At 34.3% G+C, this 66,349-nt stretch overlaps 4 protein-coding genes and 1 pseudogene across 9 annotated transcripts in view; 3 read left to right on the forward strand and 2 right to left on the reverse strand.

Annotated features, from left to right (window-relative positions):
* The window catches only part of LOC140973650 (presequence protease 1, chloroplastic/mitochondrial-like), a 20,685-nt pseudogene extending 13,325 nt beyond the window's left edge, over positions 1 to 7,360 (forward strand).
* Positions 7,361 to 16,527: 9,167 nt separating this feature from the next.
* On the forward strand, positions 16,528 to 17,900 carry LOC140972229 (cyclin-dependent kinase inhibitor 6-like). Of its 4 annotated transcripts, none has more exons than XM_073434679.1 (4): positions 16,528 to 16,949; positions 17,064 to 17,107; positions 17,234 to 17,410; positions 17,537 to 17,900. In XM_073434679.1, exons 1-4 carry the CDS (start codon positions 16,722 to 16,724, stop codon positions 17,598 to 17,600), a joined length of 513 nt encoding a protein of 170 aa, XP_073290780.1. In that variant the 5' UTR covers positions 16,528 to 16,721; the 3' UTR covers positions 17,601 to 17,900. The 4 variants fall into 4 exon arrangements, with proteins under 4 accessions (XP_073290780.1, XP_073290778.1, XP_073290779.1 ...); XM_073434677.1 differs by having other exon boundaries at positions 16,529 to 16,949; positions 17,046 to 17,107; XM_073434678.1 differs by having other exon boundaries at positions 16,529 to 16,949; positions 17,046 to 17,107; positions 17,237 to 17,410.
* Positions 17,901 to 35,416: 17,516 nt separating this feature from the next.
* LOC140972230 (ethylene-responsive transcription factor ERF109-like) lies at positions 35,417 to 36,358 on the reverse strand. Its single transcript, XM_073434681.1, has one exon. It carries the CDS (start codon positions 36,288 to 36,290, stop codon positions 35,565 to 35,567), a length of 726 nt encoding a protein of 241 aa, XP_073290782.1. The 5' UTR covers positions 36,291 to 36,358; the 3' UTR covers positions 35,417 to 35,564.
* Positions 36,359 to 42,961: 6,603 nt separating this feature from the next.
* On the reverse strand, positions 42,962 to 46,267 carry LOC140973651 (cold-regulated protein 27-like). Of its 2 annotated transcripts, none has more exons than XM_073436627.1 (5): positions 46,035 to 46,267; positions 45,110 to 45,253; positions 44,743 to 44,989; positions 43,575 to 43,684; positions 42,962 to 43,492 (listed from the first exon to the last, which is right to left on the reverse strand). In XM_073436627.1, exons 1-4 carry the CDS (start codon positions 46,149 to 46,151, stop codon positions 43,599 to 43,601), a joined length of 594 nt encoding a protein of 197 aa, XP_073292728.1. In that variant the 5' UTR covers positions 46,152 to 46,267; the 3' UTR covers positions 42,962 to 43,492; positions 43,575 to 43,598. The 2 variants fall into 2 exon arrangements, with proteins under 2 accessions (XP_073292728.1, XP_073292727.1); XM_073436626.1 differs by having other exon boundaries at positions 44,743 to 45,004.
* An 18,845-nt stretch (positions 46,268 to 65,112) lies between these two features.
* LOC140972231 (methylcrotonoyl-CoA carboxylase beta chain, mitochondrial-like) overlaps positions 65,113 to 66,349 on the forward strand; it is a 7,216-nt gene continuing 5,979 nt past the window's right edge. Inside the window, exons 1-3 of one of the 2 annotated variants that reach the window (XM_073434683.1) lie at positions 65,113 to 65,379; positions 65,602 to 65,692; positions 65,767 to 66,001. In XM_073434683.1, the coding sequence (XP_073290784.1) occupies positions 65,137 to 65,379; positions 65,602 to 65,692; positions 65,767 to 66,001 (569 nt within the window). In that variant the 5' untranslated portion in view covers positions 65,113 to 65,136. The remainder of the gene's footprint in view (positions 65,380 to 65,601; positions 65,693 to 65,766; positions 66,002 to 66,349) is intronic. The other variant, XM_073434682.1, reaches the window with a different exon arrangement.

Genomic DNA, 66,349 nt, shown 5'->3' on the forward strand with positions numbered 1-66,349 from the left:
CCGCTATTATTGTAAAACTTTATCTATTAATAAAATTAAGTTTCATATCAAAAAAAAAATTATTTATAAAATCATTGATGTCCCTGGACCCTCATTTCATTTTATATACAGTTGACCGAAATTTATGTTCTATTTTCACGGTAAGAATTCTCATAGCCAAGACTCTAAGCCCAATATCTTTTTTTTCCCTCCCATCTGATGCTACATACACTTTTCTTTGTGGCTTGACTCGTGTCTTCACTGCATCTTAAAGCACACAAGTCTTGAAGATACAGAATCTTGTGTGGCATTACTGTATGAATGGTTAATTTTTTCCCTTTTTTGTTAGTTCTGCATGTTTTGATCTTGGAAGTATATTCTATTCATATATTATTTCTAGATTTCAACTCTGCATGCTTCAAGTTGTGTTTATGCCTTATCAATTGTTATTTCTATAACCATTGCTTGCGGTCATGGGCAGAGCCAGAATCTTGGTTCAGTTTATGTAAGCAACAATACTCTATAATTAATAAAGCAAGAAAAGGGCACTGGTTGATTGACAACAATAAATGTCATAAGATTCGAACACAAGCTAACACGCCAAAATCACCCATTAGTTGATGGGGGACCCTGGAAAAATGACGAAGAACAACACGTACAAAACCCACAATCAAAACAAAATCTGACAGAAATATAGATTCTACAGATAAAAAAATATATACATGAATTCATTCCCGATTGCAAAAAAGACAAAATTTAAAAAGTTATGATTTGATAAGCTCTATTTTGAACTAGGATCTTATATTATTGGTATGATATGATATAACCTAGATTTAGTGGGATTTGGTTTTACTCTTTTGATTTATATAAAATGTACTAATCCATGACTTTAAATAATAAAAAATAAGAGAATTATTTCTCCTTATATTGTGTGCATTTTGTTCTATATGGTATCAAAGCTTCTAGGTTAAAATCGGCGATGGATTTCAAAGCAGCCATGGTCGGTCTGGTTCTAGTAGTGAAGACGCCAGTTCAAGCAGTGACGGTGGAACCCATCTGACTTGGGTTTTCCTTTTGAAAGATAAGTCTGATGCAGGGGTCACATTTCAAAATTTTTCCAAATGATTCAGACTCAATTCCACACTAGGATCAAAATTTTCGGAGTCATAATGGGCGGGAATACTTTGACAACATACTTGGCAAGTTTTTTCAAGAGCAAGGGATCATTCAGCAAACTCCTGTCCCCATACATCTCAAAAAAATGGTGTGGCTAAATGAAAAAACAGACATCTCCTTGAAGTTGCTCGAGCAATTAGTTTTGAAACTAAAGTGCCTATGTATGTTTGGGGAGAAGCAGTTCTAACAACCACATATTTGATAAATAGACTACCATCAAAGATTTTGAATTTTCAATCCCCTGTAAATATTTTTCAAAAAAGTTTTCCCAATACACACTTTTTCGTTAAAATCCCTCTGAAAATATTTGGCAGTTTAGAATTTGTTCATAACTTTGATCCTGAAATCTCGAAACAGGACCCAAAGGCACGAAAATGTATCTTTGTTGGGTATCTTGCAAACCAACGGGGGTACAATTGTTTTGACCCTGTTAATTTTTTTTTTTTTATCAACATGGATGTAACATTTGTTGAAGGCAAATCGTTCTACATGCCTCATCTTCAGGGAGAGTCTAAAGATAGTGAAGATGACCACTTAACTGAGCCTGATTTTAATACAGAACTAAGAAAGTATGAAATTTCAAACTTTAATCAATCCGACATAACAATGGAGACATGTAAGAAACAGGTTAAAGGGTTGGTTTATACGAGGAAGACGGATGCAAAGAAAGGGGAGGACCCCGTCTTTCAACAATGCCACGAGTCAACTCGTGGGCTGGTTGAAACTCAGAATGATGCCTCGACCACTCCTGAAAACAACATTGATCATTCCATTTCCCTGGGAAAAGGTACCCGGTCATGCACAAAACTCCCAATGTCAAACTTTGTATCTTATAAAAAATTATCATCTTCCTATTGTTCGTTTGTCTCTCGGTTAGATGCCACCGGTATTCCTAAGAATGTACATGAAGCTCTAGAGTTCTCTGAATGGAGAAAGGCTATTTACGAGGAGATGAGAGCTCTAGAAAAAAACTCTACCTTGGAGAAAGTTGACCTACCAAGTGGGAAATCTGTTATAGGGTGTAAGTCGGTATTTTCCCCAAAATACAATTATGATGGATCTTTGGAATGGTATAAAGCACAGTTGATTGCCAAAGTCTTCACCCAAACATATGGAGCCGACTACATAGAACCTTTCTCTCCAGTGGCCAAACTCAATACAGTTCGAGTTATTCTCTCTGCTGCTGCTAATTTTGATTGGCTACTAAATCAGCTAGACGTGAAGAATGCCTTTCTAAATGGTGATCTAGAAGAGGAAGTGTACATGGAACCACCACCTGGATTTACTGATCAGTTTAGACCAAAGGTGTGCAAGCTAAAGAAATCACTCTGTGGACTGAAACAGTCTCCCAGAGCATGGTTCGAAAGGTTTGCAAAGTTTGTGAGAAGCCAAGGCTACTGTCAAGGACAATTGGATCACACTCTCTTCACAAAAAGGTCCAATAGTGGAAAGATTTCAGTATTGTTTATGTTGATGATATAATATTGACAGGTGATGATATAGAAGAGACAAACAAGTTAAAGAAAAGCTTGGCAAAAGAGTTTGAAATGAAGGATCTAGGTCAGGAATGGAGGTAGAAAGGTCTAAAAGTGGAATCGGGGTGTCTCAAATAAAATACATTCTTGACCTCCTGAAGGAGATATAGATGAGTGGATGCAAACCATTAGATACTTCTATAGAAGCCAATAAAAAGCTAGGAGATATCAACAATGGCGTTGTAGTGGATACAGAAAGATATAAAAGACTGGTCGGGAGATTGATTTATCTATCGCACACACGCTCGGACATCGCCTTCACAGTAAGTATGGTGAATGCATTTGCCGTATGAAGAACACCTTGAAGCTGTATATCGAATTCTACTATGTCTAAAGGGAACTCCAGGGAAGTGATTGTCTAAAGGGAACTCCAGGGAAGTGATAGCTCCGCCCATGCTTGCGGCCGTGGACAATCTGTTTAGTTGGAGTATCTCAAGCACTTGTTTTTTATATGCATTCATAATGGATCACGACGACTTTCGCCATATTTTTAAATAAAGGGAATTAGGCTGCTGCTAGTTTCATGAACACTCTTTCACTGTCAACTTATAAAATATGATGTCAAAATATGTGAACAGCCAGTCACTGCTGGAGATGGGGACTAAAGACATGGATTTTGTACAACTGAATCAATTAATTGGAAGAAAAACTGGTGGCATTTCGGTGTATCCCTTCACATCATCTGTGCGGGATAAGAAGGATCCTTGCAGCCATATAATTGTTCAAGGCAAAGCTATGTCTGAATGTTCCGAAGATTTGTTTAACCTTGTAAGTTGGTGATTTCTTTATGGCGTTTATTTTGATAATCAGCGAAGACATCATTTGTCCTATTGTTGGAGAGTTTGTAAAAAAATCTCGCAATAATCAATTCATCTGCAGAATCTGTTTGCTTTTTTGTCATTATTATTTGTTTAAATTTAGTCTGCATTGTATAACATCTATCCTTATCTGCCCTTTTTTCGTTCTAATCTTCTCCAGTAATAAGTAGAAAAGAAGAAATTATTAAGGTTTCAGTTCCTTTCAATTATTGCACCTTTGTTTTAACCTGAGTCTCTTTTTATTTTTTTCTGAGTCTCTGATTACATGTGTCCCTTTCGAATACAAAATTATGAAAGATAGTATTTCGAATTATTAATTTGTAGTTTGTTTCTTTCTTCTGTTGAATAAACATCTTCAAGCTCAATTTCTGGACATCAAACCTGTCTTCCCTGTTATATATTTTTTTGCATCTCTTTGGTTTGGGTGTCGTAGATATTTTGGATTCTTGTATCTTCCGTTTTCTCTTTGCATTTATTATTTCCAAGTATTTTATTTTAAGGTGTTCAGAAATTACTCATATCATCCTCTTTAGAGAGTGCATTTGCCTCTTGCCTTTTTAGTTTGGCTGTGTATCTAATTTTTGTACAAATGAAGCATGCAAACCCTTGTTTCTTGCCTGGAGCTTTCAACCTGTTGAGACGCTATGTGTCGTTTAGCTGTTAGAGATAATTGATTATGAAGTACGATACTATCTCATAGTTCTGCCTCATCATATACTTATCTCAATATAATGTACCTGCCATAATTTACACTGTACGAATTGTCATTTCTAATGATGTTTAATTTCAACAGTTAGCAAGGAAAATTGTATACTCGATCAAGCTACCTATGTGTATCATGTTTGAGTTTATTTTTAATATATACGACTGTTGTCCCTTCATACACGTGATTTTATTGCTTTGTCTTCCACTCTTGGTTCGCAATTTTAATTATATTCCCCTTTCATTATACTCAGTTCCAAATTATATTGGTACTTGGGATGAAAACATTACCATTCGTGCTCTCTTGTTCCACTCTCTGGATAACTGTGGGAGAATGATTTGTGACTACATTTTAATTGTCAACTTTAGGTCAACTGTGTTCTTCAAGATGTTCAACTTACAGATCAAAAGCGCTTTAAGCAGTTTGTTTCTCAAAGCAAAGCAAGAATGGAGGTATCTTTGAACTCTGCCCAATTTCACTAATCGCATTGTGTGGCTGAGTGGTTTCGATTACTCAATTTTCAGAACCGTCTAAGAGGCAGTGGGCATGGCATTGCGGCTGCAAGAATGGATGCAAAGCTCAATGTTGCTGGTTGGATATCTGAACAAATGGCGGCCTCAGGTCAGACAATCTGTAGTGCTTCTTAAATTTCCCAGTGTCTGAAATTTGGCAAGGATGTCATATCATGAAATACACGAGATGCATTTATGACCGCCTGTGCACCAATAAATTTGTGCTGGCTATCCTATTCTATTAATCTTTTTATGTTGCTTTTTAAAAATAGTGGGTTGTGCTCATGACAGTTCATTTCGCTGGTCACTATTGCATTTGAAACCATAACATGAACTCCTGCACTTTCTGACGTTTTACCCGTGGTTCATGTTCTGGAAGTTTCAGAAGCCCCTAATTACTGTTGCTTTGGCATCTTGCAGTTATTTGGAATTTTTACAAGGTCTTGAAAAAACAGTTGATGAAGACTGGCCAGAAATATCTGCTTCGCTTGAGGAGATACGCAAAACCTTGATTTCGAAAAACGACTGCCTAATAAATTTGACTGCTGATGGAAAAAACCTTAAGAACTCGGAGAAGCATATTAACAATTTTCTTGACATGCTTCCAAACACATCCCCAGTTGGTTCGATTCCGTTGAGCTCTAGACTCTCCCCCACAAATGAAGCAATTGTGGTACCCACTCAGGTTAGTAGATATTATATTTTGATTGATATGTTTTCTTTATGTGTGTACTTAGATTACTTAATTAAGCAAAGATGTTTGTTTGTGCAGGTCAATTATGTTGGAAAAGCAGCTAACCTTTTTGATACTGGCTATAAACTTAAAGGCAGTGCATATGTTATCTCCAAGTACTTAAACAACACATGGTTGTGGGACCGGGTTCGTGTTAGTGGTGGAGCTTATGGAGGATTTTGTGATTTTGACACTCACTCAGGTGAAATTTTAAGTTCCTTTGTTTGTAAGTTTACACCATTGCTAATATCCTGCTACCTAATCATTTAGTTTTCTGTTTAGGTGTGTTTTCATACTTGTCCTACAGAGACCCCAACTTGTTGAAGACTCTTAATGTTTATGATTGAACGAGCAATTTTCTGAAAGAACTTGAAATGGATGATGATGTTCTCACTAAGGCAATTATCGGGACCATTGGAGATGTTGATGCCTATCAGCTACCTGATGCGAAGGGATACAGCAGGTAAGTGAATCACAGTCCATTGCCTTCGGATCATGTTAGAGGTGTTCAAGAGAGGACTTTACCAGACTTCAATAACACACACACACATACATTTCCCTTGTGAAAATCTGATACTAAAAGACTTGGGGGCCTTCAACATTATCATAATTTCAGGACGTATTTAGTTTTATTTTTTTGAAGTGGTCCAAATTGTTTATAATATTTTCACCATTATCCTTCATAGTTCCAAAGACCAATCAACCAATCAAATTTTCAAAAAGCCATCCCAAGCAATTGGGGCTGCATTGCATTCAAATCAGAACTCGAAATCTTGTCAAATAGTTCCTTCCACATCTTCACCCTTACCTTCGGACAAGCTTTTAGGCCCCCATTAGTCTTTTCCTTCCATGCTGCCTTGGTGTTTTGATTGTAGTATTATCATGAATGGTATGAAGTAAGTGTTATTCAGTGTTCTCGTGCTTAGTATTTGATATGCTGTCTGGACCATGAATTTTGATCGAAAATTTTCACATTGCTCTTCAGTTTAATGAGATACTTATTAGGAGTCACTGAGGAGGAGAGGCAAATGAGACGAGAAGAAATTTTGTCAACCAGGTACTTATCTTCTACCGTGAGCAAATGCAATCATAGCAGATAATATTGTGGAAATAACTCAATGTCGTGTAAAATCCTTCCTTCGTGATTCATCATTTTATTGCTCTTAGCCAGTAGAAAACATATAGTTTCTCTATTCTTTCATTTCCTCAATCTGCCTAGATGCACAGACAAGCTTTTTCGACCTACTTCATTTTCTTTTCCTTAAGTTGAATGACTTCAAGGAGTTTGCTGACTTCATAGAGGCGGTCAAGGACAAAGGTGTTGTGGTTGCTGTTGCATCTCCAGATGACATTGATGCTTCAAACAAGTTGCGTCCCAACTTCTTTGAAGTGAAGAAGGCGCTTTAAGTTTATTTATTCAAATGTTTGGATATCTATTTAATCCAATTGTTTCAACCAATTTTACAATTGAGGAACAAATCTCACTTAACAAATTAATGGAATTCGCATATTGCAACAGGTTTTTTTTGGGTTTTGGGGGGGGGGGGGCATTAGCTATACGAATTAATTTGTATTCTAGGTTAAACGATTAGAGTTATTGTAATGGATATTATACAGTTGTATCAGTTGTAATTATTAAGATGGCTGGTTACATCAACTTGCTGGTATTGTTTGTCTTTTAAAGCTGGTTCTAGGTTACTGGAGCTGCCCCCATAGGCTAAAACTACAGTCTGATGATGCTAACTAATAGGGATCCGATATACATTTAGATCAGCTCAATCTATTATATTGTAAGTATAATTTTATCATAATTATTATAAGCCCGCGGGGCGTGTGCATAGTTCTAGCCTCTGCTGTTGTGGCTTGACCTGAGCCGAGGTTCGTCTCTTTATCCTTAACCATAAACGAACTTTAAATGTATGGTTTGTAAATCCAAGATGTTATTCATATCAGGTTTGTAGTCGTGTTCGATAGCTTCTGAAGTTTATTTTTGGCTATAAATAGCGTCACATATTTTATCAGATCATGAGTATCAGATATATATATTACATATTCTTGAGATTGTTTGACGTAAAAACTGGAATATCAACATCCGCAAGACGTCGACATTCTATGATTTTCAAACTCGTTTTTCCGGATATTTTAGTTTGGTTTACTTTGTTTTGGCTTTCAGTTTTGCAGATTTGATTGAATTTTATTTAAAGCTTTTTAAAAAATAAAAAGTAGGAATCGGGCGTGGGCAAGATTTGGTTTTTTTATTGATGTAATTTTCCATCACACTTGCAATTTCTGAAGCATGGCCGATTGAATCTAATGCATGATGTGCTTATATTTTTGGACTTATGACCAGACTGCAAGGACATGTCACAATAAGGACTAAAATTTTGGGTGTACCTCCAACTTTTAGCAGCAAAAGGAGACCTTATATCAAGGGGGGCTACCATATAGGGACAAATTTTGTGAACTTGATTTTGGGGACCCTAACCACCCTCAATGGAATCCAATGCTTGTACCGTGTTTGCAACTTGTACTTTCTCTATAAAATTGTTTTTTATCAGCATTTTTTTGGAATATTTAAATCATGTTTCTATTATAATGGAAAGACAGAAGTGATTTTGATTATATATATTGTTAGATTTCAGTTTTGTTTTGTTTTTGTTTTTTTTTTCAATTTTAATCTTTTTTTCACATATGTCACAAATATAACACAAATACAGTGCTTATGTGGCGCAGACGTATATAGTGTCACATTAGCATGTCTTATTAAAAATGACTAAAATTGTCAAAAATAGAAGATGCGAGACTAAAACTAAAATTTTGGGGATTATCCTTAACACTTTTATTTGAATTGCACCCTGAAAATAACTGAACTCATCAAGAGAAAATTTGAAGTCGAGGCAAGAGAAAATTTTTTGCCATTAAGATAAATTTTCCCCACACATTGTGCTCACGGTATATGACAATCGTCTCTCAAGATACAACGACTTCTAACTTGTGATAGTATCACTATAAATCACAAGTTTCTTAACCATAAAATGAAGCAAACTTTTTTTTGAGAAGAAAGATGAAGAAGAAGTTCAAAATGAATGTAAATGATTTTCCTTGTTTGATCCTATCAAAGTTAATGTTATTTTGTCTCTATTTATTATTAATTCATTCATATGGATTTATATTTAAGTCACAAATATCGAAAACGTGACCAAAAAACACCTTTTGGTCACAAAGAGACATGAAAACCCACGACTCTTTGTAAACAGCGTTGCCAGACGCCTAGGGGTCTCCCTCTTTACCTCAGAATTTCTGAGGCACAGAGGGAGACACAATTCTGAGGCAGAGAGGGAGACACCTAGGCGTCTGGCGGTTCTAGGGTAGCAAGAGAAGTGTTAAGGTAGAGAGGGAGACACCTAGGCGCCTCTCTTGCTGCTTGGGAAACTTTCTCGGAGTTTTTAAGGTGCACATTTGAACATTCTTGTTCAGTCGATTTTTCTTTGTATTTTCTTTTGCTTAATTTATATTCATCAAGCTTAAACATTCCAACAATCTCCAACATGAATGAAATTAATGCATGAATTCAAGCGATGTCGAAAGAGAGTTTACTCAGAAAATCATCGCATCAGGCGAGGTGGCTTTTGGCTTTGAACCTTCCTTAGTAAAATAATATTGGATTTGCAAGACCACGAAGTGAACATGATATCTTGAACTTTTTGGTGATTTGTATAAAACTAGACAACAATACATACACAGTAACTTTCCTATCATTTTTTGGGTTTTTCTGTTATGTCCATTTTGACCATGGAACACATCTTGGTTTCATAAATGTTTATTTGAGACGTCCCATTCTCACATTCACATAAGTGACTTCTCTTTAAGAGTATTCTATCATACTTCACTTTTTATAGGTAAATGAATAATTAAAAGTATAATACTTAACATCACTACATTGGTAGATTTCAACTCTCATCGTCCTAGGAATGAGAAGGGAATAATTCCCGAGTGTTGCTCAAGTTCTCATAATTTTACTGTCCTATTAAACCAAGATCTTGGGATCTCCAATCAACAAGGTCGAGTTACTGCTGTGAAAACTTTATTTTGTAGATTTTAAGCTCCTTCCTCTCGACAATATATATTTGATCTCCATCCAAGGTTTTTTTTACAACGAATCTATTAAGTGATCTTATTATTACACTCAATCAAAATTGATTACAACATTGGAGATTAAGTTTAACATGATATTATATATTTGACGTATACGTTCAGACATACCATCATTCACTTAATTATGTGTCATATTTTAACATGGTCATTCTATCTTAAATGAGGCATCCCCAAACTTTGAGTTATTTATAAGACTTTGTGACATTTGAAGTCTCACAAAATTTGAAATGTTTAGTATGTTATTAATCTAAATTCTAAGCATTAAAACTTATAAATCCAAATTCAAGAGTTTATTTCTTGCAAATTTGGATTTAAGTACAATTGCTTAGAGAATTCCAAACAACTGTCTAATATAATTCTAAGAGCACAACTTAGAAAATCTAAACTTAAGAGTTTGTATCTTGTAAATTTTGGATTTTTAAGCGCGAAATCTTAAAAAATTAGTATGTAGAATTAAACTCGAAAGAAAATAGAAAGGAGAATAATGTAGTTCAATTACAGTTGCTAAATACTTCCACCACAAATTTGGGTAAGCATAACTTTATAAAATTCTAAGCAGTGAACTCACAAATCCAAATTCAGGATTTATATATTGCTAAGTTTGAACTTAATCGTTTTTTCTTAAAGAATTCTAACTTTATACATTATTCTCAAATTTGATAACACTATATTATTCAAGTCTATCATCTCACTTCTTGTTGGATTGGTATTGAAAATTCTAAGTTTCCAAATTTTAAGTATTATAACTTAGAAATCTAAATTCAAGAATTTAAATATCTTGCAGATTTTTATTTAAGCTTGTTTTCTTATAAAATTTAAAACTTGGAATCTCGAATTCCAATCACAATTTGAATTTTAAGCATAAAAGCTTAAAAACTTAATTTAATATTTAATATTTTGCAAATCCAAAGTTTTAAGCGTAGACAACTCACAAAATTCAACTAGAATCAAACAACATATAATACAACAATTTCTCACAGCATATACAATACGTTATATATAATTGATACATTATTCTTATCTCCATCATAAGTCACGAAAGCATCATCTTTCATTTCACAAGATATATAACTCATATCTTGTACTGTCATTAATGAATATGATGAAATATTATTTTCTCATATCAAAGGAACCATTTAAATTTTCAGTAAATGTATTGAGATCATTTATTATTCAACGCAAATCCCTTTTTATGATGTAAAATTTTAAACATATAATTGATTATCTTTTTCAATCCATAGTCTAAATTTAATATCTCAAGTCTCATTCCAATTTCAGATTTCTTTAGTTTCAAGAATTTCCTTAATCAATACACAAAGTATTGATTTCTTGAGCCAATAAACTACTTGAATGGACTTACCATTTCAGCGTTTATCATAATCCTCATCATTCATAATTTACAATCCTTGTATTTTACACAAGAAAATAAACATATTCATAGTTCTTCAATCAAATGATTCGAAAGAACATCAAATTTAAGGACTATTACAAAAAGAAGCAATTAAAATTTCAAAACCTAATAATTGAAATTCAACTATTCACAAGTCGTCGTATTGTCGTGAGACTGTATACTTTTAGGTCATTCATGTTCATTGTTATACATCTTCAAAGTTGCAAACCAAAAAAGAAAGAATCCAAAGAATAGAAAAAAAATTCGTATTAAAATTGTTGGTGGAGATTCTCCTTAACACCTACATTTGAACCGCAACCTGAAGATAACTAAACTCATGAAGATCTGTCAGCAGTTTGAAGTCGATGCAAGAGAAAATTCTTTGTCTTTAAAGACGAATTTGCACCGCACATGGTGATCACCGTATATGAAATCATCTCCCAAGATACAATGACTTTCAACTTGTGATAGTAACATTACAAATCACAAGTTTCATAATCATAAAATGAAGCGAACTCTCTTTTGAGAAGAAAGAAGAAGAAAGAAGAAATAGTTCAAAAAGAATGCAAATGCTCTTCCTTTGTTTGATCATGTCAAAGTTAATATTATGTTGTCTCTCGTTCTTGTTAATTCATCTCGAGGGATTGATATTTAAGACACAAATCTTGAAAATATGATCAAGAGATATTTACTGACAATTGCTTGTTCAAAATTTTCATTCAAACATAATTTCAATCTTAACATTTTTCCATGAATATATATTTATCTTTATTATTTGATAATGCACGAACTTCGGGGAAAAATCACTTTCGATCATTTTAATGAATGAACTTTATAAGATCGAATGTTTGTCGCTTTACTAAAAGTTATAGTTGGTGCTAACGGTGTAACTCATATATTTTAAATCGTATAGCAGTTCAAGCACCACATTTTGATTATTTTACCTAACAGAGACAATTATTGCACCCAATAAACTCAAATGCTCTCTATTCTAAATTTATTTTCTAACAATACCTACTTTCTCTTCCCCAATATTTATTAGAATAGGTGTCCAGCGAGTCAACTTGTGGTTCGAGCTTCATTTACTATTATGTAAAAATAATTTTTATTTTAATAATATTTTATGTTTTTATCCAATTATGACATTTACTTTATCTATATACTCATGCAAGCTGCATAGATAAAGTCTTTGAATATGCAAAAAGTACCATGAGGTCTGTCTCTCAACGTAAGATCATAAAACTCATTAGGAAGTGTACTATATATTCTAAACAGATTCCTAGTTAAATCAGCCGTCTAAAATAAGGATAAATATCGCTTGAACTTGAGACTAATATCTGTGATATAAACATCATGTTTCATTAGTAAGAGCATGAGATATTCATTCATACAGATGAGTGATCATTTGATGATGCACTGAATAACTCTCACCTGAACCGTCAAAGTGGTTATCACTTATCAAGTGGAATAGTATGTGGCTATGGTTGTACACCATTAGTCATTTGATCCGGGACATCGTAAAAGCTCTATGTACTAGCATGCACTTTGATCCGTGGATTTGATTTGACGATTAAAGAAGTGAGATCCGTTCGTAAGAATTTACAAAAAGAACCAACTCGCTAATCCCGAACTGGTTTACTGTCCAGCATTAAATACGCAAAGGTAAACAGATCTAAACAAACTATGAATGTTTTAAATCATATGACGCTCGGGAACGTTTTGAACGTCAAAACAAAAATTTTAAACTTCTGTCGTGCTTTGATGCGAGAAAACGATACTCTAACAATATCTTCATATCTTTTCTACTCCAACTATATATATATTCTATATAATTTTTAATTTTTTTGCATATCATTTTGTTTTCAAAATCTCATGTAAATAAAAGTTGAATTTCAATATCNTAGGTAAATATCAAAATTTTAAATCATAAATTATCACATACACTTTTTTTAAACATTAAACATCAATTCATTCAAAATTAGAAATAGTAGAGTACAGACTCAAAAGATCACCAATACATGTTGGTGTTTTCAACCAAACAAAAGAATTAGCATAAAAATGGGAATGCTTAGCTAACACATGAGCAATCTTGTTTACTTATCTACGAATAAGATGAACAAAGAAATTTGATTTTATAGATAATATTTTTCAACATTGCCCGATAATGTCTCCAAACTCAGTCGAATCCGCATTTGTTGCCTTCATAAGTTAGAAGACTACCTGCGTGTCCACCTCGAAGAGAACAGTTATGAAATTTGTGTTGCGTATCCATGATAGGGCTACAAGCAAGCCTATAGCTTCTCTTTCTTTGATGCATCATAGTCTTTTCATCAAAACTGTTCTGGCCATAGTGAATTTTCCCTCCTCGTCAAGTACCACCATGCATATACCCACGCCTTGTATGTCTTCAAAGAAGGTTGTATCAATGTTGCATTTTACAACACCCGTATGGGGTGGTTTCCGGATGCATAGTTGGTTCCTGCAAGCAGAGGTTTGTGGTGTCTCATATTTTCATGAAGAGACTATTCATTCATATACGAAACTCTTTGACGTAGTCAGCACTCTATATGGTGAGCCTATTCGATTGTCCCATAGCATAGATTTCCTTTGCTTCCAGATTGCCCAGAGGACAGCTGCGAAATTTCCCAGCTCCAGATCACTAAGGGCTTGGATGATGTTAAATAGCCAATCCGAGAACCCTTCATTAGCTCTCGCTTGAGAGTCGACCGCCCGTATTAGATTAGCTCTCTCCCAACATTCACGGGCAAAAGGGAAACTTATGAATGTGTGCCATTCTTCTATTTCCACATTACAGAACACACACAATGATGAAACATGGATGCCCCTCTTCTGCAGATTAATGCGATTAGGGAGAAAATTCCTAGAAGCACGCCAGAGAAATTTTTTTTTATTTTTGATGGATCTTTCATTTTCCATATCGCTTTCTATTCTCCTTGGATCTTATGTTAGTCGGAGTTCACGTCCAGACTCATAGCAAGATGATATCTCGTCTTCAAGGTATAGGTTCCATTCTTGCTATAATGCCAAATCCGTGAATCTTGGGTTTGTATCGGACCAAGATGAATCTCAGTAATCGCCTTGAAATCTCTGTCCTCAAAGATAATATCAATAAGATCGTGATCTCATTCTTGTGAACCCGAGATCATCAAATTATTAATATACATATTGTACACACATGCACATCACATATATCATTTAACTACATATCATTAAATAAGAGACTCATATACTAATTATTTTTTGTCGATAAATACATCAATTTTTTTTTTCAAATACCATGTCATGATAGTATGTTTATTTTCGTAATGGTACAAAATTTAATACATAAAATAAAATTTTAAACACTTTGTCGAAACATTCTCCACGTCTCCTGATCTAGGGTTTAATATGAGCAACGACGACTAGTGTCTATCGTTATAAAATTTTATAGTTAGTTGGATAAATTGTGAGTAATGAATGAAAACAAGTGGAAATTGTCCCACATTAGAAAACAAGCCAAATATAGTCTTTTTATTAGCTCCGAGTTTGAATTAAGGGTTTGGGTCCCAAGTGGCACCAGAAGTTTTTGGAAGGGAGAAAACGCTGATAGGCTGGGTCTCGGTTAAACACGCGCCCGCGCGGCCAGCTGGCTCCGCTCGGCTCGTCCCTGTGTGGTACAGTCTCTTGACCATATTAATCTTTTTGAACAAAATTTATTTGAAAAATAATTTTTTATTTTCGAAATAAAATTTCACCCATTCGAAAACTTTGTGTCCCTTAGTCTATCACCCGCACTCGGACCAAACAGTGCATCCTTAGCCTTCACAACAGCCAGGATGCGTTCGATCCAACAGTATGTCCCTTGGCCTTTCACACAGGGATTGCAGCGGGGCGGGGCGGGGCGGGGCGGGTTTGTCGCGCCCCGAGCCCGGGCCCGTGGCTGCGTGACTGCACAATGAGCCCCTATAGCAACTACTTCGTATTCGTAATCGCTTTACGGAAATGATTAACTCAAGTTGCTATAAAAGTCCATTGTAAACCATTATAAACTCATTTTAAATCTTTAATTTTTTAGATGTGGGACAAGGGTATCACAATCACCCCTCCTTCAGAACGCGACGTCCTCGTCGCGGCCTGACCCTTCGATCCCCCAGCACCGAGAATCTAGAGGTGGCTCCTACAGATTCAAGAGGTGGCTCCCGTCATGTAGCAATTTGCCCCGCAGGTTCAAGAGGTGGCTCCCATGCACGTAGCACTTTGCCCTACATAGCACTTATTTCCCGGTGTTCCATGCCGGTGACCGGCTCTGATACCATTCTGTTACACCCCGAGCCCGGGCTCGAGGCTGCGTGACTGCACAATGATCCCCTATAGCAACTACTTCGTATTCGTCATCGCTTTACGAAAATGATTAACCCAAGTTGCTATAGAAGTCCATCGTAAGCCATTATAAACTCATTTTAAATCTTTGATTTTTTAGATATGGGACAAGGGTATCACAGGGTTTGCCAACTCCATCCTCGTCCCAGAATTCCATCACACCCCCATACCCGACCCAATCCCTGCTTTTTCGGATTCAGCTGCGGGGATAAAATTCTCATCCCTGCCCTCATCTCCATTTAAAAAATATTAACGGGACAAGACGAGGGCAGGTTCGGATATTTTTCTCAAACCAAAACTTATTATTATATATTATTAGTGATAATAATATTATTATTATTAATATTTTAAAAAATAATAAAATTATTATATTATTAATACTTATAATATTATTATTTTATTATTAATATTACTTTCGAAGCCGGTTCGGGGATGATGATAGTAATTCCACATCCGCTTTGAACTACTTCGGTGATTTTAAAAAATTCCCGAACCCGAAAAAATCGGGGATCCCCATCTCCGTTTCGGGTTTTCCCTGCGGGACCCCAAACTTGTTGAGAAACTTGTCATCTTTACATAAAGTTGTGTTCGTATCCATAAAGTTGTGCTCCTTCTACACAACTGATTAATGGGCTACAAATAATCCTTCCATCTGCATTGCTCGTACTTTTTCGTATCTTCACTGGATTCCCTTCTTGTTCACTTTGTGCTTGAAAGTTCTGCATATTTTGTTCGTTATTACCAAGAGTTGTAGTGTGGCATTTTCTTGATTCAAAGTCTTTGTATCTTAGAGACGATTGCCGTCAACGTAGAGCACTGTTATACGGACAATTTCGGCTTGTAGATTAAAGATTTATCTTTGCCTCGACTTATTGCTTCTTGTTGCTGTATATTATTCCAGTGTCAAAAATATTATATACTTACAGTTGTGTGTATATCAAGTTGCTGGTATATAATAAAACAAAATAATTAAATATCCAAATTATGCTTCTCTTTTTTTTGAGTAAAAATTACACATTCATTTTGTATGTGTGTGTGGTCGAATCTGTCTGGTAACGGCGAGGACATGTGCCTGTCACCGTTAACGGGTTCGGGACCACATGCTACGTTAAACCGTCCATTTAATCTGGATCGAATCAGCATCTTTTTCCCGAATCTCCCATTTTACCCCTACCTCCCCCCCTTCATTTCTGGTACTGAAAGCTAGAGCAAAAAAGAAAGCCAGCTTTTAACCTTTTAAGATCACACGCACACGCACACGCACACGCGCGCACACACATATATATCCTCACACGCACATATATGTACAGATACGTGTATGTATAGGTAGCTAGGGAGAGATGGCGGAATACTACCTGCAGAAGAGAAGCGAGGAGAACACCGGAGCGGCGGAGGAGGAAGATATGCTGCTGAATTTCATCAAGAAGAGGAAGCTGTGCTCCGAGCGTGGATTGCTGGAGAATTCCGTGTCTTATGCGGCGTCCGTAGCCAGCGGCTGCTGCGCGGATAACGATGATGATTCGAGCGGTGGAGTGACGGAGAGCGGTGGAGTGTCGCCGGATCTAGAGGTGAGAAACCTGGAATTCCGAGGATTTTGAGGTTCTGTTCGCTTATCGAGTCGAGATTATGTATATGGCAGCTTATTTTTTGAGCTGAGCTTCTAGGATATCGTTGTTTTGCAGTGCGAAAGCTCGGATGGAGAAATTTCCATGGCGATCAATTGCAGGTTTGGTTTGTTAACGAAATTTTGCTTAGTTCAAACAAAGTCCGCTCCAAATGAATTACTCAGTTATTCATTCACTTCAGTTCCGCTGTTTTCTTATTTCTTTTCTGTCATTTTGTTTCTGATCAGTAGAATTGATAATGAGTCGACTCCAACGAGCGAAACTCGTGGAGATTCCAAGCAATCGTCGCTGGAATCAACACCGCATGCAGCGAGTCCTCACCGTACCAGCGCCTCCTCTACGGCGGAGATAGAAGAGTTCTTCGCCGAGGCGGAGAAGTACGAGCAGAAACGGTTCGCCGAAAAGTAAGCCAAACCCCTCCCCCACCCACGCACAATCATCGATCACTACAGTGCGCATGTTAAGACCTATCACCCCGGCTCATTATAGATGAGCAATGACTTGACTGAACGATTGTGTATCGTTTTCAGGTATAACTATGATATAGCGAAGGACGTCCCATTGGAAGGCAAGTACGAGTGGGTTCCTTTATAGTAAGTAGTACCCTTGAAATCAAAATTTGTTACTAAAAAAAGAATGGATTCCTCTCTTTTCAAAAAAAAATTCCCTTCATATTTTATTTTCTTTGTAAGTCTTCTAGCTGCTCATGTCTTGTGTATAGCAAGCATATATATATATATACATATATATATATATATATTCTATTATGTTGTTCTTTTTCCACAATGTTGATAGAGAAATTATTGGAATTTGTAGTTTGGGAAACATAATATTGGTGTGTGTATATTGCTAGAAGTGTTGATTGATCCAAAACTCGTATGAGCTCATTAGAGACACGTTGCTTAACCACAACTTGATAAATTATGATCTTCGACCTGATTTGATGTAAAAGTAATATTAAAAAATATAGTTTCACGGGTTAATTTTGTGAGATATACACTGTAGGTATGGATCAGACCGACCTGTCTCTCAAATATAAATTCGTCTCACATGAGACTTACTTATGAGTTTTTTTTTTAAATGCGAATTGAATTGTTTTTCATCATACTGTGTACATTTATGAGACCAAAATATTAAAAAAAATGAAATTCGGATAATATTTTCACAAAAAAAGTGCATAATTTACATAATAAAAGTAGACTTCAGGGAGACACAAAAAAAAAAAGGTAAACGCAGCTGGAATAAATTTCGGTTTTTAAGTATTTCATTGTCATAACTCATAACAACGAAAAAAAAGGGGTTAATTTTCAATGTCGAAATAATGGAATTTGCCCAAAAGATATTACAAGACATAACAAAACCATATGTTTTATTAGTTGAGTAGATCTCTTGTGAGATGGTCTCACGAATCTTTATTTGTGAGACCGGTCAACCCTATCGATATTAACAATAAAATTAATACTCTTAACATAAAAGTAATATTTTTTCATGGATGACCCAAATAAGAATGAGAGATCCGTCTCACAAAATACGACCCGTGAGACCGTCTCACACAAATTTTTGTCTTATTTGTTGGCTAGCTTCTACTGGAAAATCTTTAATTTTTTGGTTCACAATATTTGGCGCATTTAAAAAAAAAAAAAAAGTAAGCTACAGCCCATCATAATTGTACATGGTACGTCTTAAATGTAAAAATCGTTTATCTTCAATATTTGAGACGAACAAATATATAACTTTATATATAGATATATGATGTTCGTCATACGCCTGAAATAATACACGTTTTTTCAGCTCTCTGGTAAATCGAAAATGAATACAAGGGTATTGTCAGCCGTCAGGGAGTTGGAATTGATGACATGGGGTAGGGTTTTTATGGTTTAAAAGAGCGTTTGGGAATATTTTGAATTTCTTCTTATAAATGTTCAACGTGGGTCTATGTGTGTGTGTGTGTGTGTTTCTATTCTTTGTNTTATTAAACAGGTGTTGTTCCATTTAGTATATTATATTAGATTGTTTTTTTTGTTTAAAAAAATTGTCGAATATTGAATGTCAAAATAAGCTTTTTGATCGTTTATAAATTATGATAGAAGTTGGGTCATCTTAAACTTTTTTAAGATATTATTATAATATTTTTAAAGACTAAGATATCTCTCGAATTTTATCATAAATATGTGAGAAATATATCCTCCCAAAATTCAATGACATCGTGTGTGTATATATATTTCAAAATATTATAATATTTACTATTAATAGACTATACCTATAGTGAAAAGAAATATTTTTCATGGGTCGGGTTAGATCGGAGATATATATCATAAAATTGATTTATTAGACGATCTCATAGGAGTTTATGTGATTTTATAAAATATATTATCATATTTTTATTCACAAAAATTCTTGTGAGACCGTCTCACATATCAATTTTCTGAGACAGTTCTTCGACCAGACCCAACTCATGAAAAATTATCATTTTTATATCGAAATAATTATATATATATATAAAGAAACAACACTTGGATGATATCTGATCTACCAAAAGGAAAAAGGCTTATGGGTTGCAAATGGATTTTCACTGTCAAACACAACTTAGATAATAGTATCAACAAGTTTAATTATCGCTTGGTCGCCAAGGGATTTACGTTATGGAATTGATTACCAAGAGACTTTTTCATCTATGGATAAATTTAATACAGTTCGTGTACTACTCTAATTGGCTTCAAATCTTGATTGACCACTCTATCAACTGGACGTAAAAAAAATACATTTCTTAATGGTGATCTTGAAGAAGAAGTGTACATGGAAAGATTTGACACTCCTGCCAATACCAACAAGGTATGCAAACTTGAGAAAGCATTATATGGTCTTAAACAGTCACCTAGAGCTCGGTTTGACAAGTTCACTCAAGCGGTTAAGAAGCTAAGGTATAATCAGTGCCAAGGAGATCACACTATGTTTGTCAAGCTAGTGTCATCAAGGAAGAAAGCCGTTTTTATTGTTTATGTTGATGACATCATGTTAATTGGAGATCACGGGAAAGAAATACAAAAATCAAAAACTTTTTATCTAGACAGATTGAGATCAAAGATTTGGGCAACCTCAAATATTTTCTTGACATGGAAGTAACTCATTCTAAAGAAAAAGCAGTTTAGACTGACCTCTTAAAATAAATAAGAATGCTTGGATATGATGTAATTGTTAGAAAAATGAGTTTTGTACTCATTTGAATCGATAAAATAATTCGAACGAGCTACGTAGCAAACGAAATTATTTCTTGATTACCAATTAGGGTGAATGAGAAATTAATTGAGTTCAAATTTTATCGAATGAAAAGATTGAATCGAAAAGATTATATATATATATATATNTCTTGAGTTTGGATTTTCTAAGCTTTTACGCTTAAATTCGAACTTTGGAATTAAATTAAAGAGTTGTCTTCTAGTTTTGAGTTTTATAAGCATTTGCGCTTAAATCCAAGTTTTGCAAGATATAAACTCTTGGAATTGGATTTTTAAGTTTAACGCTTAGAATTCGAAACTAGAAAGTTTGCATACCATCTTGATAGCGTTCTAAACATTTCAAGTTCGTGTGGCTTTGAAATTTGTAGTGCTACTATTTTAAAGCCGTAGTCGTTGTATCTTGGGAAACGAATTGCCAACAACCGTGAGCACCGGGGCGGGGCAATATCGTTTTAAGGAAAAAGAGTCAAACTCTTGTCTTGACTATTTTCACCTAGCCATTTGGTTCACCCATTTCTATCCCGAGTTTTCCCAAGACAAATTAAAGAATATCATACCAACAGTAATCCAGTTGATACCCCAGTGGATGCCACTATCAAATTAGGTAGCAACGACAATTGTGCACATGTACATAAAGAGAGATACCAAATACTTATTTGAAAATTTATTTATCTGACTCATACCATAAATTAAAAGATAGTTGGTGGATATTTAAAAACAATATTTGTCTAATTAAAAAACTTAAAACTTCTGCATTATTTATCTTCCAATCGAAAAGACAATTTTATATTTAAAAACAATATTTTTCTAATTAAAAACTTAAAAACTTACTACCCAGCTGACAACGTGAAATTTCCTCCAAAATTTGCCTGTTCGTTCCATAAATTCTATAACTTATATTATGTTAAACATATAATGTAATAATATTGAGTACTTTTGGAGGGTAAAAACTTGAACCACCGATGAAGTTGGGAGATCTCACTTTACAAGTATGAAATTTTATTCTCAAAATTCCACATGTTCCATGTCTTAGACACCGGGAAAGTAGAAAGGAAAATAAACGAGAATAAATTATCCCAAGACGTATAAATTTTAACTTTATTGTCTCATGTACGAAGACTCAACAACTCACAAAATGCAAGTGAAATATATCAGGAACAAACAAAAGTGTAACAAAGCTAAACCAAAAGTTCCACTTCAAATAGACAGAGCCCATCGATAATTTCCTAGCTTCATTTGCCTTCATTACGTTGCATGCCATTTTCAAAAACAAATCAAGAGACGTACAGTTTTCATATTTTGCACTTCATAGTCGATGACTCGATCCACTTTCAAACTTCTCAAAAGCTCGGCCTTACCTTTACCTCCACGGGTGGCAATGACTTTATTTCCAGCTAGTTTTGCCTGCTGCACAAATCTATGGTTCATATGAGTTAATATACTTCAGATTGAAATTATGAATGAGATGATACTTATTGATCAGATTGAAGTTATGAATGAGATGATTAAAAAAAAATTTAAATGATCCATTCGCAGTGCATGAATGAGATTATACTTATTGAAAGATGAACTAGAAATAACATCAAAGAAAGTCATCAACTCCAGTCACTCTCCAAAAATACTTCTGGAAAATTATTTTATTGCCCCACCACAAAAATAAGAATTCCCTATTGTACCAGGCATCAAGAGCACCGTCTATGGAAAGAGCTCTTCCCATATGCAGATACCTTCCTCTGACTTTTAACAGTCATGAAGTTGAGGCTACAAAGATGGGAAAACATATTTAAAATAAGACACAGCTAAGGTCAACCTTAATGCATGATTGATTTCCCCATCATATTTTACTTCAGTGATTGATGCTTCCAGTAAGCAACGATTAGGAATGCTTAAATGAAATGTTCCTGTATAATCAGAGAGTACCTGGACAGCAAATTGACCTGTCCGCCCCCCACCCCCTCAGCAGCAGCAAAAAGAACTGTTTTTCTTGATTCCATTTGTGCAGCCTGTAAAGTTGATAAAAGGATGAAAGGATTAGCAAGTCATTCTCTTGGTGAAATGAGTTCGAATAACAAGGTCTTAGATAAAGGAATTGTCAAACAACCTGGTGCATGTTTTAATCTAAATAAAGAAGAGGAACAAACAAAGTGAAATTAAAACTGAATCTGAAACATCAGCAGAAAGCACCTTTTCTAGAGCTATGAATGATGTCAATCCAGAAGTGAGCATGACAAAAATTTCTGGAAAAGAATTAATGATGAAAGGTACCACATGCATCAAAGTTTAGAGAAATGTTCGGCCTTCTAGTTTTCTTTGTTTCAAATTTAGTTTGGGATTGGAGTGTTATATATTGTTAATATGATTCGAACTTTTGTTGTTTAGTGTGCAGACCTCTTGTCCGCCATTTGTAATTATTGTTTTTATTATAAAATATATTGTTGTTTTCTAAGAAAAAAAGTTTAGACAAATATTGAATGTCTGACCATGGCGATCGAATTCAGCGTAACTTCCAAATGTTTCCAACTTCGAAGTGCTTAACTGAATCACCTATACCAGCAACTACTCCCACGGCCATAATATAATATCGTAATTGTCTAATTAAAATGGATATGCCCGACTCAAAAATCAAAGTTATAGGGATAATAATAATAATAATAATAATAATAATAATAATAATAATAAATGTTTTGGCACAACAAGATGTGAAACTAAACATATACAGAGTTAACTCTAAACTAGAACCAACTCAAGATTCAAGAGATAAATAAACTGAAATGCTCATAGTGCAAAGATCAGCACCATCAAAAATATTATGCATATATTTGTCTGATGAAACTGTTGAATGCAAATATTTATCTGATGAAACTGTTGAATGCAAAGGGAGAAAGAAAACAAATCACAGTTATAGTCTAAAACAGGCTAGTCTAACTAGGACGTAGGAAAATGCACTTAATATTATGCAAATCATAAGGAAATTAACGCACAAAACTAAATGTTGAAAACTGATGTGTGGTATGAAGAACCATACGCAGTCATGGCTAAAGTTTAGTTTGTCTCCTTAAACTTGAAATCTTTACTGATAGCATCAAGCAAACACATGAAGCAAGTGTTAACCAACCTCAAAACCAGCATCGAAGGGAAGGGCCAGAAGGCGATAAGCAAGGTCAGTACCACCCCCACTAAAGTACCATCCAGAACTAAAATTCACCTGTCCAGAGATAGTTTTCATTAATAAGCATTTCAAGCTTGAGAGAGATATATATTCATCAATAGAATAAACACCCCTTGGCCATCGGATTCCTCTTTGATGATGGCAGTTCATCTCTACACAAGCTCTATCTATGACAAAATTTGATGGGAGACATGTTAAAATATTTTGACCAAAAGATTGAAAAAAAAAGGTTTATGGAAAAAAAGTTACATCACTAGCATTAACTCCGGCATATATGATTTTCAAAAGAACATGATCTGGTTTAAGTGGCAATCTCAAAGGAGCATGAACTACACTTGTAGCACTTTGGAAGTTGTGAGTCGGAGTGTGAACAACTCTAGAGGAAAAAAGATCAAAGGAATCAGTGTTAAAATAAAATATTAGATGATTGTTTGATATGGAAAGTACAGTAGGTGACAATTTGATGATGCAAATTATTAATGTAGCTTCACTTTCAAAATCTTTAAATTACTAGCAAGACAAAATTACAGTTGAGTAAGCCTTAAAAAATAGATCATGTTCCAAAATAAATAAGCATTATGATTAGGATAAACCTTCATCCTGCAGGTAAAACTTAGACAATACCATTCATAGAGTCTGTAACCACTCGTCTATACTTATACAGAGAGCTATTCTAATGTGTTATTATTAGCCGAAACCGATTTATGAGAATTTCAATTTGAATCACAAAAAAAAACCTGGAAGAGAAATCATGGCAGAAAATCACAAAACACTAGAAATAAGAAACAAGGAATCATGAGATATATGGTTTATGTCGAAAAGGCGTGAAATTGGACTAATGTGGAAACAATGGGAAACTTACTTTATACCTATTATCAGATCTACTCTTTGGTTCCTCAGTGTTATTTTATTAGTAGCCATGATTGGGGCTATAATTGTTAGCGAAATTGCTAATAACAAAATTATAGAAGCAAACTTGTAAAGACAAGGCAAGACAGTAAACGGAATAAGTATTTTGTTATGAATATTATGTATGTAATAACAAAACCAAACTGAGACCTGTAGCAAGAACAATTTTCTTAAAACAGATTCGTCCTCTCCGACAGTGGCGGAGCCAGGAATATGACTCTATCTGGGTTAAAATTGTAAACTCGAAAATCTGTTAATATTTTAAATTGATCTACCCGAGCTAATATCATATTAATCCAAAATTTACATATAATTTTTTGAAAAAAAAATTGGGCCACCCGGGCTATGGACTGTGGCTCCGCCACTGCCCTCCGGTATGTTCTTCGAGCTTTTAACCGGACGACTGTTTCCTAAGAGACATTAGGCAGACCTGCAGTGATGTTGCACAAATCATGCAAACGAAAGAGTACAGTAAGCAGGAGGCAGATGCAAGAGCGAGTGAGAAAGTGAAAGTTTATAAAGGGCATTTGGAAGGTCTCTTCCGATAAAGAAAAATTGTAAAAGATGGCATAGCCTAGCTAAGCAAATTTTGCCTTGATCGGTCCGAAATTTGACGCATTCAAGTCGTGCACGTACACTTGCATACAAGTTAAACATTTTCCAATTCAAATCGGGCTCATGATTTGCACCCATGCGTCGGCGTACGCGAAAGAGCAATAATTCCTATTTTATCGGTTGGTTATGTTTAGGAGTTTGGATCATTTTCGAACTAACAGCTGACAATGAAAAAGCCACATTGGATACAAAAAAATTGTCTGTGTATACATAATTAAGTAAGGTGGTCACGATATAATAACATGCAAAATTATTTTTTATTTTTATCATATGCAAAAAATACATTATTTTGTATATTCGACAATATTTAAAAATTAAATAAGCCAGCTATATACTCAAAAAGTCAAGACAACCTATAATTTTAGAAAATCCTCGATGAACAAAAAGTATATGCATAATTGATAGATTGATTTTCTTAATTATCGAAAGTTACATAAGATAATCAATCATGTTACAAATAAAATCTTTTTAAGCCGTGCATGATTCAAATGGCACAGTAACCAACATATCTATACTTGAACTACTCTCTTAGTCAACATTGTTAAGTCAAAATGTCACATAATTCAAACTAAAACCTCAAACTCATCAACCAGGCAATTTGTAGGACATATACTGTAAATCGTAGTCTCATTGTGAAGACCAAAGAATTTGAAGAGCCACATTAAGAATTTGAAGAGCCACATTTGAAGAGCCACAAAGCCAAGCCTTTAAACCACATTTTCAAGCCATGAATTCAAGGAGGAATTTGAAGAGACATAACAACATGTTAATGGTGTTTAAGGCCATCAAGAAGGCCATAAACATGGATGTAATGGCCTTGAATGAGAGCTTTTTCACCTCCCTTCCATGAGCCTATAAATACCATGCATGATGACCAAAAAGAAGGCACAAAACATTCACAACATTCTGAAAATTTCAGCAACTCATTCTTGTCCATTTTCGAAGCATCGCAGTAGCATAATTCTTGTCCGGTTCGACGCAGTCCAGCAGCTTTCGTGTTCGAATTTTAGTTGTCTTTCCCTCAAATCTTTGAAGATTATCATCAAGTAAGTGGGCTTTTGCTATATATATTTCTTTGTAAGTGGGTTTTTGTTATACTTTTACGTACACTTGCATTTCATGAGTGTACTACTTGATATATATATCGACATACTTGTTCTTCGTAAGTATGTCCACATTTGCTCAAAAAATAAATTAAGTATGTTTCTTGAAATTCGATCGGCATGATATATTCGTTCCTATTTGTTATGAAAATCTTTGAACAATTTGTTGATTGATATTCGTTATAATATTTGAAAGCATGTTTGAAATCTTTGAAATGCACTGTAATGATTCGAATTAGAAATGGCAAGGAAATTCCGATATTTGATATGTTTTGTTTAAGGCCCTGATGCGGTGGGTTATAATAACCGTTCTTTTGGCCTCGCCCCTTAGAGGAGTAACATATAGGGGACTGATCAGTAAACCATGAAAAAGGAGATGATTTTCAGTGCTATGTTTGTATCTTGTTCATATTCGATTCAACATGCTTAAGATTGAGATTATAATAATGTATTCGTATAATTATAACCTTGATATTCGTTATGCCCGATCGGCCCCCATTTACTGAGTATTTCCCAAGTACTCACCCCTTACATTCCCACCTCCAGATAAGAACGAGAAACAAATCGAAGATAAAGAACAAGAATACTTTTGGGGATGGTGATGAAGTCAATCCAATTCAAGACCAGTCTTATCATTGTCTCTTAGTTATATTATCGTGTTATACGCTTCCGCATTTCGTTTTAATCGCATTGTAAAGACGATTATTGATTTATGTAATAGACTGGCTTTTGGCTATTTGATGTACTACGTGGCTTGTTGTTATACGGTTTTAAATTGTTAAACAACGCCGATGACACGTCTCGATTTCGGGGCGTGACAATTAAGTGGTATCAGAGCCGCCAGGTTCATAATCCGGCTGGAGATTTCGAAGGACAAAGTTTGACGAAGTTAGATTTTGGCAAAAACTTAGTCATTCATGTCCACCCCAATCTTATATTTGAAAATTGTGACTTCCGAAACTCAAGAATTCGATTCCATTAATTATTCTGTATTGAGCTCGACGTATAGTCTTCAAACCATACGTCAATTCTCGAATTTTCCATCTTTGAACCCTTTCTGAATCAAATCTCGAATGAGATGACTATTAAAGTTACCGTTTGATGTTTATTCACGACCTTATCATTTTGTAAGCCTTTCCATTTGTTTTATTTCAGGAAATGGCTTCAAATTCTTCTATGCCTCGCATTCGGACCACGGCTCGCATGAGTGTTATACCCGTCCCTGACAAGGATACCATCATTAAGGATCTTCGAGCATCTCTCGCCCGAGAACAGAAAGACAACGGGAAACTGATTGCAACTTTACATACTCTACAAGAAGAAAAGAACGAGCTAGAGGAACAGAAAGCTCATCTCCAGGCTCTCTTGGAACAGACCTCTTTTATAGCAGTCCAACGACATCAGCAAGATGCATTGGTCATTCAAGAACTACAAGATTCGGTGCAGCATCTGACTATGCATAACGAACACTTACAAAATCAGATTCAACAACTTCAGGATGCCCTTATCGACTTGGAACCTGAAATGGAACCAATAGAAGAGCCAATGGAAGACGAAGCAGTAGGAGATGGCGAGATTTTAGATGATTGAGGAATTAGTGTCACGACTGGTTGTAATAAGGATTTATAATCCATTTGATTTCTCATGAATTTTCTCTTCTTTTGTGCTTCCTAAAACTTGGATTTGTATTGTTTTCCCTTTTCATTTGAATCAATAAAGAGTTTATTTGGTTTTATCAGTGGTCGATTTCATTTCATGTTTGACTCATTGATATATGTTAGCAAACGAATATCTTAGAAACTTGTACACTTGTAGGACATGGACGGGAGACCAGTACGAAACAACCGCAACCCACGCTACGGAAATCGCAATAACAACCGTAATAACACCGACAATGAAGAGAACCTACCTCCGCCACCACCACCAGGATTGGGCCTAAGTCAAGCTGATTTAATGGCCATAGCAACTATTGTGGCCACCACCATCCAAGGGTTGGGAAACACAAACGCCAATGGCAATCCGCCACCACCAGGACCTCCAGCACAGGGGGTCAAGTACCACTACGAGTCTCTCCGAAAGAATCGAGCTCAAACATTCAAAGGAGACCCGGACCCTGAAGTTGCCCAAAACTGGATCAAAAATATTGAGACCCAACTCCGCCTACTCGAGATTCCCAACGAGTTCAAGGTGGATGTGGTGACACCATTTTTAGAAGAAAAAGCAGCCAAATGGTGGGAGACAGTCTCACCAGCTGTGACAGCAAATGGACCAATCACATGGCAACAATTCCGAGAGGTATTCCTGAAACAGTACTATCCGGCTGAAGTGAGATTACAGAAGTTGAGTGAATTTGAAAATTTCGCTCAAACTATGGATATGTCTGTGATGGAGTATACTTCAAAGTTCAACTCCCTTGGAACCTATGCACCCACTATCATGGCTGATGATACTTTGAAAATGCATCGGTTCAAGCGTGGTTTGAGCAGCCGTATTCAGTCAGCTTTAGCAGTTTATCAACCTACGAGCTTTGCTGATCTAATGGGCGCAGCAATAAGAGCAGAGACAGACATCAAACGCCGGGAGGATGAGAACAAGAATAAGCGACCTCATTCTGGACAATCTTTTCAAGGGAAACAACCGTTCAAAAGACCAAATCAGTCCAGTGGGACTTTCAAGGGCGCTTCGTCCAGTCCAACATATCAAGAGGCCAAGATGTGTCCTATCTGCAATAACCGCCATTCTGGGGAATGCCGTAGAAAAACTGGTGCATGCTTCAATTGTGGGAAATTGGGACATCGAATTGCTGATTGTCCCGAGCCGAAGAAAGGGACATGGTCAAATAGTGATACTACCTCCAACAAGCCGAAGGAAAATAAGCCCAACGCTCGTGTGTTTGCAATGACTCATAAAGAGGCAGATGACTCAAACGATGTCGTGGCAGGTACCATTCTAATCAATGAAATGCCAGCTTATGTATTGTTTGATTGTGGTGCCACTCATTCGTTCATATCTAAGAGGTTCACTAAGAAATTAAGGCTTATACCTGAGGTACTTGTTGAACCATTTAGAGTAGCAACTCCCACAAGTAAGACAATTGAAACTCATAGGGTGCACAAAGATTGTAATATCGGTATCAATGAGCACATATTTCAAGCTGAATTGATTCAACTAAACATGGTGGAGTTCGACGCCATTCTGGGAATGAATTGGCTATCAAAGAATCACGCAATTGTAGACTGCCGCCTGAAGAACGTCAAACTAAGGGCTCCGAACCAAGAAGAAATCGTTTACTATGGCAAAGTCAAGAAACATGAATCCTTACTATCTGCTTCCCAGACTTGGAAAGCCATGAAAAGTGGAGAAGAAGTTTACCTGGCTATGTTAAGCGAGGTAAAGGAAGGAACCACACTTGCACTAGAAAAGATTCCGGTAGTACAAGAGTTTCCGGATGTCTTTCCTGAAGAACTCCCTGGCACAATCCCTGACCGCGAAGTGGAATTTGAGATTAATTTAGTACCCAATGCTACACCAATCTCAAAAGCACCGTACCGAATGGCTCCAGCAGAGTTGAAAGAACTCAAAAAACAACTTCAAGAATTGTTGGATAAGAAGCAAATCCGACCAAGCGCATCACCATGGGGAGCTCCTGTCCTATTTGTGAAGAAAAAAGACGGAAGCATGAGATTGTGTATTGATTACAGGGAACTGAATAAGATCACAATCAAGAATAAGTACCCGCTTCCAAGGATAGATGACTTGTTTGACCAACTCAAAGGAGCTACAGTCTTTTCCAAGCTCGACTTAAGGTCAGGCTACCACCAACTAAAGGTCAAAACAGACGATATTCCGAAGACAGCCTTCAGAACAAGGTATGGGCACTATGAGTTCATCGTAATGCCGTTCGGGTTGACAAACGCTCCGGCAGCATTCATGGATCTCATGAATAGGGTGTTCAAACCGTTTCTTGACAAGTTCGTTGTGGTATTCATCGACGATATTCTTGTATATTCGTCAAGTGAGGAGGACCACAAAGAACATCTTCGTCTCACCCTCCAGACGCTTAGAGAAAAGGAACTGTACGCCAAGTTCAGGAAATGCGAATTCTGGCTAAAGAGCGTCACATTCTTGGGACACATAATATCAGCAGCAGGAGTGTCTGTGGACCCTAAGAAGGTAGAAGCAATCATGGATTGGTCGAGACCAAAGAATGTGGCAGAAATTCGAAGCTTCTTGGGATTAGCGGGCTATTATCGAAAATTTGTTGAAGGATTCTCTTCAATAGCCATACCCCTCACTAAACTCACACAAAAGAACTCTAAGTTTCAATGGAGTGAAGAATGTGAGCAAAGTTTCGAGACCTTGAAGAAGAAACTTGCCTCTACTCCGGTATTGGTATTGCCATCTGAAGGAAAAAACTTCACCATCTACAGTGATGCTTCTAAAGGAGGTTTAGGATGTGTGCTCATGCAAGATGGAAGGGTGATCGCCTACGCTTCAAGGCAACTGAAACCATATGAGCACAACTATCCGACGCATGACCTCGAACTAGCTGCAGTGGTGTTCGCACTAAAAATATGGAGACATTATCTCTATGGAGCCAAGTGTGAGATTTTCACTGATCACCAAAGTCTCAAGTATTTGTTCACTCAAAAAGAACTAAATATGCGGCAGAGACGATGGATTGAACTCCTGAAGGATTACGATTTGACAATAAGCTATCATCCGGGCAAGGCAAACAAGGTAGCTGACGCTTTGAGTCGGAAGAATATGGGCAAGGTAATACTAGCGTCACTTTCAGCACAACCGTGCCTCCGGGAAACAATCAAAATAAGTCAAGATCGAGACCCCACTTTGATGAAACTGAAACAACAAGCTGAAGAAGGAAAATCACCAGATATTCAGACAGATGACAAAGGAGTTGTGTGGATGAAAGGACGATTGTGTGTACCTGACATTGAAAATCTTCGACAGGAAGTAATGTCTGAAGCACACAAGTCAAAATTTTCAGTCCACCCCGGCAGTACCAAAATGTATAAAGATTTGAAGAAAAACTTCTGGTGGAGTGGAATGAAAAAGGACGTTGCAATGTTTGTCTCCAAGTGTCACGTGTGCCAACAAGTCAAGGCAGAACACCAGAGACCTGGTGGACTTCTTCAACCTTTGGAAATCCCGGAATGGAAATGGGAACATATTTCCATGGACTTTGTAGTCGGTTTACCAAGGTCTAGACAAAGCTATGATGGTATATGGGTAATCGTAGATAGACTCACAAAATCTGCGCATTTCTTACCTGTCTGCATGAACTATAATCTGGATAAACTGGCCACCTTGTACATGAATAATATCGTACGGTTACACGGAGTTCCAGTTAGCATACTATCAGACAGAGATCCGAGGTTTGCATCCCGTTTTTGGAAGAGCTTTCAAAAAGCTATGGGGACAAAAGTTACTCTTAGTACGGCATATCACCCTCAAACGGACGGCCAAACTGAGAGGACAATACAAACTTTGGAGGACATGCTGAGAGCGTGTGCTCTAGACTTCAATGGTAATTGGAGCGAACATCTGTCCTTAATCGAGTTCGCATACAATAATAGTTATCACAGCAGTATTGGAATGGCACCGTACGAAGCTCTGTATGGACGAAAGTGTCGATCGCCACTATATTGGGATGAAGTAGGGGAAAAAGCCATGGTTGGACCCGAACTGATCCAAGAAACAGTGGATAAAGTTGCTATGATCAAAGAGAGACTGAAAACTGCACAGGATCGACAGAAAAGCTGGGCTGACCTGAAAAGAAGACCCGTGGAATTTGAAGTGGGTGAAAAAGCATATGTGAAAGTGTCACCCATGAAGGGTGTGATGCGGTTCAATAAAACTGGGAAATTGAATCCTAGATACGTCGGACCTTTTGAAATCTTAGAGAAAGTGGGAACACTTGCTTATAAAATAGCACTTCCACCTGATATGTCAAGAATCCACAATGTTTTCCACGTTTCGCAGCTAAGGAAATATATTTCCGATCCAAGTCATATTCTGGAGGCTGGACCACTTCTGGTTGAGGGCAAGCTAAATGAGGAGCTGAAGTACGAAGAAATTCCAATCCGAATTGTGGGTAACAAAGAACAAGTATTGAGACGACGAACTATTCCATATGTCAAAGTACAATGGTCCAATCACACCGAAAAAGAAGCTACTTGGGAGTTGGAAGGAATGATGCGAGAACAATATCCGAATCTCTTTGAAGATCGAGTATAGCCAAGTTTCGAGGACGAAACTCCTCATAAGGTGGGAAGGATGTGAAGACCAAAGAATTTGAAGAGCCACATTAAGAATTTGAAGAGCCACATTTGAAGAGCCACAAAGCCAAGCCTTTAAACCACATTTTCAAGCCATGAATTCAAGGAGGAATTTGAAGAGACATAACAACATGTTAATGGTGTTTAAGGCCATCAAGAAGGCCATAAACATGGATGTAATGGCCTTGAATGAGAGCTTTTTCACCTCCCTTCCATGAGCCTATAAATACCATGCATGATGACCAAAAAGAAGGCACAAAACATTCACAACATTCTGAAAATTTCAGCAACTCATTCTTGTCCATTTTCGAAGCATCGCAGTAGCATAATTCTTGTCCGGTTCGACGCAGTCCAGCAGCTTTCGTGTTCGAATTTTAGTTGTCTTTCCCTCAAATCTTTGAAGATTATCATCAAGTAAGTGGGCTTTTGCTATATATATTTCTTTGTAAGTGGGTTTTTGTTATACTTTTACGTACACTTGCATTTCATGAGTGTACTACTTGATATATATATCGACATACTTGTTCTTCGTAAGTATGTCCACATTTGCTCAAAAAATAAATTAAGTATGTTTCTTGAAATTCGATCGGCATGATATATTCGTTCCTATTTGTTATGAAAATCTTTGAACAATTTGTTGATTGATATTCGTTATAATATTTGAAAGCATGTTTGAAATCTTTGAAATGCACTGTAATGATTCGAATTAGAAATGGCAAGGAAATTCCGATATTTGATATGTTTTGTTTAAGGCCCTGATGCGGTGGGTTATAATAACCGTTCTTTTGGCCTCGCCCCTTAGAGGAGTAACATATAGGGGACTGATCAGTAAACCATGAAAAAGGAGATGATTTTCAGTGCTATGTTTGTATCTTGTTCATATTCGATTCAACATGCTTAAGATTGAGATTATAATAATGTATTCGTATAATTATAACCTTGATATTCGTTATGCCCGATCGGCCCCCATTTACTGAGTATTTCCCAAGTACTCACCCCTTACATTCCCACCTCCAGATAAGAACGAGAAACAAATCGAAGATAAAGAACAAGAATACTTTTGGGGATGGTGATGAAGTCAATCCAATTCAAGACCAGTCTTATCATTGTCTCTTAGTTATATTATCGTGTTATACGCTTCCGCATTTCGTTTTAATCGCATTGTAAAGACGATTATTGATTTATGTAATAGACTGGCTTTTGGCTATTTGATGTACTACGTGGCTTGTTGTTATACGGTTTTAAATTGTTAAACAACGCCGATGACACGTCTCGATTTCGGGGCGTGACACTCATTTAGTGGTGTTCACTGTTCGATTAGCAATCTGAATAGAATGAAACTGAACCATTCATTCGGTTCGGTTTTTTATTTTTCGAGTTTTTGGTTCAGTTCAGTTTTTTTCGCTCCAGTACCCGTACCGAAAACCATTTTATTTTATTTTTTACACTTTTTTAAATCATATTAGTTTTTAATATTTTTTTATTTTTTTTATTAATAGTAAATATGAATAAGTAAAAATTTAAAAATAAGAAATTTAAACCGAAATCCAAACCGAAAAATGTGTTTAATCGAACACCGACACATTTTGGTTCTCGGCCTTCATTTCGGGTGAACCGATTAACCGAATTTTCATTTCAATTTGGTTTAAATGAACACCCTGGTCTTATTTACCAAATAATTGAGATGAAATAAAAATACAGCCCATTTAATTAAAATATATTGGATTCTCATTAGTTTGATTTTTTTATATATATTTGTTAGTTATATTAATATCTAAATAAAATAAGGTAAAAACTTATGTGAGACGGTCTCACGGGCCGTATTTTACGAGACGAATCTCTTATTTAGGTAATCCTTTTTATTGTGAATATCGATAGGTTCGATCCGTCTCACAGATAAAAATTCGTGAGACCGTCTCACAAGATACCTACCCATAAAATAAAATAATAAGAATGAGGAATTATATGTGGGGTCAATTAGGGATGGCAATGGGTAGGGTATGGGTCGGATTTCATACATCCATCCCCATACCCATTTATTAAATTCTTCCTCATAGCCATCCCCATACCCATTGGGTATTGAATTTCATCCTCATCCCCATACCCATCGGATTATCGGATATTCATACCCTACCCAAATACCCAATTATCATATACAATTGAATTTTTTCAAATTTAAATTGTTTCAATGAAGTTATGAATATTTAAAAAGTTATTTAAATGAACAATAAGAAAAATTATCCACGCTATATATATATAATATATGTGTGTGTGTGTGTATATATATATATATAATATATATATATATAATGAGTTTTATATATTTTCTTCTCTTTTAATATACAAAGCGTCGTTTTCTTTAATTTTCAAATTTATGATTGTATGTATTGAAAACTTCGAAAATCGGTGGATTGACTAATGAATCTTTAATATAAATAAATATAATTACTATATATATACATANGGATTATATTAAACCCGTCTCCATACCCGAACCCGAAAATCCCCATACTCGATTACCCAATTATTTAATCGGATCTAAAAATATCTCCATATCTTCTTCTATTCGGGTCGAGTATCGAATCCTCCATGAGTTCGGAAGAAATTGTCGTCCCTAGCGTAAATTGCATCCCTTTACAAGTAAAGCCCGCAAATTATTATATAATAAGGAATAAAAGAAAATCATAGAATAAGGGCACATGCTAAATGTGCACCCATTTAATTAAGAATTGGATTTGAGCACGTGCAACTTTACACGTGTCTCCCATATGTAATTAATTTCCATTTTATTTTTATTTAACTTGTTAATTGTCTTTATATTTTGAATTGGTCGGTTAAATTTTTATATATTATTTTGGAGTTTCGAATTAAATACACTATCCATATATTATTTTGATTATCTAGAGTATAATTAATTGGTCGTATAAATTATGCTATATAGAATTTTGATTATCTAATTGACCAAATTTATATTAATATAATTTTTTTTTTCATATTTTATCTGATTTTCGCTTGAACTTGGTATATCATATATCATATCATAGGCAAAATTAATATTTCAATAAAATCAGACTAAATATAGAAAACAAATTCATTAACTAAAATCAAACATTAATTAAAATTACCCTACCAAAAATCTATTTAGTGTAAAATAATTTCATCTATGACATTTTTGACATCTCAAATTTCTAAAAAAAAAAAATAGATAATTAGCAATTTATATATAATCACACGCTTTGAATATTCCCGCCATTAGCAGAATCCGAGGAATCGCCATTAGCAGAATCCATCATCGTTATCCATTGTTGAATCTCCGCTTCCCCGATCGTCCCCAACTCCCACAAATCCTTATGATCAGGCCTATTGTCAATCACTTGGCAGTATATATTTCCTTGCAGCGCCGCCGGTGGCGCGGGGGTGGAAGTCGAAGTCGAAGCCGAACCAGAAGTGTAATCCGCGAAAGGGAAATTCAGTTTTGCTCTGGGTCCCCGGAACTCGATCGCCGCCTTATCATAAGCCCGCGCCGCCTCCTCAGCCGTCTGGAACGTCCCCAGCCACACCCGCGCCGCCTTACGGGGGTCCCTTATCTCCGCCGCCCACTTCCCCCAAGGCCGCTGCCTGACACCCCTGTAGTTCTTCTTCGCGCCCACCTTCTTCCTCCCCGCAGCACTTTTGAAACCAGCCTTCTTCTCTCCGTCGAAGAAATGGCATCCCAAGCAACCCTTTATCATGCAGAACCTGCAAGTCTCCATATCTTCTGAAACAGCAACAAATCCAGAATCTCGACCAAAAAACGGAGGAATCTCGAAATCTTGAACCGGTCTAGCGGCGGAACTATCAGCCCCGGTAATCACATTCTTCAAGGCTGCCACCATGACTGCAGCTTCCTCTTCACCGGTCAGCCGCGGCGGAGGAGGTGGAAGCGACTCCGGAACTTGGCGGTGGTAGCTCATTTGACTGCTGATTTCAACAAATTTCTCCTGTTCGATTGACTTTCTTGAAATTAGAAGGTTCAAAAGGAAGTAATTGGGAAGCGATATATATACGACTCATGCACACAAGTTTAACACGGGATGGAATATCTGTTGGCGATGGCACGTGGGGATTATTATTATTTGGGCAATCGGGTCGGGTCGGGGTCGGGTCGGGTCAAAGGTCACTTGGAAATATCTGATGAGCTGGCAATCGAGCTTTTTTTTTTTGAAACAGCTGGCAATCGAGCTTCGTGTTCACATTACATGGTAATTTTGACCGGTCAACGTATACTATGACGTATTCTCTTACAAAAGCACAAAAGCCGGTGCTCATTGCGAGGTATAAATGGGCCGGGATTGTGAATAAATGGGCCGGGTAAACACAAAATGGTTAAATTCGTCCCAATAATATTATACGTGAGCAGGTCTTATATATACTGGTACTGTAGTAAACTCGTGTGCAAACCTAGAGTGCATATGATTCGAAACACTCGTGAACGGTTTGATCCAAACTCGATTTGAATTTGATTTGATTGAGCTTGAGTTCGAATATAGCTCGAGTCCCTAAACCTTGCGTGTTTGTATTATTGTATGTCTATTTTTTTGTTTAATTATAAATATATAATATTTTTTGAAGTTAAATAAATTTATATATAAATTATTGATAACTTGTGTTAAAATGGAGAATTTTTGGGGATGATTTTATGAGATTGTTTATTATTGGTCATAACAACTTTTTGAATAAGATTATTATTATAATAGAATTTTTTTTTACTAACTTGTTCAATTTTAAGGTTTGGTCAACTAATTTTTTAAAATTTGCTTTTTGTACATTAACTTTTAATTTTTATTTATTTTGTTCAAATTGCTCATATGACACCGGGAAATGTTATGTCATCGAAAATTACCGATATATCTGATGTCATGTAAGCTGTTGGATCAAAATAGTCAAAAATAAAAAAATTTAATGTACCAAATTTTGTTAACTTGATAGATCAGAACCCAAAATTAAATAAATTAATGTAGCAAAAAATCGTTTACCCTTATTATAAATTATTGTAATATTGTATTTTTTTTAATTGGCGAACAATTTGGAAGTGATCGTTTTGCCTTCTTTTTTCGAATATAAGATGTTCCCGTAACGTTTCCTATCCTTATCCTTGATTATTAATTTATTGACAATTGTCATCCATCCACACTTTTCTAAATTTTATATATAATATTAATTATTTCCACACAACTTCCATTGATAAATAAATAATTGAAAACTAATACGGATAATGGATGAAAATATCTCGTAGATGGGATTTTGGACAATAAAATAATATAGGAAAAAATTATAATCAAGTCGAGAAACATATTGTAAGAAAAAATGACATATATCAGAAGAAGAATAGACATGTAGGAATTGGCGACGACCATTGCCTATATCTTTTGACAAAACTTGCCTACGCCGTCTGAACTTTAGAAAATTGAGATACGTACACGCTTCTTCTTTTGACTCTCGGCTCCTGATATACTCATCGATGGTATGAGAAACGCACTTCATAAGAAATATACACCATCTATCGAGAGGATGGAATGCTTAGAAGGCATCAACCGAGAAGAAAAACAGAGAAATCAAAAAAATTTCAATGGCCGAAGGTAACACTCGATTAAGCTTATTCTTATTATATATCATGTTCATATATACGTAGAAACATGATTTAGAGAAAAATCTCTAACATTTGGTATCAGAACCGTGATACTTCTACTTTGAAATTTTGTTTTCTGAAAATAAGCGATATCATAAAATTTCTTTTGAAGTTTTTGTATAAGAAACTTACATGTTCTCGGTTGCACTTTGAAGCTTCTTCTTTATGATTTCAGAAAGTTTTCTGCAACTTTTCCTCCCGAAACAAAAAAAAATTTCTCATTTCATATAAAAATTCAAGAATCAATTATAATCTTCAAGACTTCAAAGAAGAACTCCAAGGTGCAACCTGCTAGTTTTTCTAATATGAAATGTGACATTCTCGAACTGAATGGCGATAATTATAAAATATCGAAAGAAAGAATTCTTCTTCAATTGGGGTGGATGGATATTGATTATGCTATACGAAAAGACGAACCATCTGCTATTACTGAAAACTGTATTCCGGATGATATTGATCTTCATGAAAAATGGGAGCGATCTAATCGACTCTGTGTAATGTTCATAAAGACCAAAATCTCTGCTGGTATGCGTGGTTCTGTCGATCAGCATAATAATGTCAGAGAATTACTGAAGGCTATTGATGAACAATTTCAGTCTTCAGATAGGCACTTGCAAGCACCCTAATTATGGAATTCTCTTTATTAAGGCTCACTAGTATGAGAGGTGTGCGAGAGCACATCATGAAAATGCGGGACATAGCGGCTCGACTCAAGACACTTGAATGTGGACTCCTCATCAGTTTTCTCTTTTATCAGAGTAGTGAAAAAGTGATGATTATTTGTTCATCTGTGAACATCTGAAATATTTTATAATATTATATTCACATCTTACTTGATATGTTAATTTCAAATTATAAACAACTTAATATAATTTAATATGAATACAATGTGAATATTGATGTATCAATTATTTTTCAATATTATTTGCATTTTAAATTTCAAGAATAAATGCAAACATAATATTAAATTTACATGTACACATCAAACACTTATCCATAATATTTGACATTATATCTAACATGCAAAAATAATTTCTAAACATGCATTAGAAATTACGTCGAAATTGAAATTATTTTAATGTGTACAAATTATTTTTTAAAAATAATAATAATAAAAACCGAATGCATTCATTTGTCAAATAAATGTGTGATTCCCACATCATTAATTATTATTATTTTTTTAATTAAAAATAAAAAAAAATTGAGAAACTTTAAGCACGCAACTTTCAATTATTTTCTTTCAAGTGGGATCACAATCAATTTCACGTGGATCAATAATTAAATGTCTACATGCACAATTGCATTATTTGAAGCTTTTCAATTATTTTCTTTCAAGTGGGATCATTATTTGTTTCCTTATTCTATATGCGGATGATATATTACTTGCAACCAACGACAAGGGTTTGTTATATGAGGTGAAACAATTTCTTTCTAAAAACTTTGATATGAAGGATATGGGTGATGCATCTTATGTCATTGGCATTAAAATACATAGAGACAGAATTAGAGGTATTCTAGGTATGTCTCAAGAAAGCTATATCAACAAAGTTTTAGAGAGATATCGAATGAAAGATTGTTCACCAAGTATAGCTCCCGTTGTGAACGACGATAAATTCAATTTGAGCCAATGCCCAAAGAATGATCTAGAGCGGGAACAAATAAAAAACATTTATTATGTTTCTGCTGTCGAAAGCTTGATGTATGCTCAGGTTTGCACTAGACCTGACATTGTATTTGTTTTTGGGATGTTAGGAAGATATCAGAGTAATCCAGGTTTAGATCATTGAAAAGCTGCAAAGAAAGTAATGAGGTACCTACAAGAGACCAAAGAATATATGCTCATGTTCAGACGAACTGAGAATTTGGAAGTAATTGGCTACTTTGATTCAGAGTACGCTGGATACATTGATTCACGAAAATCCACTTCATGATATATTTTTAGGCTAGCTAGTGGAGATGTATCTTGGAGAAGTGCAAAGCAGAAATTGACTGCTACTTCCACTATGGAAGCTGAGTTCGTAGCTTATTTTGAGGCAACCTCACCTGGTGTATGGTTGAAGAGTTTCATTTAAGGGCTTAGAATTATGGATTCTATATCTAGGCCATTAAGAATATATTGTGACAATTTAGCTGCTGTTTTTATGGCTAAAATAACAAAAGTGGTAGTCGAAGCAAGCATATCGACATTAAGTATTTAGCCATACGAGAACGTGTTAAAGATAAGAAGTTACTTATCGAACACATTAGCATTGAATTGATGATTGCAGATTCTTTGACTAAAGGCATGCCACCATTGAAATTTAAGAATCATACAGAAAGAATGAGACTTGGTTCATTTATGTAATTTTGTTGTAAGAACAAATTAATGAAACTATATGTGATATTTTCTCATATTTGTTGTGCACACATTCATTGATTCGAGAAATATCAATAAAGTTGGACCTCGAATAAACATAATGTTTATTCATTAAGTTATACATATTGAGATACATAATGCATTGTAATACATGGAAGATAATATTCGTTTTAAGATGACTTATCGCCATGATTCATGTGTTTTGTTTTCTCCTATGATAAATGAGATATATGTGTCAAATGGGAGAATGTAAAAAAAATTACACATATCAGAAGAAGAACAGACGTGTAGGAATTGGCGACGGCCATTGCCTACATCTTTTGACAAAACTTGTGTACGCCGTCTCAACTTTAGAAAATTGATATGCGTACACGCTTCTTCTTTTGACTCTCGGCTCCTGATACACTCATCGATGGTATAAGAAACACCTATAAATAGCGGTGATTGAGGTCCCTAAGCACACAACTCATAAGAAATATACACTATCTATCGAGAGGGTGGAGTGCTTAGAAAGCATCAACTGAGAAGAAAAACAGAGAAATCAAAAAATTTTCAATGGCCAGAGGTAACACTCGATTAAGCTTCTGCTTATTATATATCATGTTCATATATACGTAGAAACATGATTTAGAGAAAAATCTCTGACACATACAACTACTCATTTTTTAAGTTTCAACGGTTAGAAATTTTGGTGGATAAGTTGGGATAAAAACTAATTTTAGGAGAAAAATATTTAGATTGAGACATGTTGAAGTACTGGACTAAAGAATATTTTTGTCTCATGTATGTAATACTCCGATGCAACGATGCAACAAGATTATGACAAATACTTCCCAGAACACAACGATCTCGTCTTGCTCGCTAGTTGCACGGTTTGAAGCAAGACTTCCATGAACAACTCTCGTTTTATTTCACAATGATAGAAAAAGTAAATAAATATATTGAGCTCAATTTAGAGCACATAAGTGGCTAGAATACACAATTACTAGATTGTGTAACAAAACTCTCAAGAAAAAAATTGTCTTTCTTTGAGTTTGATGAAAATGTGATTCTTTGTTTTCTCATGTATATATACAAAAACTAACAAAGATATAATGATCATCATTAATAATAATAATTGAGAATATTCATGGAATACATATATAAAATTCAATGGTAATAATTAGGTATTAATGTGAAAAATTAATATCATTAATTTAGAAATTAAAATCAATAATTTATTTCTTTGAGATATAAAATATTTTGTAAAAATTCCAATAATTCCCCACATATTTCCAAGAAAATTTTGATAAAGATGATAAAAATTAATGTGACAAATCAAGAAAAGAAATGCACAAGTGATGGTATCTTTGGGTCTATGAACCATGTAGGGAGAATAAGTGTTAATTCACGGAAGTTCGGTGAAATTAGATATCTATTAACCTAACTTCCTGACGTGAATAAAGTGACTTATCCCCCACACTTCATTTCTCTATACGGAATTAATCCAGCGATTTGGCGCATTTCATTTCTGGTGCATGAGCACTCTAGAGAACCTGCTTAAGTTCTTATGAGAGTTGACCACACATCTATGCTCACATAAGTGACGTATCCATCAAGTATGTATTATAGTTAAACACATCACCCGAGATCGAGCTATGGACTCATTAAGAGCAAATTAAAGGCTCAATCTCAATCATTATAGTTATGCATTGCTCTACACCATAAGGATGAACGTTAAATAAAATAATGAACAGTGTCCCAAATAGTTGACAAACGACTTGTTATTACCCATACGAACATACTTTAGTGGGTTTGTCACTCTCATAGGTTGGGATCTCATCACTCTCAGCTCTTGATATAAGCATTGTCATATCCCCTCGATCAGTGGCGGAGTCAGGAATCTGGCATTATCCGGGCTAGAATTTTAAACTCTAACATCTTTTAATATTTTAAATTGATCTACCCGAACTAATATCAAATTTATCCAAAATTATACAAAAATTTAAATATAAATTTTTTAAAAAAATTTGGACCACCCGGGCTAAAGCCCGGGTACAAGAGCAGCTACCTCCGCCCCTGCACTCGATGTAAATATCTACTTAGACCTCTTGCTTAATGGTTCGATCATGTATCCTTCTTATTTGTTTATGACTGTATAACATGGGGATATAACCTTATTTTTCGACATATGTTTCTCATGTTCTAATACACCAATTTCTCGTACATTTGCATGTTTCATGATCATTTCATGAATAAATTTGTTCCCACAATATTTTAATCATCCATGTTGCTAAATTGCATAATAAAATTCTCAAAAGAAAATTGTATTTTTTTTGTATTTGATGAAAACGTGATTATTCCCCATCTCTTCAAGAATATGTATGGTATATATAAAAAAAACTAACAAATATTTAATTATCACCATTAAAAATAATAATTGAGAATATATATGGAAAACGGTTACAAAATTCAATTATAATAACTAGTTATTAACGTCAAATTAATATCATTAATTTAGAAATCAAAATCGATCATTTCTTTCTTTGAAATATTTTGTAAAAATCCCAACATAACTGAAATCTTAATAGTCATCTTCATTCACATATTGCAAATGAAAATATTTAGCAACTTGGTATTGAATTTAACGAAAAAGCAACATACAGAAGACGCCGATAGTTTGTCAACAGAGTCTATATATACATTTGGCCAGAAAGCCGCGTAGAAAATCCAATATTGAACTGCAGCATCACAACAACAAATATTCAAGAGAGGGAGCGCCAACTTGTACCGGGTGGCTTTACATTGATACATGTATATCATCTGGATCTGTATCTCATTAGTAAATCATAACAAACCATACATTCGAACATATGTGACGGAAAATTCTGTTACTATCCTGAACAAAAAATATGCATAGACGTAATATTATAGCAAGCGAAATTTAGTTAGGTGGTGTCATTCCAAGTAACCTGGATGGGAGTTGCTTTTGTTCTTTCCACTATGTATGGTCCGAGAGCAAAAATTCAAAGCTTTCGATCTTTTCCATTGTTATCGTTCAAAAGTAAAGTCAAGAAGTTCTGGTTTGGCTCCACGAAACGAAGAGTTAACTGCTTAATTCTCTGTCGAATATAATTTCCTGGGCACACAATCTGAAAGAAAAAATGCATGTGAAGAAGAGACCTAGTAGGTTCTTGAACGTAAACAGAAGTTCCGAATAATTCAAGACATTACTTATTCATGGCTTGAACCATCGGCTTATGCTGATTTCATCTTTTCCACCCCAGACCTGAGATTTGGTTGGTCATTGTCTTCATGATTCACATAATTCTGATCCGTGCCCTCTGCAGGAAACGAGAATTTCTAATTTTACCAGACAATGATAAACAAAATTATGCAATCTGGTTCCTTTTGAACTATTATTTGAAATTGTTGCACAAATTATTTTTTAAAAAAAGGAGGATGACTAATAGATATCATAGAAATAAAAAAAATAAAAATGAATCCTCAAACAAGATGCATGCAAAATAAACATTAGATTGTGTCGTGAGCAATCTACTCCAAAACAAGCAATTTTAGCACTTCGATTTTTAAATCCCATTTTACCCCCAGAATTTTAACTTGGTCGACTTACTACGGACAAATAGATCTTGACATACAACAGTAACTATGAGCCGCCTCTGATGTGTGGAATTCCTATACACTTTTGAGAATGGACTATTTCCAAATAAACTTGATTATTAATTCTTCACCATTGGTGAAGTCAATGGTAGAAAAATAAAACTTTCATTTAGTCAACCGCCTTGATCACCTAACACCTTAGCACTCGTCTAAAACCATATTGTTAATGAAATAAGACATTCGTAAACTTTAAATTTCTGAAAACGGTTATAATAAGAAAAAAGAAAGAAAGTGTCAATCATGCTGTTTGTTGACTCCTCGTCCTTACTGCATAGACAGTAAAGTTTGTACTTGTTTCCAAGAAACATGCAAATGCAAAATTTAGTAACATGAAGACAGAATTACGTGAGAAATACAGCCACATTCAAGAAAATATATTTCATCCGGGTTTCCATCTGAAACATGTACCAGTCACTTGTGAAACTCAAAAGGGAAAGGAACAAAAGAAACTTGCAACAATTGATTCAGCTGCTATGCCAAAAAAGTCACATGTGATTGAAGAAATGAATGTTGCATGACTCGGCGAGATTAGTAAATCGGAAGTCTCAATCATATATTTTAGCACAGTTGAATATATATTCTAGCCCCATTCTTCGAGTACCCAACATGATTAGAACGATGAATAACATAAAGTAAAAAAGCACACATCAAAAGCATTTAAGGATGGCCAGCAAAAAATTAAAAGCAATAAGGAAACACAGTTTGGTCGAGTTAAAGTAACCTTTCATCAAGTCAAAAGAATTGGCATAGTACAGGTTCATGGCAGAAACTTGTTGTGAACATGTAGCCAATCCATGAGATATAATCCCTTTTCTGCCAGAATGTTTTTCAGTGTCGGACTGCAAGTCAACTGATAGGGAAGGATGGTGAAAATATATCCATGAATTCTTCATACAGTTGTGAGAATCAGCTGTAGTACATGAGAGAAGCTCCTCTCCCCTATGATCAATTTTTCGCCAGCAGCCATGCTGTGAAGCGGTAAACTGGTAGAACTTTAGAAAAATAATGTTTCTGTTTCCCCATTCAGTGAAATATGCAGCTAGCAAAGTAAACTACAAATATAATTTCTAACAAGAAAGTTCTTCAACCTGCTCGGGAGAATTTATTGACTTCTTTTGAGTCATATTCTTGTTTACCAAATCCCTAGACTTTTGAAGCTGCGTGACAAATGACACTTCCAAATTATTAAGATATAAGTTGTGCTTCTCATTCGTCCATGCTGAGCAATCGTCCTGGATTAAAAAAAAAGGAATGTGAAAATGCTATTCAAATACTCAAGGATGGCCTTCTGTTAATATTTGTAGAGGAAAATACATATTGATGAATCTCCCCCCTGAACATTCTATTGGAAGGTACATCTAAAACAGGAGTTCAACGAAAACATTTGACAAAACAAGCAAAAGCACATATCATAAAACCTACTAACTTTCAGAAACATGGTTAGTACCAGACATTAAACCTTCAATTTTTTATTATCCCCTTCCCCATTGTCATGGTAATGCAAGTACCCGCGCATATTATAGAATATATTGAATTTCCAAGAGACAAACAAGCCTAAAAGTGGCCACTAAAGTTTCGATCCCCCCTTTTACCCTCTTTGGCTTTCATTTCCAACTCGGAAGAAAACAATAAACAAACTACTTAGCACAATGATAATGCATTTCAACCACACAACACTAAGACAAAAATAAAACAATTAATGCAACAGGATCGATTATTTAACAACCACAGTTGAACAAATGGCTTGTTCCTCTTAATCCTACAGCTATCCACCCCTTCAGGTTTGAAGGCAAGCACCAAAAACACCTAAATACCAACGAATCAAGCCTAAAAAACAGCTGGAAACTTGAACCTAACTACATGAACTTCACATTCAAATCTCGAAACAAACTTAACTACATCAACCTCACAATCAAAACAGCTGAAAAAAACACCGAAAGATTTAATCTAACAAAATCTAATCCCAACAAATCAATCCTAAAACATTTTCAGAATAAAAAAAACTCGGATTACCGGAGCAGCAACGTTGGCGAGGAGACGCAAAACATCTCCGCCATTCTGAACGGTCAAAGACGAAACCTCGGCGTTGTTCCACAGCACCAACTCCTCCGACCGGATATTTCGCTCCATTTTTGGGATCGAAATTGTCAACGAGAAAGAGGAAGAAAATATCTGAGATTTATCGGATTAAAAAAAATAGAGAAAACCCTTTCGTATAAAAAAAGCGAACGAGGCGGTTTTGCGTTGAGGTGGGCTCCACATGGGAGCGCTTTACACTTGTCATGAACAGCGATTGGTCGCCGGCTCGCCGCGTCAGGAGGGCTTTATTAGTCTCCCCAGCCAGATATTTTTCGGCCCGCGCGCGTTTAACTCACGCGACCACCCTATTGGCTAATGAGTATTTTGCTACTGCGCTTTGAATTTATTGTTGTACAATAATTTATATTAAAAAGTGCGGGCAGGCCAAAATATCTTGCTAGTGTTGTGAAAAAGTAAAAATTTACGGTAAAAAAGTAAAAATCTCAAACTCTCAAAATTATCACACTACACACTTTATAATATTTTTCTCTCAACTCAATTGTGATTTTCTTCACAAATGAGAGATCTATTTATAGAAAATTTTTACAAATAATCCAAAAATAAAATACATCATTACCTACATCATCACACACTAATTTTCAATATTCAACACCTAATTTTACCTAATTTTCAACATTCAACATTCACATTTTCAACACAAATATTTAACACATTTTTAAATAATTTTTCAACACTCCCCCTTGTGATGATGATCATAATGATTGTATACATTACGTGTTTTTATACTGCCTCGTTAAAAACCTTACTAGGAAAAACCCATTGGGATAAAAACCATAGTAAGGGAAAAAGAGTGCAGTCACGTAAACTCCCCCTCATGTTGACACGAACAATTCTTCACAAATTTCGTAGATTGCGCATCCCAATATTATATATGTGCTTTCTGAATATTGTCGTAGGAAGTGCCTTTGTGAAGAGATCTGATGAGTTTTCACTTGATTGAATGTGACGAACATCAATACATTTATTCTTCTCAAGCTCCTTGGTGAATGCGAAGAACTTAGGAGGAATATGTTTAGTTCTGTCGCTTTTTATGTATCCTTCTTTCATTTGAGCAACACATGCAGCATTATCTTCATATAGTATCACAGGCTTCTCGTCGAATGATAATCCGCATGAGATTTGGATATGTTGAGTCATTGATTTTAACCACACACATTCACGGCTTGCTTCATGTAGTGCAATAATCTCGGCATGATTTGATGAAGTTGTTACAAGTGTTTGTTTCTGTGAACGCCAAGAAATTGCAGTGCCTCCACGAGTAAATACATATCCAGTTTGAGAACGTGCTTTGTGTGGATCAGATAAGTATCCAGCATCGGCATAACCAATTATACTTGGATTAGCATCTTTTGAATACAAAAGTCCCAAGTCTGTCGTTCCTCGTAGATAACGGAATATATGTTTAATTCCGTTCCAATGTCTCTTTGTTGGATATGTGCTAAATCTTGCCAATAAATTTACGGCAAAAGATATATCAGGCCTTGTACAATTTGTAAGATACATAAGGGCACCGATAGCACTTAGATATGGTACTTCTGGACCAAGAATATCTTCATCATCTTCACATGGACGGAATGGATCCTTTTCTATGTTTAATGATCTAACAACCATTGGAGTACTTAAAGGATTTGATTTGTCCATATTAAAACGTTTAAGGATCTTTTCTGTATAATTTGTCTGGTGAACAAATATTCCACATTCTTTTTGTTCAATTTGTAAACCCAGACAATACTTGGTTTTTCCAAGATCCTTCATTTCAAATTCTTCTTTCAAGTATGACACAACTTCTTGAATTTCCTTATTTGTTCCAATGATGTTTAAATCATCAACATATACAGCAATAATTACGCATCCGGATGTTGTTTTCTTAATGAAAACACAAGGGCATATTGAATTATTTACATATCCCTTTTTCATCAAGTGATCACTTAGCCTATTATACCACATTCTGCCGGATTGCTTCAACCCATATAATGATCTTAGTAATTTCACAGAATAACATTCTCTGGGTTTTGAACTTTGTGCTTCAGGCATCTTAAATCCTTCAGGGATTTTCATATATATATTACTATCAAGTGATCCATATAAGTAGGCTGTAACAACATCCATAAGACGCATTTCTAAATTTTCAGATACTGCCAAGCTAATCAAATACCGAAACGTAATTGCATCCATCACAGGAGAATACGTTTCTTCATAATCAATTCCAGGCCTTTGAGAAAAACCTTGTGCAACAAGTCGAGCTTTATATCTTACTATTTCATTTTTCTCATTTCGCTTTCGAATAAAAACCCATTTGTATCCAACAGGTTTTACACCTTCAGGTGTAAGGACTATAGGTCCAAAAACATTACGTTTATTTAGCGAATCCAATTCAACCTGGATGGCATCTTTCCATTTTATCCAATCCTGCCGATTTTTACATTCACCAAAAGATTTTGGTTCATGATCTTCATTATCATTTATGATGTCGATTGCCACATTATAAGAAAATATATCATCAATTTCTTCTATATCTTTTCGGTTCCATATTTTTCCAGTATTAATATAATTGATAGAGATTTCATGATTCTCGTCAGTTTGTGGTTCTGACAAAACATTTTCATCATCATGTGTTTCTTCAGGAACATCATTCTCTATTTTGTGATCATTATGTGTTTCTTCAGGAACATCATTCTCTATTTTGTGATCATTGTGTTTCTCTATGAATTTTCTTTTTCGAGGATTTTTATCCTTGGAACCAACTGGCCTTCCACGCTTCAGGCGTTTAATGACATCATGACTATCTTCAATTTGTTTCTTCGGAATTTCAATTCGAGCAGGGGCATTTGCAGCATGTATATATGATTTAGTTACCCCTTTTGTGTCTGCAAATGCATCTGGTATTTGATTTGCTATTCTTTGCAAGTGCACAATTTGCTGTACATCTTTTTCACATTGTTTTGTTCTTGGATCCAGATGTAACAATGATGATACATACCATGTAATTTCTTTTTCGGTATGTTTCTGTTCTCCCCCTAACATTGGGAAGATTTCCTCATTAAAATGACAATCAGCAAAACGTGCTGTGAACACGTCGCCTGTCTGTGGTTCAAGATATCGAATGATCGATGGACTATCATAACCAATATAAATTCCAATCTTTCTTTGAGGTCCCATTTTCTTTCGTTGAGGTGGTGCAATAGGCACATACACCATACATCCAAAAATTCTCAGATGAGAAATGTCTGGTTCTTTACCAAATGCAAGCTGCAATGGGGAGTATTTATGATATGCACTTGGTCTGATGCGAATTAATGAAGCAGCATGTAAAATTGCATGTCCCCATATAGAAATAGGGAGCTTTGTTTTCATAATCATTGGTCTAGCAATCATTTGCAGACGTTTAATCAATGATTCAGCCAATCCATTTTGAGTATGTACATGAGCAACAGGATGCTCAACAATGATTCCCATAGACATACAATAATCATTGAAAGTCTGGGAAGTAAATTCACCAGCATTATCAAGTCTAATTTTCTTGATTGTATAATCGGGAAATTGATTCCTCAATTTTATTATTTGAGCAAGTAATCTTGCAAATGCAACATTTCGAGTTGACAATAAACATACATGTGACCATCTGCTGGAGGCATCAATCAATACCATAAAGTATCTGAATGGTCCACATGGTGGATGGATTGGTCCACAAATATCACCCTGAATACGTTCAAGAAACATTGGTGATTCAGTTTGGATTTTGGCTGGTGATGGTCTTATAATAAGTTTTCCAAGAGAACATGCTTTACATTGAAACTTATTATTCTGAAAGATCTTCTGGTCTTTCAATGGATGACCATGTGTATTTTCTATAATTCTTCGCATCATTGTTGAACCAGGATGTCCTAATCGATCATGCCAATTGGTTAATATTGAAGAATTATCAATTACCATGTTTGATTCAATGGGACGTATATGTGTATAATGCAATCCAGTAGGGAGCATTGGTAGTTTTTCAATCACATATTTCTTTCCTGATTTATATGTGGTAAGACACATATATTTCTCATTCCCTTCATTCATTGTTTGAGTATCATACCCATGGGAATATATATCATTAAAACTCAACAAATTTCTTTTCGATTGTGGTGAATATAAAGCATCATTGATCAAAAATTTTGTACCATTAGGTAACAAAAATTGTGCTTTACCACATCCTTTAATCAAGTCTACAGGACCTGATATTGTATTCACCGTTGTTTTTGTTGGTTTTAGTTCCAAGAAATATCTTTTATCTCGGAGGATAGTGTGCGTTGTACCACTATCAGGTATGCAAACTTCAGCTTGGTTCGTAGCATTTTCCATATTTGAACTTCAAAAAAATATGCAATGAAATAAAATTATTGACAATAAAATACAATACAATATAACACACTATAAAACATTATCATACGAATACATAAAAAATAAAATATTTTACATATTTATTCCACCATCAAATTGATCATTATCTGAGAAATCAATCAGAAAATCTCCAGCATCAAAATGAGTTGAACCACTCAAAGGTTCACTGTGTTCAGTAAAGTTGGTCTCCTTTTCTTTCCCCTTTATTGATTCTTTATAAAGTTTACAAAGGTGCTCAGGGGCTCGACAAATACGGGACCAATGTCCTGGAGTACCACATCTGAAACAAGAACTTTCAAATCTTTTTGAGTGATTCTCATTAACACTCATATTCTCTTGATGCCTTTTCGGTGGGTGGTTTGGGACGTTCTTTTGAGATGAGTTATAGAAATAACTATCTCGATTATTTTCAAAACCACGGCCGCGTCCACGACCACGACCACTTCCACGTCCACGTCCACGTCCACGACCACGACCACGACCTCGATTTTGTCCTCGACCAAAATCTTGTCTGTAACTTTGATTTTGGTTTCCAGGTTTAAATTCATTTTTGCTTACAGCATTTACTTCTGGAAATGCTGTTGATCCAGTGGGTCGGGACTGATGATTTCTCATTAATAGCTCGTTGTTCTTTTCCGCCACAAGAAGACAGGCGATGAGTTCAGAATATCTCGCAAATCCACGCACTCTATATTGTTGCTGTAGTGTTATATTTGATGCGTGAAACGTGGAAAATGTTTTTTCAAGCATTTCCGATTCTGTAACCTCATGTCCACAAAATTTTAACTGCGAGATTATTCTATACATCGCTGAATTGTAATCACTGACTTTTTTAAAGTCTTGGAATCTTAACATATTCCATTCATCACGGGCGGTCGGAAGTATAACTTCCCTTATATGTTCAAATCTCTCTTTTAATCCTTTCCACAGAGCCATGGGATCTTTTTCGATGAGATATTCACATTTTAAACCTTCATCAAGGTGTCGTCGTAAAAATATTATAGCTTTTGCTTTTTCTTGTGATGAAGATATACCATTTTCTTTAATGGTCTCGCTTAGACCCAATGACTCAAGATGCATTTCTACATCAAGAGTCCATGGCATATAGTTTTTCCCAGTAATATCAAGAGCGATGAATTCGAGCTTTGCCAAGTTTGCCATGGTGGTACTAAAAATTACGATGCATTTTATTAGTTAATGAATATTGCAATACAAAGTAATGGATAAACAACAAGTACAAGTATTCGTAAAAATAAAGAAAACACACGAGGAGGATATTCTCCGATAAATACAAGACTGGTGAGTATGATAACCAAAATAATTAAAAATAACCTCGTGAAAGCCATCTTCTTTTTTTCTTCGAAAATTTGATGAAGAATAATTTTTAGAGAAGAAGAGAAAGTTGGAGTGATTGAATGTATTTGTGAGATTGTATTTATAGAGCAAAAACTAGCCGTTTTGTTACCGTTTATTACCGTTGGTGTATAAGAAAATAAATGTATGTATTTGTATAATTTTATGGTAATAATATGGTGTATATAATATTAGTCATATTTAAATAATTATGTATATCATATCACATTATTATAATTAGGTGTCATAAGTTATTTTGTTTAAAAAACCTTATAGGCTTTTATACTTGTCGTATCCCTTACCGGGAGTGTGGGATGTCGTCTTAACATCCTCCCAGGATTTATAACAAGTTTTTGAAAAAATTATTTTTATTATTTCTAACAATAACATTATATTATATATTACATATATAAACAATAAATAAATAACAGTAAAATAAATATTATTACTTTTGTTACCTTTTTCTTCTGTTCGGAGCTTGGAAAAATATGGAGGACTTTTAGAGCTTCGTGCTGATAACGTGTTGTGAAAAAGTAAAAATTTACGGTAAAAAAGTAAAAATCTCAAACTCTCAAAATTATCACACTACACACTTTATAATATTTTTCTCTCAACTCAATTGTGATTTTCTTCACAAATGAGAGATCTATTTATAGAAAATTTTTACAAATAATCCAAAAATAAAATACATCATTACCTACATCATCACACACTAATTTTCAATATTCAACACCTAATTTTACCTAATTTTCAACATTCAACATTCACATTTTCAACACAAATATTTAACACATTTTTAAATAATTTTTCAACAGCTAGAGATATTCAAGTTGGGGAAAAATATCTAATATTTGTTAGAGTGAGGTTATCGCTCGGGAATCGATGTCTAAATATTCAATGTCAAATTTAAAATTTTAATATATATCAAATTAAAATATATGATATTTCAATTCAAAACAGTACATATCGATACCGTATTGAAATATCAATATACTATAATATTTCGGTATAACCGATATGTTATACTTAAATATTTGGTATGGTATCGATATAAATATTTTTTATATCATAATTTTTGATACGGTATACAATATGTATTTTTATGTACGGTACAGTAGATCACCCCTAACTGCAACGCTGAGTTAGGATAATCTATAGCGAAGATTATGTTTTTATCTTTAAATTTGTAATTTTTGATTGCATTTTTATTTGTACTTATATGACTTTTATTTTTTTTATTTTTTGTCTTTTTTTTTATCCTAGTCCAATGAGTCAAAAAATGACGAAAAATAGGAAAAAAAAACATATAAATTACAAGATCAAAAATAAAAAAATATTAAATTACATGATTAAAATTCTAAATTCACAGCAACATGTCAGGACTAAAATGCAAATTCACTAAAAATAAAAAAAGTATAAATTGAATGATAAAAAATATAATTTTTCCGAATAATATATATCTAACACAAATTTTTCATTAAAAAAAAAAAGAATTTACACGCGTGACGTGTTTGTATATATTTTACAAAAAACTTGTGATTATTTTGTTTTAATTTAATTATTATTTAGTTAACAACTATACAATCATATTAAATATGTAATTTGTAAGAGATAAGGTGTAATCAATAAAAAGACATAAAAGGCATACCAAAATTTGTTAATATAACAGTATCATATTATAATAGTTTAGATATAAAACCTCGAGATTATCAACAAGCATTTCTTGCTAATGGTAAGAGGAATAAATATATTTAATAAAATAAAATCAATTGTCGCAAAACTTTGTTTTAAAAAGTCTATTATTTTATGTATAAAATCTTATATAGATATAAAACCGGTTTGGTTTGGAATTCTTTAATCTAAAATTTAATCCAAATTAATTTTTTGTTTAATTAATTTAAAAATAGGTCCAGATCGTAATCGAGTTAAAATCGATGGTGATAGAGACTTAAATCTGGTTTGGTTCAATTTCTGTCTATTCTTACCTACTATTAATTATATTTTGGTAAGCGATGATGACTCGATCGTATATTTATTATTCATTTCATTTTAAAANTAAGATGACATTAAAGAGGGATTATATTAATTTTGTTAGATATTTTTAAGAGGAATTAATTTATTAATTAGGATAATCATTAAAGTTCCCACCTAAAAGGTTGATTAATTTTTTTATTTCATAATTGGCAGTTTGGCACATGCCCCTATTCGTATTGGATATATATTATGTAAAAGGTTATTGTATTTCTTCTTCTTTGGTATATTCCTAGAATAATACCGTATCAAAATAAATCGGATTTACATTTTCATCATACAAAAAGAGGACAAAAAATTATCTGAGACGGTTTCATGGGTCGTATTTTGTGAGACGTGTCTATTATTTGGGTCATACATAAAAAAATTATTACTTTTTATGCTAAAATTATTAATTTTTATTGTGAATATTGGTATGATTGACCCGTCTCACTGATAAAGATTCGTGAGACCGTCTCATAAGAAACCTACTCCAAAAAAAGTCACAATGCATCTTCCAGGTGGGCATACGATGTTCAACACAATTAAACTAATTATGATACATACAAGCATATCTATCTGATTCATACTTAGAATGAAAAATAATATTTTTAACATAAAAATAATATTTTTTCATAAGATGGGTCGATTATAAGATTTGTCTTATAAAATTGATTGAGACAGTTTCACAGAAGTTTTTGTGATATATTTTTAGGAATTTTTAAAACACATATGATATGGAATCTAGATGTTTATTTGCATCGAGGTATTTGAAATCAACACACTTATCTGTTTATTTTGAATTCGATTAAAAAAACAAATTTATATAATGGAGATTTAAGAAGTGATGATAAAGTGGAGATTTAATAAGATATATGAGGATATTTTAGATAAGTGAAATATTAAAATAAAAAATTTTTGGAAAAAAATTGTAGGATATCCCAATATTTTTAACAAACCTTATTTTAAGCACTTATAAGTTTGTAATTTTTTATCAAACAAATTATGAGTGTTTAAAAGTTGTTTTTGAGAGCTTATAAGATCTGTCAAACATTCTCAAGTCGTTCGTCTCAAATCAAATCACATGATCTAAACACAATCTGATATCATATTTATAATAACAAAAATTGTCAAACAATAGTTCTTGTGTAACAGTATCATGAGTCAATTTGTGAGACATATCTTCAATCCGGCTCAACTCCTAAAAAAATATTATTTTATATCAAAAATATTATTAATATTTTTTATAATATGCATGAATCAAGTTGACTCATGTCACAATGACCAATTTTTTTCTAATAAGCGAAGTGTGTATGTTATGGTATGCAAACTTATGTAAAAAAATAAAATAAATCCCATAATTAAATAGCTGGCTACCGTCATATTACGTGTGTATTAGATATTTTTCCAACTTTGGATAATATAATATAATATGATATTTTGGATAATATATTAATAATTTCGAACAAGCTGTGATTGTGCACTATTGGTCAATGAAAGCGATAAATATCGAGTCTTGGCCGGACGTTGGAGCAAGTTCCCGAAAGTTTTTTTTGACTAGACAACCATCATATTTTTTATTCAAAAAAACTCTTTTATATATCATTTTTTTAAAAATTCAAAGTATTTTTAAAAAAAAAACAGTTTGAAGTGTTTTTTTTATATTACAGATTATGTGATTTTTTTTATTTTCTTTTAATTTAAGCTATAGTTAATCTTGAATTATATAAAATATTTCATCTGTGAAATTAAAAGGTTTAATTATATAATAGTATTAACATTCAAAATAAATATATATTATATTATTATCTAATTAAAATATATACCCTCGTATCAATGAGGTGAAACATTATTTAAAATTACAATTTATACATTAAGTATATAAATTTATTGATTAAAGTTTTTTCCCCTGAAATAATCTTTTGTTTTGAATCTTTCAATCATATCACTGTCTATAATTTAAAATAAAATCAGATGTTTATCTATGTTTTTGCATTTCTATATCACTTTTAATTAGAAAGAATAGGTCTTTCGTAAGATGGTCTCACGGATTTTTATTCGTGAGACGGATCAATCATGTCCATATTTACAATAAAAAGTAATATATTTGACATAAAAAGTAATACTTTTTCGTGGATGACACATATAGAATACCTGTTTCACAAAATTGACTCGTGAGACCGTAATTTTTATGTTAAAAATATGAAAAAATAATTAATTTAAAAATAACAAAAATTATAATATTCAAAATAAATATTTAAACTATACAAGCTCACGATATGACACTAGTTATATCATAAATTCGGGGGATTTGACTCCAGCTTGAAAAGTTTGATTATCATGAAATTAATTACAAACTAAGTCCCAACTTCTGATCAATCCTACTTTTCTAACTCCATTCAATTTTTTAGGTACAACTAATTTATGTATTATAAATTGACAGAAAACAATTGATGAAGTGTGGAGGGATATGTCCTCAATGAAGCTATTGGTGTAAAAGATGGAATTCGGTAGTGGAGGTTCAAAATTACAGCCAAGGGAGACTTTGGAGCTAGAGTTATTCATAAAAAGATCTTGGTGCTGGGAATCGCTTGTTCCACTCGGTTCTGTTTCATGCTTAAGCACAATGCATTTGCTGTATGTACATAAAGTAAAGTAATTGAGACGCATGGTGTAACAACGCGAACATTATCATAATAAATACTATCAGTTCATATATATTATTATATTATTAAGTGGGAGATTCTTAGAGTACATCAAAATATGTAATTCCATAATTACCATTCTTACGTATCCTACTAAAAACCTCATCAAGTCACTTCATATTTTACATAGAAAAAAAAATCTAAACAAAACTTCCATTTTAAATCGAAAACTCTTCTAAATTAAAAAAAAATTCGTATTAATTATTTAATGTTATTTGATCAATTAAATTAAAAATAATAATAACACATGCAACGTGTGTGCATCTTTTACTAGTATAGAATATAATTTAGAGCTCATATCAATACTCTATCTACACTATATTATAAATCAAGAACAAATTAAATAATTAATTATAATTATTTCAATCGTGTAAGCAAATATCACGTGTAAAGCATCAGTACAATAAAAAAACGAGCGGTTATAGAAATATAATATAGTTTTTGAAAAATATATGCACGTATTGTCGATAGAAGAAGAATACGTTTCTGGTTCTTAATTCAAACATTTATAAGTAGTTTTTTTGTTTTTAACAAAATCTTAGTTTAAATGTTATTCTTGGCCATAGAATTTGGCAATCTGGTATAAAGTTGAAGCTGGAGAATACTTAGTAACGTGATGGAATGATACTGAGTGGATATCTTAACATAGCCACGTAAAACAACCATTCGGTTGATGGCTAAATTATTTCAGCAGTCTTTCCGCCATTTGAGTTAATTTTGAGTATTCAAAAGGTGTCCTTGAGTAAGACTTATCCTCTGGGTGGATGAGCTATGGATTCCTTTGGCCGATTTTGCAGCATTTCTCTTCTTTAGTTACATTCCAGCCCCTGAGCACTCCTTGTGACGAGGTGCATATATACCGGACCAGATTATCCCGTTGCATGCCTTCATTTGTTACCAAATGCTCCCCAATTGATACGACACAGGAGTCAGAGATACGTTGAATAGGAATTTTTTTGCATCGTAAGCTTTTATGAATAAAACGTTTCAATGTCAAAGATCATCTGTAAAGTTCAGTTTAATTATCTATGGATGTTCTCAAACACTCTGCAGAGTTTAGAAGGATTTTATCGTATTCGGTGTTATTTGTATGTATTGGTTTTTCTTTCATTTTTTTTTATTATTACCTCATATTGTTAAATTTTCCTCTAAGGATTTTCTCAACTTTTAATCTTAAACAAACCCCGTTTACACTTGTCACCAATTTTTTATTTTAAAATATATTGTACACTTTGTTTGGCATTTGGTTTAATGTCGATGCTTTTTTGCACTACATATTGCTTTCACATCATATATTCCTGTCCATCATGGTTGTAGTTTTGCCACTTATATCCAATTGTAGTTTTTAACATTACTTATTTAAAAAAAAATTGGTCAGAAATGTTCATGGAGCATGTGGGGTTTCAGTAAGCTTCAATATAAGTCAAATGCCTTTTGATTTTTATACTGTCTGAAACTGGTACATCTAATGTGGTGTGTACACCGGTGCATGTTTGCATCTGTTCCACGAAGAACTTCTAAGTTACTTATTCATAACTTTTAGTTCCGGGTAATGAATTGATATTGGAATGCAATGCATATGATTTCATGGTCTTGTAAACATTAGCTCGCTGGCCACGAACTATATGAAGACCTATTGCCATCTAGTGGAAGAATTACTGGAATTGGTCCAGTGCATGGAAAACTCTGCATTTTTGTGGCAAATGACCCCACTGTGAAGGGTGGAACATACTATCCCATCACTATCAAGAAACTGTAAGAAAAATGACACATGTTAAAAGAAGTATCGTATAGGAATTGGCGACGGTCATTGCCTACATATTTTGACGAAACTTGTGTACGCAACCTCAATTTTAGAAAATTGAGATGCGTACATGTTTCTTCTTTTGACATTCAGACTCCCGATTTTTCTCGTTAATGATATGAGATGCCTATAAATTGAGACGATTGAGGTCCCTAAACACACACACCTCATAAGAAATATACACCATCTACAGAGAGCGTGTAGTGCTTAGAAGGCTTCAACCGAGAGGAAAAGCAGATAAATCAAAAAAAATTCAATGGCCGGAGGTAATACTCGATTTGCTTCCGCATATAGTTTTATCATGTTTATATATGTGCAGAAACATGATTTTTGAGAGAAAAATTCTAACATTTGGTATCAGAGCTTGATACCTCTGCCTTGAAAGTATTTATTTTCAGATCAAGAACTTTAAGAAATGTTTTTGAAGTTTTACGTAAGAAATTTGAAATTTGAAGTACGAACATAATAATCATAAAAAAAATTTACCTGAAAATTTCTTCAGAGAATTTTTCTTCTTAATCGGAGTTTGAAGTTCTGAAATGAGAATTTTTGAGAGTGAACATCCGAGAGGAGAAGATTGTCGAAGGTTGGAGATGAATTATGTATCAAATAATGCATATGAATTGCACATGATAATTGATGCATTTAATGTCTTCTGTCAAATGAAATGAAATGTTGGTTTAATTCATTTGTTTATAATAATTATAATATTAATAATTAATGTGATATATANTTGTTGGTCTCAATTTATTTTTGATGGAGACCTTCGATCGGTAATGTATTCATTTATTTATTAAACTAATAATAATAAATAATAATAATTAATGTGTTATTAAGTTATATGTATAATTCGGTGTACATATAATATTTGGTTAAATAATTTGTACACATTAAAATAATTCCAAGTTCGACGTAATTTCTAATACATGTTTAGAAATTATTTTTGCATGATAGATATAATGTCAAATATTGTGGATAAGTATTTGATGTGTGCATGCATGCAAATTTAATATTATGTTTGCATTTATTTTGAAGTTTTTTAAATGTAAATTGTATTGAAAAATATTTTGGTAAATTAATATTCACATTATGTTCATATTAAATTAAATTGAGTTGTTTATAATTTGAAATGAACATATCAAGTAAGATGTGAATATAATAAAATAAAATATTTTAGATGTTCACAAATGAACAAATAACCCTCACTTTATCACTACTCTGATAAAAGAGAAAAACTGATGAAGAGCCTATATTTTCACATAAATGTGATCCTCACTTTATCACTACTCTGATTGAAGAGAAAAACTGATGGGGAACGTATTTGTTCATATTAAGTAAAAATGTGAATATATAGTTATTTAATGAAAAATTTTGGCTTATAAAGATTCACATAAATGTAGATAATTAAAGTGAATAATAATTATAAAATGACATGAGAAAACATGATCTGGGGAGTTCTTCATAGATCGGTTTAAATTGCCTTGACTAGCCACTGGTCTCCCTGAGGAACGTTTCTCTGACTAGGAGTTAGGTATTTAAAGGGCCTTAGCACTACCTATCTTTACTGAGAGCACTCTTGGAAAATGTTGATTATGTTACTAAATAATTATTATATAAAGTATTAAAGTAAAGCCAAAATTTTGTCCGGTGAACCGTATAATTTTAAATAATTGAGGAATAGCCACAACATCCTTAATTATGAAAAATTATGCATTAAGTGGATTTGGATCACATAATAGACATAAATTGTAATTAATTATATAAACATAATAAATTTTACACCACATGGATTTTTATTATATTTATATAACTAATTAGGTTAAAATATCATATTATATTTTTCTTAATTTACCCACAGAAGTTAAAGGAAAATACATTTTGATAGTTTTATCATAAATTTACAGAAAAATCTTATTGAATTAAAATTTTAGCCCACAGGCAAATTTTATGTCATTAGATTTTTATAACATGAATTACATTGGTAAAACATGATATTGTCTCAAAATTTTAAGCATATGATATTTTGTGCAGTTATGCAACCCGCGAGTTTTTCTGATATGAAATGTGATATTCCCGAACTAAAGGGCGATAACTATAAAATATGGAAAGAAAGAATTCTTCTTCAATTGGGGCGGATGGATATTGATTATGCTATACGGAAAGACGAACCATCTGCTATTACTGAAAACAACATTCCGGATGATGTTGATCTTTATGAAAAATGGGAGCGATCTAATCGACTCAGCGTAATGTTTATAAAGACCAAAATCTCTGCTGGTATGCGAGGTTCTGTCGACCAGCATAACAATGTCAAAGAATTACTGAAGGCTATTGATGAACAGTTTCAGTATTCAGATAAGGCACTTGCCAGTACTCTAATTATGGAATTCTCTTCATTAAAGCTCACCAGTGTGAGAGGTGTGCGAGAGCACATAATGAAAATGCGAAACATAGCGGCTCGGCTAAAGACACTAGAAGTGCAAATGTCTGAAATTTTTCTTGTTCACTACATTTTATGCACTCTTCCACAGCAATATGGACCCTTCAAAATTTCCTACAACACACATAAGGATAAATGGTCAATTAATGAATTAATGACTATGTGTGTTCAAGAGGAAGGAAGGCTGTTGATGGAAACTTGTGATAATGTATTTATGACTACACAAGGAAAGTACAAGAAGCAAGCCAAAGTCAAGGGAAAAGGGAAAGGAATAATTCCACCCCAACCTGACATCAAGAAAGAATCCAAGTGTTTCTTCTGTAAAAAGACGGGACACATGAAGAAGGATTGCAATAAATTTAAGGATTGACTTGAAAAGAAAGATATTCCTACTTCATTTGTCTGTTATGAATCTAATATGGTAAATATGATTTATAACACATGGTGGATTGATTCTGGTTCTACAATCCATGTTACAAATACCTTGCAGGGTATGCAAAACCTAATGAAGCCAATAGAAAATGAGCGGAGCATCTATTCAGGAAACAAGATGTCTTCGCATGTAGAGGCTATTGGGACTTGCTGCCTAGTGTTGAATAGTGGTTATATTTTAAAAATGAAAAAGACCTTTTATGTTCCTAGTTTTCTAGGAATTTAATTTCAGTTTCAAAACTTGTACCCCTTGGTTATTCATTTCAGTTTTTGGATAAATCAATAAATTTGTTTTATAAATCAAATCTTATTGGAAATGGTACAATGATTGATGGTCTTTTCTCTATTTCTTTACAAAATAATAACACCAATATGCATGTTCAATGAGGTATTAAAATATGTGTTATAAATTAAGATTCCTCTATATTATGACATCGGAGATTGTGACACATCTCCATAGAGAGAATTAAAAGATTAGTAAATGATGGAGTACTCAGTACTTTAGATTTTACTGATTTTGAGACTTGTGTGGAATGCATAAAGAGAAAACAGACCAATAAGTCTAAAAAAAGTGCCAAGAGGAGTACAGAAATATTAGAAATCATACATTCAGATATTTGTTGTCCAGATATGGACATGCAGAGTCTGAAATACTTCATCTCCTTCATTAATGATTATTCACGATACATGTATATCTACATGCTTCATAATAAAAACGAAGCACTAGAAGCCTTTAAGGTTTATAAGACTGAAGTGGAGAAGTAATGCGGAAAACATATTAAGATCGTGAGAACTGATATAGGTGGAGAATATTACGGTAGATACACTGAGAATGGACAAGCACCTGGTCCGTTTGCGAAGTTTCTCCAAGAACATGGGATTGTTGCCCAATATACTATGCCTGGTTCTCCGGACCAAAATGGCGTAGCTGAGAGGAGAAACCGAACATTATTGGACATGGTGAGGAGCATGTTTATTAGCTCTAAATTTCCTAAATCTTTGTGGACTGAAGCTCTTAAGACAGCTGTGTATATATTAAACCGAGTTCCAACTAAGGTTGTCCCAAACACGCCATTTGAGTTATTAAAAGGTTGGAAACCGAGTTTGCAACATATACGCGTTTGGGGTTGTCCTTTTGAAATAAGAGTTTGCAACCCACATGAAAAGAAACTGGACCCAAGAACTATAAGTGGATATTTCATTGGGTATGCCGAAAAATCCAAAGGGTACAGATTCTATTATCCATCTCACAACACTAGAATTGTGAAATCAAGAAATGCAAAATTTCTTGAAAATGACTTGATCAGTGGGAGTGATCATGACATAGTTTTTGAGAATGATCACATTAATGCACAACCCTCTTATTCAAATGATAGATTGGTTGTTATTCACACCCCTCAAGACCAAATGGGTGTTAGACAACCGATTACTGAAGTTCCACAAATCGCTGATGAAAATCCAATAGATCAAGTTGTTAATGAAGAACAACAAGAAATTGTTGATCAACCAAACAACCTTAGGAGATCTACTAGAATAAGAAGATCAGCAATATCTAGTGATTATGTTGTGTATTTACAAGAATCGGACTTTAACATCGGAGCCGAAAATGATCCTGAAACGTTTTCACAAGCCATGAGTTGTAATTAGTCAAAACTATGGTTTAATGCTATGAAAGAAGAGATGAATTCTATGGCAGTTAATGGAGTCTGGGATCTTGTTCAGTTGCCTGATGGTGTAAAAGTCATTGGATGTAAATGGGTCTTCAAAACAAAGAAAGACTCATTAGGTAACATTGAAAGGTATAAAGCAAGACTCGTTGCTAAAGGATTCACTCAGCAGGAAGGAATCGATTATAAGGAGACTTTTTCTCCTGTATCTAAGAAAGATTCTCTTCGTATCATTCTAGTATTGGTTGCACATTTTGACTTAGATTTGCAACAAATGGATGTGAAAAAAGCTTTTCTCAATGGAGAACTATAGGAAGAGGTTTATATGAAACAACCTGAAGGATTCTTCTCTAGTAATGGTGAGCAATTGGTTTGTAAGCTTAAGAAATCTATATATGGATTGAAACAAACCTCCCGTCAATGGTATTTAAAATTTCATGATGTTATCTCTTCATTCGGATTCGTTGAGAACCCCATGGAACAATGTTTATACCAGAAGGTCAGTGGGAGCATGATTTGTTTCCTTATTCTATATGTGGATGATATATTACTTGCAACCAATGATAAGGGTTTGTTATATGAAGTGAAACAATTCCTCTCGAAAAACTTTGATATGAAGGATATGGGTGATGCATTTTATGTCATTGGCATTAAGATACATAGAGACAGAATTCGAGGTATTATAGGTCTGTCACAAGAAACCTATATCAACAAAGTTTTAGAGAGATATCGGATGAAAGATTGTTCACCAAGTATAGCTCCCGTTGTGAAAGACGATAAATTTAATTTGAGCCAATGCCCAAAGAATGATCTAGAGCGGGAACAGATGAAAAACATTCCTTATCCTTCTGCTGTCAGAAGCTTGATGTATGCTCAGGTTTGCACTAGACCTGACATTGCATTTGTTGTTGGGATGTTGGGAAGATATCAGAGTAATCCAGGTTTAGACCATTGGAAAGCTGCAAAGAAAGTCATGAGGTACCTTCAAGGGACCAAAGATTATATGTTTATGTTCAAATGAACTGAGAATTTGGAAGTAATTGGCTACTCTGATTCAGACTACGCTGGCTGCATTGATTCAAGAAATCCACTTCAGGATATATTTTTATGCTAGCTGGTGGAGCTGTATCTTGGAGAAGTGCAAAGCAGACATTGACTGCTACTTCTACTATGGAAGCTGAGTTCGTATCTTGTTTTGAGGCAACCTCACATGGTGTATGGTTGAAGAGTTTCATTTCAGGGCTTAGAATTATGGATAATATATCTAGGCCATTAAGAATATATTGTGACAATTCAGCTGTTGTTTTTATGGCTAAAAATAACAAAAGTGGTAGTCGAACCAAGCACATCGACATTAAGTATTTAGCCATACGAGAACGTGTTAAAGATAAGAAGTTACTTATCGAGCACATTAGCACTGAACTGATGATTGCGGATCCTTTGACTAAGGGCATGCCACCATTGAAATTTAAGGATCATACAGAAAGAATGAGACTTGGTTCATTTATGTAATTTTGTTGTAAGAACAAATTTAATGAAACTATGATGTGATATTTTCTCATATTTGTTGTGCACACATTCATTGATTTGAGAAATATCAATAAAGTTGGACCTCGAATAAACATTAGTTTTATTCATTAAGTTATACAGATTTGAGAGACATAATGCATTTTAATACATGGAAGATAATATTCGTTTTAAGATGACATATCGCCATGATTCATGTATTTTGTTTTCTCCTATGGTAAATGAGATATATGTGTCAAGTGGGAGAATGTAAGAAATATGACACATGTTAAAAGAAGTATCGTGTATGAATTGACGACGGCCATTGCTTACATATTTTGACGAAACTTGTGTACGCAACCTCAACTTTAGAAAATTGAGATGCGTACATGTTTCTTCTTTTGACATTCAGACTCCCGATTTTTCTCGTTGATGGTATGATGCCTATAAATTGAGACGATTGAGGTCCCTAAGCACACACACCTCATAAGAAATATAAAACATCTACAGAGAGCGTGTAGTGCTTAGAAGGCTTCAACCGAGAGGAAAAGCAGAGAAATCAAAAAATTTTCAATGGCCGGAGGTGATACTCGATCTGCTTCCGCATATAGTTTTATCATGTTTATATATGTGTAGAAACATGATTTTTGAGAAAAAATTCTAACAGAAACATCTTAGGGCACAAGAGATTGCTGCTCAATGAAGACTGCCCTGTATGTATCTTGTGGACAGTGGTGGTGCTTTCCTTCCAAAGCAAGCCGAGGTCTTTCCAGACAAAGAAAATTTTGGAAGAATTTTCTATAATCAAGCTGTGATGTCTGCAGAAGGTATTCCACAGATTGCATTGGTACTTGGTTCTTGTACGGCTGGTGGTGCTTATATAACTGCTATGGCTGATGAAAGTGTAATGGTAAAAGGAAATGGTACCATTTTTCTTGCTGGACCTCCGCTTGTGAAGGTTAGTTAAAGACTTATAGCGCCTCAAAACCTCCTGTAAAATTTTACTTTCTGCAACTCAGATTGTTAAAAGAAAGTACGACATATATGTATTATATGATCACATCGTCTCGTAGAACTGATGCAAAGTTTTCTCTCACGTTTCAGTGGTGTGCTTGTGACATTTAACAGGAAAATAATTCATTACTTTGTGTTTTTTAACATAACTATTAAAACAACTCAGGCAGCTACGGGAGAGGAAGTTTCTGCTGAAGATTTGGGGGGTGCGACAGTGCACTGTAGGACATCAGGTGTCTCGGATTACTTTGCTCGAGGTAATCTTTTTTCTCCTCATCACGACTCTCAACTTTTTTTCACTGATCTACTTTTTGTTTTTCCTATCTTGTAGATGAAGAGCATGCACTAGCTATAGGAAGGAATATAGTAAAAAATCTATTTATGGCTGGGAATTTGGACGGATCATACAATACAGTAGCTGAATATATAAGGAGCCATTGTATGATGTTAAGGAACCTCATAATATTGCGCCGACTGACCTCAAGCAGTCATTTGACGTCCGATCAATTATTTCACGGGCTGTTGATGGAAGTGAATTTGATGAATTCAAGAAATTGTATGGCAGTGTGAGGCCTTTTTTTAAAAAAAAATTGGACTCTTCTTTGTTTTGCCAATTTTTTTGTTTATGTTTCTCTTAAAATGTTGATATTGTTGAAAAATTATTTAAAAATGTGTTAAATATTTGTGTTGAAAATGTGAATGTTGAATGTTGAAAATTAGGTAAAATTAGGTGTTGAATATTGAAAATTAGTGTGTGATGATGTAGGTAATGATGTATTTTATTTTTGGATTATTTGTAAAAATTTTCTATAAATAGATCTCTCATTTGTGAAGAAAATCACAATTGAGTTGAGAGAAAAATATTATAAAGTGTGTAGTGTGATAATTTTGAGAGTTTGAGATTTTTACTTTTT

This window comes from Primulina huaijiensis, chromosome 3, assembly GCF_012295235.1.
Source record: "Primulina huaijiensis isolate GDHJ02 chromosome 3, ASM1229523v2, whole genome shotgun sequence".
Classification (NCBI taxonomy): domain Eukaryota; kingdom Viridiplantae; phylum Streptophyta; class Magnoliopsida; order Lamiales; family Gesneriaceae; genus Primulina; species Primulina huaijiensis.

Coding starts and splice junctions, on each gene's coding strand:
- LOC140972229 (XM_073434677.1), top strand. CDS start 16,722: ATGGCGGAATACTACCTGCAGAAGAGAAGCGAGGAGAACACCGGAGCG. Junction 17,108..17,233: donor TCCATGGCGATCAATTGCAG/GTTTGGTTTGTT, acceptor GTTTCTGATCAG/TAGAATTGATAATGAGTCGA. Junction 17,411..17,536: donor CAGAAACGGTTCGCCGAAAA/GTAAGCCAAACC, acceptor TATCGTTTTCAG/GTATAACTATGATATAGCGA.
- LOC140972230 (XM_073434681.1), bottom strand. CDS start 36,290: ATGAGCTACCACCGCCAAGTTCCGGAGTCGCTTCCACCTCCTCCGCCG.
- LOC140973651 (XM_073436626.1), bottom strand. CDS start 46,151: ATGGAGCGAAATATCCGGTCGGAGGAGTTGGTGCTGTGGAACAACGCC. Junction 45,254..46,034: donor TCGCCAACGTTGCTGCTCCG/GTAATCCGAGTT, acceptor TTTTTAATCCAG/GACGATTGCTCAGCATGGAC. Junction 45,005..45,109: donor CAATAAATTCTCCCGAGCAG/GTTGAAGAACTT, acceptor AAGTTCTACCAG/TTTACCGCTTCACAGCATGG.